Below are 72,089 nucleotides of genomic sequence, written 5' to 3'. Positions count from 1 at the left end.
TGTAAGAACAATGATAGACCCAAAGTTTTCCCTTTGATCATCTTCATGAGGCATTTGTAAATCAAATCCAATTAAAGAAAAACAAAAATGTAATGCAAAACCAAAGCTTTTAATACATCAATTAAAATGGCTTCAATATGATCATGCTATTTCATGAATAAATTGCTCCCAGAACAGTTAAAAACTCCGATATTACTACTTCATAATTCAATTTCAATAGCACTTCAACTAATTGGAAGCTCTAAACCTATAGGGTTTCAACTAAACATAATCAACAAATAAAAGAAACATATTTCTGTCATATATCAACATTCAAGATATTCAATACCCTAATGTTACTTGATTTCAATCGCAAATAGAAAAAGTCACTCGAACGGAAATTATTAACCTTCATGGTTTCGTTTAAAAAACTAATTTCATGAAGACAACAAATCAAAGAAGGCGATAATGAACTCTTACCTAGAAGATGATCTTCAAACCGGAAGCGGCAAGGTATAGATGGAAGATGAGTGAATGATTAGGGTTTAAATGTTATTAGCAATTGATGTGAACTGTACAAAACAATAGGGTAATTGATTTCAGTTTGTGCTCTTAAATTTCTTATTTCTGAATCGTAAACAAACACATAAACTAATGATGAGAATCATAGAGACCCGCCAGTGATATTTATGGAATGAATTTGATCGGAGAAGTGATTGCGATGAAAAGATTGCTCGATGGTTTAGGATGAGAGAATAGGGGAAGGATTAAGAGGAGTTGTTATGACCCATTTAGGTATCCGTAGTTTAAACGAATAAAAACCGGGCCAAATGAATGAGAGCTCTCCATTCAGTAATCAAGCAATCTGGTAGTTTTAAAGGGGGATGTGGAGCAATGTGAGAGCGACACGTAGAATTTTGTGGTAAGCAATTATATAGATAGTTAGATTAGATTATAAACAGACTTATATATATTTTTTTAAAATTGGCCCTAGTAAAGCATGTGTAAATGTTTTCAAACCCGAATTGAACATTGGCCCTGACGCCTTATCAGGTCACAGGTTGGATCGGCTCGAGAGAGCGGAACAAACATTGACTTGGATGGCATCATAAATAAATAAACTTGTTCGTGTTCGTTCATTAATGAAACAAACTTGTTCGTGAACGCTTACGAACACGATATGATTTAACTATCCGATACCAAGTTTGTGTTGACGTTATTTTTTTTAGCATAAGTCATGTTCATACATTTATTTTCATATAAGTTAATAATCACATAACAATCATATATAATGCAACCAAGATATGTTATACTTAATATTAAAAAATTAATGAAGATAACAAAAATTAAGAAAAAACCCATATTCAAACTCCATTCATGAAGATAACAAAAATTTAGAAACCCACATTCAAACTCATTCATGGAGTAACGAAACACAAAAACACAACTTATAAACTTCAAAATTTTCAAACTTTAACCATAAACAAATTCAGCTCATAAATCACAAAACAAGATAACATATAAAATACGGAGTAATGTAATAATAAAGAAAACCCATGAAAGAAACAAATACTATTGTTCTAGATGATTTTTTGAGGATAAGATAAAAAATCAAAAACCCAAGTTACTTGTTTATTTCCAAACATACCTACTAATTCCTTCATAGTCATTTTTACAAATGTGTTTTAGAGAGAGAGAGAGTCTAGATCTAGAGAGAGAAACTCATACTAGCACTCTCATTCATTCCACTTTTATCATCAAACCAAGGTTTAAACTCCATTCATGAAGATAACAAAAATTAAGAAAACCCATATTCAGACTCCATTCATGAAGATAACAAAAATTAAGAAAACCCCATTCATGGAGTAGCAAAACCCACACACTAGCACAACATAAACTTCGACTTTTTCAAACTTAAACCATTAACAAAATTCAGCTCATAAATCATAAAACAAGCTAGGATATGAAAGAATAGTAAAGATACATATGAAATTTTGAAAACATGATGTTGTTCAAAAACACTTGAAAGAATAATCAATAAGAAGAAATATTAACTTGAAATTTTGAAACAATGATATCGTTTGAATCATAATGTTGCTGAAAGAAATAAAGAAAGAAATGGTGGTTTCTCATGGTACTACCTTGATTTTGTTAATTGTATGAAAGTTGTAAGAAAAAGGAAGAATAATATGAAATGCATATATATAGAGAGAGTGTGAGTTGTCACGGCTGAGGAGGATATTTACAGAGGACATGTGGCTTTATATTATTGGTTGTGAATGGCATGGCATTTTAGTGATACAAAATGGGATGGTTTTATTAAATTTGTGTAGCCTTGTAGTAAACGAATCGAACCGGACGAAATCCCTTTTATTACTTCTGCGTTAAGTTTTTATTAGATAAACGAACGGTTCACCGAAACGACACTTCTTGTTCTTGTTCGTTCATTAAAGAAACAAACTCGTTCGTGAACGCTTCACGAACACGATTCGATTTAACTAACCGATACCAAGTTTGTGTTAATGTTATTTTTTTTAGCATAAGTCACGTTCATACATTTATTTGCATATAAGTTAATAATCACATAAGAATCATATATAATGCAACCAAAATATGTTATACTTAATATTAAAAATTAATGAAGATAACAAAAATTTAGAAAACCCATATTTAAACTCCATTCAAGAATATAACAAAAATTTAGAAAACCCACATTCAAACTCATTCATAGATTAACCAAACCCAAAAGCACAGCTTATAAACTTCAACTTTTTCAAACTTAAACCATTAATAAATTCATCTCAATAAATTATAAAACAAGATAACATATGAAATACGGAGTAATATAATAATAATGAAAACCCATAAAAGAAACAGATACTATTGTTCTAGATGATTTTTTGAGGATATGATGAAAAATTAAAAACCCAAGTTACTGGTTTACTTTCAAACACACCTACTAATTCCTTCATCATTATATTTACAAATGTGTTTTAGAGAGAGAGAGAGGGGGAGAGAGAGTCTAGATCTAGAGAGAGAAACCCATACTAACACTCTCATTCATTTCACCTTTATCATCAAATCGAGATTTAAACTCCATACATGAAGATAACAAAAATTAAGAAAACCCAAATTCAAACTCTATTCATGAAGATAACAAAAATTAAGAAAACCCCATTCATGGAGTAACAAAACCCACAATGTAACATCCTACTTTTGGTTATAATAATAAAATAAATTTCGTTTATTTTATATTGTGTCGTTTACCGGTTTAGATAATAAACTGTACACGGTTGGGCTTGGACTTTAGAAGATGGAAAATAAGATGGAATGGGCCTTAGGTCCATGGGCTTAAGGGAATATAAATACCCCTTAAACCCTAAACCTTTCCATTTTTATCCATTCTCTGCACCATAGCCTACACCATCAAAAACACACACAAGACCATCCTTTAACCCGAGCCTAGATCCGAAGTTGAAAACCCGAGATTGTTGGTGCTAGATCGTCGTGAAGAACCAAAACAACATCAAGGATTAACCGTGTTCGTAGTTCGACTCGTTTAAGGTACGTTTATGATTAGAAATCGCTCGTTTATGTTTGGATTGGTTGGGAAATCACAGATCTGTTTTTGTATGTTGAAAATGAATCCAACACAACAAATATTACTGAAATCCATTAACGTTTGATAGGTTAATTGATAACCTAAAAGAAACCGTAACCTATATGCCTAAATCGCACCCCTAAAACGCGAATATTTGGACGAACAAAGGGTTAGGGTTTGTAGGCGTTGTAATTACGAATCCGTTGATACCTAAATCGTGTTATTTGGTTAAGAAACGAAGGTTTAATTGCAGATCTAAATATGTTGACTATATGGTGTTCTTGGTGATTTTGACTTTGACCTCTGAGTCAAAGTCTGGATAAGATGATGCAATTCATTATGATTGGATAACAAATTAGTTCACTATTCGTTAAGTCAGATAACGAATCAAGTGATTCGTTATTCACTCATTCGCTATGTTCAACTAACGAACTAAGTTGTGTTCTGGTGACGAATTAGGTAACGAATCAGGTTCCAATTCGCCTAAGTTCTGATAACGAATTGGAATAACGAACCAGATGACGAATTAGAATAACGAATTAAGCTAACGAATCCGGACAACAAAGCAGATAACGAATTAGACAATGATTAGTTAACAAATCGACCCCAGCCAGGGGCTCTGCCCCTTGGACCCTGCTAGGGGCTGCCGCCCCTAGACCCTGCTGCCAGGGGCGCTGCCCCCGGACCCCCGTTCGTTGGTGTAATAATTAAACTAGAAACACGATATGTGTAGTGATAGTTAATTGATACGTGTAATTATTATACAGTTAGCCGTGCACAATTAAGGAAGAGGATTACCATTAACGGTGAACGTAATCGCATTCAGGTGAGTTTCTAGCCCCATTTCCTTGTTATGTTTTCGGGGCTGTGTGCATACTCGATGTGATAGTTAATACACTTATCTTAAATGGTAAGTGTATGCCATATATGATTTATATATTATTTATGCATGTATATCTGGAATGTGAATGAAAGCTTGTCGGCACGTGAACGATCTTCGGATATTGCACATATTGACAAGAGAGGAATGTATATAATAGATGAATGTGTATGATAGATATATATGTATAACATATGAGAATGTATGAATGATTAAAGAATGTATATGTATGTTACGGGTATGTAAAGACAGAATGTACGAAGATGAAGAAGTAAGGGATCAGACCCTAATAATATCTGAGATAGAGAAGAAGGGATCATACCCTAATAATATCTGAGATAGAGAAGTAAAGAGGGATCAGACCCTACTAATATCTGAGATAGACAAGAAAGGGATCAGACCCTAATAATATCTGAGATAGATAAAGGAAAGAAGGATCAGACCCTAATAACATCTGAGATAGAAAAGGAAGGGATCAGACCCTAATAATATCTGAGATAGAATGGACAGTAAAAATATAGTATGAAAGTAATAAGGAAATTACGTATGTATGAAGTTATGTAATGAAAGTAAAATAGTAAAGTAATTATTATGTATCTCCGGATGCATAATTGAAGGTAAGTGTACGTATTGTATGATATGTGATTAACTAGAACTCACTCAGCATAGCTGACTTTTAGTATGCACGCAGGTGAGTAGAATGAGGCAGCTGGCTTGAGCGGGGCACATGGCAGAAGAATAAGAGTCTGGCATCTGAAGACTCGAGATGTTTTATGTTTATTTATGTTTTAAATTTGAAAGACAAGAATGTTTTAAGACAAGATATGGTTTATTATTGTAATGCTATGAAAGTTTTATATTCCGCGTAATGTTTTAGTTAACTTTGATATTTAGAACTGCGTTTATGAATAAATCCAACGTCCAATGTAGGGCACCGGTAACGAGGCCTTACACACAAGCTACGAAAATTTTTCACAAATGGTGTGTTATGTAAACTTTGCTTCAAAAATGGAATTGTTTTGAGGGTTGTTACAAAAATGGTGTAACCGTGGTTTGAAACCACGGTTTGACTATTTTCTCTATGTAAGTGTCAGACGTGCATTTCAAAAAATAATACTTTTGATTAAAATAAGGCAAGTCATAGTTTGAAATCACGGATTACATCAAAAAGTTGAACCTATTACCACTTCCAATTGTGTGGTGGTTTTACTGGTCAAGTCGTGGTCTGAAACCACGGTTTGACCATTTTCTTTTAGTTTTAAATGCCGATAAGTATATATATATATATTTGCATGTGAATATTTTTTTGTGTCTAATCAATATGTGGTTTGAAACCATGGTTTGATCATTTTCTTTAATTTAGTATATGCCGATAAGTATATATGTTCACATGTGATTATTTTTTTTGTTTTTAATCAACCCTTGGTTACAAATTAAGGTTTTTTTTTTCCTTTTTTCTCCAATTTAATTTAGTATGTTCATATGTGATACTTTTTTTTTGTTCTTTGAGATTAAATTTCACTATTGCATATAGATACTTGTCGGCATTAAAAAAAATAAAAGAAAAAGCTCAAACCGTGGTTTGAAACCACGGCTTGACTAGCAAAACCACCATACAATTAGAAGTGGTATCAAGTTTAACTTTTTCACGCAATTCATGGTTTCAAACCACGGTTTGACTTACTTTAATCAAAAATATTATTTTCAAAAATACCAATTTGACACGTACATAGAGAAAATAGCCAAACCGTGATTTCAAACCACGGTTAAACCATTTTGGTAAAAACCCTCAAAACCATACCATTTTTGAAATAGCTTTTACATAAACACCATTTCAGAAAAAATTTCCACAAGCTAGCACAGCTTATAAACTTTGAATTTTTCAAACTTAAACCGTAAACAATATTCAACTCAAAAATCATAAAACAAGCTAGTATATGAAAGAATAGTAAAGATACATATGAAATTTTGAAAACATGATGTTGTTAAAAAACAGATGAACGAATAATCAATAAGAAGAAATATTAATTTGAAATTTTGAAACAATGATATCGTTTGAATCATAATGTTGCTGAAAGAAAGAAATGGTGGTTTCTCATGGTACTACCTTGATTTTGTTAATGGTATGAAAGTTGTAAGAAAAAGGAAGAATAATATCTAATGTATATATAGAGAGAGTGTGTGTTGTCACGGCTGAGGAGGATATTTACAGAGGACATGTGGCTTTATATTATTGGTTGTGGAATTTGAGTGACACAAAATGGGATGGTTTTATTAAATTTGTGTAGCCTTGTAGTAAACGAATCGAACCGGACGAAATCGCTTTTATTACTTCTGCGTTAAGTTTTTATTAGATAAACGAACGGTTCATCGAAACGACATTTCTTGTTCTTGTTCGTTCATTAAAGAAACAAACTTGTTCGTGAATGCTTCACGAACACGATTCGATTTAACTAACCGATACCAAGTTTGTGTTGATGTTATTTTTTTTAGCATAAGCCACGTTCATACATTTATTTGCATATAAGTTAATAATCACATAAGAATCATATATAATGCAACCAAAATATGTTATACTTAATATTAATAAATTAATGAAGATAACAAAAATTAAGAAAACCCATATTTAAACTTCATTCATGAATATAACAAAATTTTAGAAAACCCACGTTCAAACTCATTCATAGAGTAACCAAACCCAAAAGCACAACTTATAAACTTCAACTTTTTCATGCTTAAACCATAAACAAATTCAGCTCACAAATCATAATATAATATAACATATGAAATACGGAGTAATATAATAATAAAGAAAACCAATAAAAGAAACATATACTATTGTTTTAGATGATTTTTTGAGGATATGATGAAAAATTAAAAACCCAAGTTACTGGTTTACTTCCAAACACACCTACTAATTCCTTTATCGTCATTTTTACAAATGTGTTTTAGAGAGAGAGGGGGGAGGGGGGGGGGAGAGTCTAGATCTAGAGAGAGAAATCCATACTTACACTCTCATTCATTTCATCTTTATCATCAAATCAAGATTTTAACTACATTCATGAAGATAACAAAAATTAAGAAAACTCATATTCAAACTCTATTCATGAAGATAACAAAAATTAAGAAACCCCATTCATGGAGTAACAAAACCCACAAGCTAGGAAAAATTTTCACAAATGGTTTGTTATGCAAAAGTTGTTTCAAAATTGGTAGGATTTTGAGGGTTGTTACAAAAATGGTGTAACCGTGGTTTGAAACGGTTTAACTATTTTCTCTATGTAAGTGTCAGACGTGCATTTCATAAAATAATACTTTTGATTAAAATAAGACAAGTCGTGATTTGAAATCACGGATTACATCAAAAAGTTAAACCTATTACCACTTCCAATTGTGTGGTGGTTTTAATGGTCAAGCTGTGGTCTAAAACCACAATTTGACCATTTTATTTTACTTTTTAAATGCCGATAAGTATCTGTATTACCTTTAATGCATATTGGGATGTCTAAAATAGTAATTTAACCCCTGTCACATCCTCTCTCATTAAAACGCCGTTATATTTATTATAACTTCATCGCCTGCGACTTTATCCCTTCACTGTTAAGTATATCAGGCGACGATACATTGAGCCACCGGCAACGTTAAATTGCAATTAAATGCAATGAATATGCATTAATTGAATTAAGCGGTTATATATACACACGTAATCAGTTGAAACCTAATTAAAGCTTGACATTTGCTCAATTTATTCTTCATCTTCTTCTACGTTGTTTTCCTCTCCATCCCTGGCTCACTATCATCAAGGTTAGTTTCAATTCTGTAGTTGTTTATTGCGATTATGGTAATTCTAATGCAATTACCTCGTAATCATTAAGAAGATTTAGTGATTATTTGATGTTACTTCAAACATTCAACTGTCCTGATTAGTTATTTTAGGCCTTAATTACTTACTTTATGCAGATTGATTCCTTCGCTCACTCTTCTTGGCTAAGCAATGCTGAGGTATACACTCTAATCAATTTCATTTCCTTCTTTGGTATCTTTCAATTTGGTTTAGTGATTTTTAAGTTTCGTTCAGGTTTGGTTTGGTTTTAGTTTATACGTTTTTGGTCTCTGGTCTCTGGTACGGTTTTCATTTTTTTAGTCTCATTTCAGCTCGTTTCAGCGTTTTGATTTTCGGTATTGTTTGTTTCAGTTTTTTTGGTTTTTGGTTTCAATTGGGTTTGGTTTAGATATATTTGGTTTTTGGTTTCACAGGTTTTAGTTTGTTTCATTTCGGTTGATCTTCATATACTTGTGTTTGATTTATATCTGAACTTGAATTGACTGATTTGTAAATTTTATTGATATGATCTGTGCTGCAGTAGGGCTGCAATGACTGATTTCGGTTGATTATTTAACGAGCCAAGATCTGGTTCAGGTTAAAACGGGTTAGTTTAAAAAGGTATATTTGGCTCGGGTTAAAAGAGTCATTTTAGAAACATTACCGAAACCGATCAGTTCTGGTTTATTGACAGCCGAAGTGTTCGGTTATTGCCATTAACCGAATTAACCGAAACCTATCAGTTCTGCCTTTTTGACAGCCAAATTGTTCAGTTATTGCCATTACCGAATTAACCGAAACCGATCAGTTCTGGTTTTTTGCTAGCCAAAGTGTTCGGTTATTGCCATCGAAACCGATCAGTTCTGCCTTTTTGATAGCCGAAGTGTTCGGTTATTGCCATTAACCGAAACCGATAAATTCTGCCTTTTTGATTGCCGAAGTGTTTGATTATTGCCATTAACCGAAACCGAACAGTTCTGCCTTTTTGATAGCCGAAGTGTTCGGTTATTGCCATTAACCGAAACCGATTAGTTCTGGTTTTTTGATAGCCGAAGTGTTCGGTTATTGCCATTAACCGAATTAACTGAAACTGATCAGTTCTGCATTTTTGATACCCGAAGTGTTCGGTTATTGCCATTAACCGAAACCGATCAGTTCTGGTTTTTTGCTAGCCAAAGTGTTCGGTTATTGCCATTAACCGAAACCGATCATTTCTGCCTTTTTTATAGCAGTTAATCGTGCAGCTCGTGAGTCGCTTTTCCAAGCTTGAGCTTGGCTAAGGCTCGACTTGTTTGTTATTTGTTATTATTAATTTATTTATAATATACTTTTTTAATTATTTTTATATATTTTGAGAAAAATTTTTAATGAGCCTAAGCTCGGCTCAAGCTCGTATATTTTCTAGGTGGTCCGGTTCCTTTAAGGTTGAGAGCTGCTAAAAAAAGACTCTTAATAAGCCACTTATGCAAAGAACATGCTAGAAATAACCCCATGGCGAAAAGAGATCCAATGCCCAGTGAAATGTTAGAAATCAGACAACAATTGGAGTCTTTGCAGGCAGAACTGTGTGATGCTTTATAAATGCAGTTATAATCATTTTAATTTGCTATTTTGAACTATTGTTTTATGTATTATTAACATATATATGATATCTTGCCTTAAAGCTATTAATTCGAGCAAAATGGACCATCTTAAAAAAAATATTAACTTGACTCAGGGACAAAACATGTTCTAGCGAACACAGTCAGTTGAAATGAGTCTTACGTAAAAGTACCGAAATAGACGGTTATATTTTCTTGTAGTATAAGAATTAGTTAATATATATATTTTTGAAACCACCTGTCTGTCACTGCTCACCGTTGAATTTTTTTTTCAGCAGGTTGAACTTTTTCAGTATAGTGTTTTTGTTAAAATTGTTATTAATAATATTTTTAATATTTATAACTATGATAATTTTATTATTATTTTCATCATTATTATTTAATTGTGGGTAAGGATTATGACATAGACAACACTCGGAATTGTAACATTACTGATATCGAAAACTTCGATCTTGTAATTCTGAATTATCTGGTGTCATTCTGATTTTTTATTTTTTTATTTTATTTATTTATTTAATTTTTTTATGAATTTGTCTCTAAACCATATCATAACTATGCATTTCTATTTTTAGTGTTTATGAAGTTTTTTATGTGGTAATTCATTTGATTTGTCACTGCTGGAATAACACACGTTTTTTTATCTATATGCATATTTTTGTTTTTGCTAGAACTGATTTGGAAGAAGCAGCATTTTACAGGTTACATATCCGTGTGAAGCGTTGAAATATTGTTAGTATTGTCGCGTTTCCAGGTTTGCAGTTTAAACTTGCAGCTTTACTGTGTTTATTTTATTAATGGTGTTGATGTAAGAGCATTAGATGAAGCACTGTCATACATGTTGATGATATATGCTTTAGTGTTTCATTTCATTGCTATTTTGTAAGGGCGGCAAGTTCCGACACGACCCGAACCCGAAGCAAAAAAATAAACAAGTTCCAGCTTTAAAAAACGGGTCGGGTTCGGGTTGAAGTGTTTGTATAAAAACGGGTTTGCCCGTTAACCCGTTACATTTAAATCTTTAAAACCAACTTTTAACAGAGAATAAACAGGCTCTGGGTCAACTTACAAAACGGGTCTGGTTTGATTGTCTGCAACACGGTACTTGCCTCCATTGATAGTGTTTTCCCTTGTTAATATTGTCCGCAACAAGTAAATTAAAGCGAGATTATTAACATGTAGTAACAATAATAATGACAACCCGAGTAGGTGAAAAAACCATACATATTTACTATATTACATAAGCGTGTGAATCAGTAGACCGAGCATCACTTGCGTTATTTTAGTTCAACTCAAAAGATGACAACTTTCATAAAAATTTTTGAAGCCTTGCTACAAAGCACAAACAACCTCATCATGATCTTTTTAGTTTTTATTTTAAGGATATTAAACATTGTAGTAGTAATCTTAATTCTTATATGTGTTTGTCTCCTCTTTGAAGAAATGACCGATAACACCCACTGTCTAGGAGTACAATTTCTGATAAGAATATCCCAACACCTTCTAAGAGGATAATTACCTACAATCATGATAGGGACATGGAGTGGTGATGCTCCGTTGAGCTAATGTACCTAGCGGGCCATGATATGGAACCGGGACTAAATTCAAGCATGGGGACCATGGTTTAGGTCAAAGAGTTTTAACTTAGAGATTGGTCGTGTGCATGGCATGGTCTATTTAGCTGCACATTATGATAGCCTTGTTCATGTGTTTAGGGCTCTTAATGATTTAAATGTTTGCGAAAGCATGTTTTGTTAGTTCAAAGATTCGCGTATTATGTAAGATGATTTCTAGATGCCCACTTTTGATAGTTTTTATTGTTTTGGGTTGATGTGTCTACTTACATGAAAATTTATGAAAACAATATGATTATAGATAGTAGTAAATGATTTGATAACGTGGTGCCAACATGGCGTTTATGTTTTTGTTTATGGTTTTCAATGTCATCGAGTTTAATCTAATTTTTTTTAAAGAATGAAATGATATGAATTATGTTATGCTAAGTTGGATCTGATAACATATGCATCTAAATGATATTTTAAAGTTAATGTTACCTTTTGAAACATGTGTGGTAACACAACTTACTATTTTAGGCTTAAAAAGTTTCTTTTTTGGTGTTCATCTTTGTTGTTATGGTTAAGACTTTCAATTATTTATACATTTTTTAGTTCAACTATAGCCATCGACATGTTCTTCAACAAATGTTTAATTAAAAATACAACATTTGATACGTAAATGAAACACAATCAAACAAAAAAAAATAGAATACATGTATTTTGCTTTTTTATTATTTTATCTTTGGTTAATATTGATGTCTAAAATTCAGGGTATCATAAACTATACGAAAACCAAATTTTACTATCGTAAAATATACGAAAACCAAATTTTACTATCGAAAGTCGGTAACACGAGGAGACGCTACTAATCGAATCACAATTGTATCCCCGCCGTAACGCGCGGGCACTCTTATCAGTATATATATACATGTGAATATTTTTTTGTGTCTAATCAACATGTGGTTTGAAACCATGGTTTGATCATTTTCTTTAATTTTGTATATGCCGATAAGTATATATGTTCACATGTCATTATTTTTTTGTTTTTAATCAACCCTTGGTTTCAAATTAAGGTTTTTTTTTTTCCTTTTTTGTCCAATTTAATTTAGTATGTTCATATGTGACACTTTTTGTTTGTTTTTTTTGTTCTTTGAGATTTAATTTCACTATTGCATATAGATACTTGTCGGCATTAAAAAAATAAAAGAAAAAGTTCAAACCGAGGTTTGAAACCACGGCTTGACTAGCAAAACCACCATACAATTAGATGTGGTATTAAGTTTAACTTTTTCACGCAATCCATGGTTTTAAACCACGGTTTGACTTATTTTAATCAAAAATATTATTTTCAAAAATACCAATCTGACACGTACATAGAGAAAATAGCCAAACCATGATTTCAAACCACGGTTACACCATTTTGGTAAAAACCCTCAAAACTATACCATTTTTGAAATAGCTTTTACATAAACACCATTTCAGAAAAAATTTCCACAAGCTAGCACAGCTTATAAACTTTGAATTTTTCAAACTTAAACCGTAAACAATATTCAACTCAAAAATCATAAAACAAGCTAGTATATGAAAGAATAGTAAAGATACATATGAAATTTTGAAAACATGATGTTGTTAAAAAACAGATGAACGAATAATCAATAAGAAGAAATATTAATTTGAAATTTTGAAACAATGATATCGTTTGAATCATAATGTTGCTGAAAGAAAGAAATGGTGGTTTCTCATGGTACTACCTTGATTTTGTTAATGGTATGAAAGTTGTAAGAAAAAGGAAGAATAATATGAAATGTATATATAGAGAGAGTGTGTGTTGTCACGACTGAGGAGGATATTTACAGAGGACATATGGCTTTATATTATTGGTTGTGAATGACATGGCATTTGAGTGACACAAAATGGGATGGTTTTATTAAATTTGTGTAGCCTTGTAGTAAACGAATCGAACCGGACGAAATCGCTTTTATTACTACTGCGTTAAGTTTTTATTAGATAAACGAACGGTTCACCGAAACGACACTTCTTGTTCTTGTACGTTCATTAAAGAAACAAACTTGTTCGTGAACGCTTATCGAACACGATTCGATTTAGCTAACCGATACCAAGTTTGTGTTGATGTTATTTTTTTAGCATAAGTCACGTTCGTACATTTATTTGCATATAATTTAATAATCATATAAGAATCATATATAATGAAACCAGAATATGTTATACTTAATATTAAAAAATTAATTAATATAACAAAAATTATGAAAACCCATATTCAAATTCCATTCATTAAGGTAACAAAAATTTAGAAAACCCACATTTAAACTCATTCATGGAGTAACAAAACCCAAAAACACAGCTTATAAACTTCAACTTTTTCAAGCTTAAACCATAAACAAATTCAGCTCACAAATCATAAAACAAGATAACATATGAAATATGAAGAAATATAATAATAAAAAAAACCCATGAAAGAAACAGATACTATTGTTCTAGATGATTTTTTGAGGATATGATGAAAAATTAAAAACCCAAGTTACTGGTTTACTTCCAAACACACCTACTAATTCCTTCATCGTCATTTTTACAAATGTGTTTTAGAGAGAGAGAGAGGGAGAGAGTCTAGATCTAGAGAGAGAAACCGATACTAACACTCTCATTCATTTCACCTTTATCATCAAATCAAGATTTAAACTTCATTCATGAAGATAACAAAAATTAAGAAAACCCATATTCAAACTCTATTCATGAAGAAAACAAAAATTAAATTCATGGAGTAACAAAACCCACAAGCTAGCAAAAGTTTTCACAAATGGTTTGTTATGTAAAAGTTGTTTCAAAAATGGTATGGTTTTGAGAATTGTTACAAAAATGGTGTAACCGTGGTTTGAAACCACGGTTTGTCTTTTTCTCTATGTAAGTGTCAGACGTGCATTTCATAAAATAGTACTTTTGATTAAAATAAGGCAAGTCGTGGTTTGAAATCACGGATTACATCAAAAAGTTGAACCTATTACCACTTCCAATTGTGCGATGGTTTTACTGGTTAAGCTGTGGTCTGAAACCATGGTTTGACCATTTTATTTTATTTCTTAAATGCCGATAAGTATATATATATATTTACATTTGAATATTTTTTTGTATCTAATCAACATGTGGTTTGAAACCATAGTTTGATCATTTTCTTTAATTTCGTTTATGCCGATAAGTATATATGTTCACATGTGATTATTTTTTTGTTTTTAATCAACCCTTGGTTTCAAATATAAGTTTTTTTTTCCTTTTTTGTCCAATTTAATTTAGTATGTTCATATGTGATACTTTTTGTTTGTTTTTTTTGTTCTTTGAGATTAAATTTCACTATTGCATATAGATACTTGTCGGCATTAAAAAAGTAAAAGAAAAAGGTCAATTTCAAAAATACCAATCTGACACGTACATAGAGAAATAGCCAAACCGTGATTTCAAACCACGGTTACACCATTTTGGTAACAAACCTCAAAACCATACCATTTTTGAAATAGCTTTTACATAAACACCATTTCAGAAAAATTTTCCACAAGCTAGCACAACTTATAAACTTTGAATTTTTCAAACTTAAACCATAAACAATATTCAACTCAAAAATCATAAAACAAGCTAGTATATGAAAGAATAGTAAAGATACATGCGAAATTTTTAAAACATGATGTTAAAAAACACATGAAGGAATAATCAATAAGAAGAAATATTAACTTGAAATTTTGAAACAATGATATCGTTTGAATCATAATGTTGCCGAAAGAAAGAAAGAAATGGTGGTTTCTCATGGTACCACCTTGATTTTGTTAATGATATGAAAGTTGTAAGAAAAAGGAAGAATAATATGAAATGTATATATAGAGAGAGTGTGTGTAGTCACGGCTGAGGAGGATATTTACAGAGGACATGTGGCTTTATATTATTGGTTGTGAATGGCATGGCATTTGAGTGACACAAAATGGGATGGTTTTATTAAATTTGTGTAGCCTTGTAGAAAACGAATCGAACCGGACGAAATCCCTTTTATTACTTCTGTGTTAAATTTTTATTAGATAAATGAACGGTTCACCGAAACGAAACTTCTTGTCCTTGTTCGTTCATTAAAGAAACAAACTTGTTCGTGAACGCTTCACAAACACGATTCGATTTAACTAACCGATACCAAGTTTGTATTGATGTTATTTTTTTTAACATAAGCCACGTTCATACATTTATTTGCATATAAGTTAATAATCACGTAAGAATCATATATAATGCAACAAAAATAGGTTATACTTAATATTAATAAATTAATGAAGATAACAAAAATTAAGAAAACCCGTATTTAAACTCTATTCATGAATATAACAAAATTTTAGAAAAACCACATTCAAACTCATCTATAGAGTAACAAAACCTAAAAGCACAGCTTATAAACTTCAACTTTTTCAAACTTAAACCTTAAAGTTGAACCTACTACCACTTCTAATTGTGTGGTGGTTATACTTGTCAAGTCGTGATCTGAAACCACGTGGTTTGACCATTTTATTTTGTTTTTTAAATGCCGATAAGTATATATATATATTTACATGTGAATATTTTTTTGTGTCTAATCAACATGTGGTTTGAAACCATGGTTTGATCATTTTCTTTAATTTTGTATATACCGATAAGTATATATATGTTCACATGTGATTATTTTTTTCATTTTAATCAACCCTTGGTTTCAAATTAAGTTTTTTTTCCTTTTTTTCTCCAATTTAATTTAGTATGTTCATATGTGATACTTTTTGTTTGTTTTTTTTGTTCTTTGAGATTAAATTTCACTATTGCATATAGATACTTGTCGGCATTAAAAAAGTAAAAGAAAAAGGTCAATTTCAAAAATACCAATCTGACACATACATAGAGAAATAGCCAAACCGTGATTTCAAACCACGGTTACACCATTTTGGTAACAAACCTCAAAACCATACCATTTTTGAAATAGCTTTTACATAAACACCATTTCAGAAAAATTTTCCACAAGCTAGCACAACTTATAAACTTTGAATTTTTCAAACTTAAACCATAAACAATATTCAACTCAAAAATCATAAAACAAGCTAGTATATGAAAGAATAGTAAAGATACATGCGAAATTTTTAAAACATGATGTTAAAAAACACATGAAGGAATAATCAATAAGAAGAAATATTAACTTGAAATTTTGAAACAATGATATCGTTTGAATCATAATGTTGCCGAAAGAAAGAAAGAAATGGTGGTTTCTCATGGTACCACCTTGATTTTGTTAATGATATGAAAGTTGTAAGAAAAAGGAAGAATAATATGAAATGTATATATAGAGAGAGTGTGTGTAGTCACGGCTGAGGAGGATATTTACAGAGGACATGTGGCTTTATATTATTGGTTGTGAATGGCATGGCATTTGAGTGACACAAAATGGGATGGTTTTATTAAATTTGTGTAGCCTTGTAGAAAACGAATCGAACCGGACGAAATCCCTTTTATTACTTCTGTGTTAAATTTTTATTAGATAAATGAACGGTTCACCGAAACGAAACTTCTTGTCCTTGTTCGTTCATTAAAGAAACAAACTTGTTCGTGAACGCTTCACAAACACGATTCGATTTAACTAACCGATACCAAGTTTGTATTGATGTTATTTTTTTTAACATAAGCCACGTTCATACATTTATTTGCATATAAGTTAATAATCACGTAAGAATCATATATAATGCAACAAAAATAGGTTATACTTAATATTAATAAATTAATGAAGATAACAAAAATTAAGAAAACCCGTATTTAAACTCTATTCATGAATATAACAAAATTTTAGAAAAACCACATTCAAACTCATCTATAGAGTAACAAAACCTAAAAGCACAGCTTATAAACTTCAACTTTTTCAAACTTAAACCTTAAAGTTGAACCTACTACCACTTCTAATTGTGTGGTGGTTATACTTGTCAAGTCGTGATCTGAAACCACGTGGTTTGACCATTTTATTTTGTTTTTTAAATGCCGATAAGTATATATATATATTTACATGTGAATATTTTTTTGTGTCTAATCAACATGTGGTTTGAAACCATGGTTTGATCATTTTCTTTAATTTTGTATATACCGATAAGTATATATATGTTCACATGTGATTATTTTTTTCATTTTAATCAACCCTTGGTTTCAAATTAAGTTTTTTTTCCTTTTTTCTCCAATTTAATTTAGTATGTTCATATGTGATACTTTTTGTTTGTTTTTTTTGTTCTTTGAGATTAAATTTCACTATTGCATATAGATACTTGTCGGCATTAAAAAAGTAAAAGAAAAAGGTCAATTTCAAAAATACCAATCTGACACGTACATAGAGAAATAGCCAAACCGTGATTTCAAACCACGGTTACACCATTTTGGTAACAAACCTCAAAACCATACCATTTTTGAAATAGCTTTTACATAAACACCATTTCAGAAAAATTTTCCACAAGCTAGCACAACTTATAAACTTTGAATTTTTCAAACTTAAACCATAAACAATATTCAACTCAAAAATCATAAAACAAGCTAGTATATGAAAGAATAGTAAAGATACATGCGAAATTTTTAAAACATGATGTTAAAAAACACATGAAGGAATAATCAATAAGAAGAAATATTAACTTGAAATTTTGAAACAATGATATCGTTTGAATCATAATGTTGCCGAAAGAAAGAAAGAAATGGTGGTTTCTCATGGTACCACCTTGATTTTGTTAATGATATGAAAGTTGTAAGAAAAAGGAAGAATAATATGAAATGTATATATAGAGAGAGTGTGTGTAGTCACGGCTGAGGAGGATATTTACAGAGGACATGTGGCTTTATATTATTGGTTGTGAATGGCATGGCATTTGAGTGACACAAAATGGGATGGTTTTATTAAATTTGTGTAGCCTTGTAGAAAACGAATCGAACCGGACGAAATCCCTTTTATTACTTCTGTGTTAAATTTTTATTAGATAAATGAACGGTTCACCGAAACGAAACTTCTTGTCCTTGTTCGTTCATTAAAGAAACAAACTTGTTCGTGAACGCTTCACAAACACGATTCGATTTAACTAACCGATACCAAGTTTGTATTGATGTTATTTTTTTTAACATAAGCCACGTTCATACATTTATTTGCATATAAGTTAATAATCACGTAAGAATCATATATAATGCAACAAAAATAGGTTATACTTAATATTAATAAATTAATGAAGATAACAAAAATTAAGAAAACCCGTATTTAAACTCTATTCATGAATATAACAAAATTTTAGAAAAACCACATTCAAACTCATCTATAGAGTAACAAAACCTAAAAGCACAGCTTATAAACTTCAACTTTTTCAAACTTAAACCTTAAAGTTGAACCTACTACCACTTCTAATTGTGTGGTGGTTATACTTGTCAAGTCGTGATCTGAAACCACGTGGTTTGACCATTTTATTTTGTTTTTTAAATGCCGATAAGTATATATATATATTTACATGTGAATATTTTTTTGTGTCTAATCAACATGTGGTTTGAAACCATGGTTTGATCATTTTCTTTAATTTTGTATATACCGATAAGTATATATATGTTCACATGTGATTATTTTTTTCATTTTAATCAACCCTTGGTTTCAAATTAAGTTTTTTTTCCTTTTTTCTCCAATTTAATTTAGTATGTTCATATGTGATACTTTTTGTTTGTTTTTTTTGTTCTTTGAGATTAAATTTCACTATTGCATATAGATACTTGTCGGCATTAAAAAAGTAAAAGAAAAAGGTCAATTTCAAAAATACCAATCTGACACGTACATAGAGAAATAGCCAAACCGTGATTTCAAACCACGGTTACACCATTTTGGTAACAAACCTCAAAACCATACCATTTTTGAAATAGCTTTTACATAAACACCATTTCAGAAAAATTTTCCACAAGCTAGCACAACTTATAAACTTTGAATTTTTCAAACTTAAACCATAAACAATATTCAACTCAAAAATCATAAAACAAGCTAGTATATGAAAGAATAGTAAAGATACATGCGAAATTTTTAAAACATGATGTTAAAAAACACATGAAGGAATAATCAATAAGAAGAAATATTAACTTGAAATTTTGAAACAATGATATCGTTTGAATCATAATGTTGCCGAAAGAAAGAAAGAAATGGTGGTTTCTCATGGTACCACCTTGATTTTGTTAATGATATGAAAGTTGTAAGAAAAAGGAAGAATAATATGAAATGTATATATAGAGAGAGTGTGTGTAGTCACGGCTGAGGAGGATATTTACAGAGGACATGTGGCTTTATATTATTGGTTGTGAATGGCATGGCATTTGAGTGACACAAAATGGGATGGTTTTATTAAATTTGTGTAGCCTTGTAGAAAACGAATCGAACCGGACGAAATCCCTTTTATTACTTCTGTGTTAAATTTTTATTAGATAAATGAACGGTTCACCGAAACGAAACTTCTTGTCCTTGTTCGTTCATTAAAGAAACAAACTTGTTCGTGAACGCTTCACAAACACGATTCGATTTAACTAACCGATACCAAGTTTGTATTGATGTTATTTTTTTTAACATAAGCCACGTTCATACATTTATTTGCATATAAGTTAATAATCACGTAAGAATCATATATAATGCAACAAAAATAGGTTATACTTAATATTAATAAATTAATGAAGATAACAAAAATTAAGAAAACCCGTATTTAAACTCTATTCATGAATATAACAAAATTTTAGAAAAACCACATTCAAACTCATCTATAGAGTAACAAAACCTAAAAGCACAGCTTATAAACTTCAACTTTTTCAAACTTAAACCTTAAAGTTGAACCTACTACCACTTCTAATTGTGTGGTGGTTATACTTGTCAAGTCGTGATCTGAAACCACGTGGTTTGACCATTTTATTTTGTTTTTTAAATGCCGATAAGTATATATATATATTTACATGTGAATATTTTTTTGTGTCTAATCAACATGTGGTTTGAAACCATGGTTTGATCATTTTCTTTAATTTTGTATATACCGATAAGTATATATATGTTCACATGTGATTATTTTTTTCATTTTAATCAACCCTTGGTTTCAAATTAAGTTTTTTTTCCTTTTTTCTCCAATTTAATTTAGTATGTTCATATGTGATACTTTTTGTTTGTTTTTTTTGTTCTTTGAGATTAAATTTCACTATTGCATATAGATACTTGTCGGCATTAAAAAAGTAAAAGAAAAAGGTCAATTTCAAAAATACCAATCTGACACGTACATAGAGAAATAGCCAAACCGTGATTTCAAACCACGGTTACACCATTTTGGTAACAAACCTCAAAACCATACCATTTTTGAAATAGCTTTTACATAAACACCATTTCAGAAAAATTTTCCACAAGCTAGCACAACTTATAAACTTTGAATTTTTCAAACTTAAACCATAAACAATATTCAACTCAAAAATCATAAAACAAGCTAGTATATGAAAGAATAGTAAAGATACATGCGAAATTTTTAAAACATGATGTTAAAAAACACATGAAGGAATAATCAATAAGAAGAAATATTAACTTGAAATTTTGAAACAATGATATCGTTTGAATCATAATGTTGCCGAAAGAAAGAAAGAAATGGTGGTTTCTCATGGTACCACCTTGATTTTGTTAATGATATGAAAGTTGTAAGAAAAAGGAAGAATAATATGAAATGTATATATAGAGAGAGTGTGTGTAGTCACGGCTGAGGAGGATATTTACAGAGGACATGTGGCTTTATATTATTGGTTGTGAATGGCATGGCATTTGAGTGACACAAAATGGGATGGTTTTATTAAATTTGTGTAGCCTTGTAGAAAACGAATCGAACCGGACGAAATCCCTTTTATTACTTCTGTGTTAAATTTTTATTAGATAAATGAACGGTTCACCGAAACGAAACTTCTTGTCCTTGTTCGTTCATTAAAGAAACAAACTTGTTCGTGAACGCTTCACAAACACGATTCGATTTAACTAACCGATACCAAGTTTGTATTGATGTTATTTTTTTTAACATAAGCCACGTTCATACATTTATTTGCATATAAGTTAATAATCACGTAAGAATCATATATAATGCAACAAAAATAGGTTATACTTAATATTAATAAATTAATGAAGATAACAAAAATTAAGAAAACCCGTATTTAAACTCTATTCATGAATATAACAAAATTTTAGAAAAACCACATTCAAACTCATCTATAGAGTAACAAAACCTAAAAGCACAGCTTATAAACTTCAACTTTTTCAAACTTAAACCTTAAAGTTGAACCTACTACCACTTCTAATTGTGTGGTGGTTATACTTGTCAAGTCGTGATCTGAAACCACGTGGTTTGACCATTTTATTTTGTTTTTTAAATGCTGATAAGTATATATATATATTTACATGTGAATATTTTTTTGTGTCTAATCAACATGTGGTTTGAAACCATGGTTTGATCATTTTCTTTAATTTTGTATATACCGATAAGTATATATATGTTCACATGTGATTATTTTTTTCATTTTAATCAACCCTTGGTTTCAAATTAAGTTTTTTTTCCTTTTTTCTCCAATTTAATTTAGTATGTTCATATGTGATACTTTTTGTTTGTTTTTTTTTGTTCTTTGAGATTAAATTTCACTATTGGATATAGATACTTGTCAGCATTAAAAAAATAAAAGAAAAAGATCAAACCGTGGTTTGAAACCACGGCTTGACTAGCAAAACCACGATACAATTTGAAGTGGTGTTAAGTTTAACTTTTTCACGGAATCCATGGTTTCAAACCATTTTAATCAAAAATATTATTTTCAAAAATACCAATCTGACACGTACATAGAGAAAATAGCCAAACCGTGATTTCAAACCACGGTTACACCATTTTTGTAACAACCCTCAAAACCATACCATTTTTGAAATAGCTTTTACCTAAACGCCATTTCTGAAAAATTTTCCATAAGCTAGCACAGCTTATAAACTTCGAATTTTTCAAACTTAAACCATAAACAATATTCAACTCAAAAATCATAAAACAAGCTAGTATATGAAAGAATAGTAAAGATACATATGAAATTTTTAAAACATGATGTTGTTAAAAACACATGAAGGAATAATCAATAAGAAGAAATATTAAATTGAAATTTTGAAATAATGATATCGTTTGAATCATAATGTTGCTGAAAGAAAGAAAGAAATGGTGGTTTCTCATGGTACCACATTGATTTTGTTAATGATATGAAAGTTGTAAGAAACATGAAGAATAATATTAAATGTATATATAGAGAGAGTGTGTGTTGTCATGGCTGAGGAGGATATTTACAGAGGACATGTGGCTTTATATTATTGGTTGTGAATGGCGTGGCATTTGAGTGACACAAAATGGGATGGGTTTATTAAATTTGTGTAGCCTTGTAGTAAACGAATCGAACGGGACGAAATCCCTTTTATTACTTCTGCGTTAAGTTTTTATTAGATAAACGAACGGTTCACCGAGACGACACTTCTTGTTCTTGTTCGTTCATTAAAGAAACAAACTTGTTTGTGACGCTTCACGAACACGATTCGATTTAACTAACCGATGCCAAGTTTGTGTTGATGTTATTTTTTTTAGCATAAGCCACGTTCATACATTTATTTGCATATAAGTTAATAATCACATAAGAATCATATATAATGCAACAAAAATAGGTTATACTTAATATTAATAAATTAATGAAGATAACAAAAATTAAGAAAACCCGTATTTAAACTCTATTCATGAATAAAACAAAATTTTAGAAAACCCACATTCAAACTCATTCATAGAGTAACAAAACCCAAAAGCACAGCTTATAAACTTCAACCTTTTCAAACTTAAACCTTAAAGTTGAACCTATTACCACTTCTAATTGTGTGATGGTTATTGTAACAACGCGAAAATTTCGAGTTCAAAATATCAATTTTCTATAGTCTAGGGACTAAAATTGCCAAATTCCAAAAATGAGGGTTAAAATGAAAATTCTGATTTTTCTACCCATCACGCTACGCGATAGGTCATCAGAGAGACCCATCGCGTACCGCGATGGGGCGTCTGACAACGAGACACGTGGTATGCCACGTGTCCACACGTGGCACACCGGTCGCCACGTGTCCCGACACGTGGCCACACGTGGCGCAACGTACGCCACGTGTCAACACGTGGCACAACGTCTGCCACGTGGCAGACCTATTTTATGACTCACCTGGGCTACGTCGCAGTACGCGACGGGTGCCTAGAGGCCCATCGCGTACCGCGATGGACACCGGAATTCGTCTGTAAATTGCAGCCAATGGGTGGATCATTCTTCACACCAAAACCTACTCTCCTTTCTCTCTCTAACATCTCACTAGAATTCCCAAATCATATAAACGATTTCCTCGATAAGCGTGCCTCGAATCTCTGGTTGTGTACGACGTTTCCTTGGAGTTCGTGCCACCCTCCACCCTCACTCAATCAAGAAGGTGTTATAATGGCAAAGAGTCCAGAAAGACGTGCCGACGAGTGTTGAAGTTGGCATATCAAAGTTGATCGAGAAAAGTAAAGCGGCGTCGGAGTGCTGGTCATTTCTCTAGAGTTTCTATACGCCATTAAGGTTAGGCGTAATAATGAATTCAATATAATTCAATATTATATTAAAGGCTTATAAAGAATTCTAAAAATCAAAAGAAAGTCTAGGTTAGTAATCATTTAAGTTTAATAATTAGAGTTTACCCATAGTGTCCAAGGTTCGATATACGTTCTTACTTGCTAGCTACATTGCGTCCGGTACACTTGCCGATTGTGTGTGTTTTTTTAGGTAAATTCGGTAAAACTTGGTTTTTAATATTATATACGTTTTTCACACATCAGCGTAATAATGAATTCAATATAATTCAATATTATATTAAAGGCTTAAGTATTAAGTCGAGGTTATACTCGATGCCTCGATAAAAGAAAAGAAAAGAAAACATAACAAAGAAACAAATGAAAGTTTGAGTATTGAATGTTGTGAATTACATATATATGTGTGTAAGTATATATGTATATATATATTCTTTGTTATGAAAATATTATTTAATGAATAAAGAGTATTCTTAAATAATAAAAGAAAAGATTACGTTTCTTAGAGAAAAAGAAACGTCGGGTTTTGAATATAAACTAAAGGTTTATAATTTACTTTTAAACAAGAGGTTTTCAAGTAAATACGAATTGAACTAAAGGTTCAATCAAGGATTGAGATATAAGACTAAAGGTCTTAAGCCGGATCGTGTATCCGACTAACAAATATTTATACTCGTAACTATAGGTTCGAGATAAAGAAAGGGAAAGACCCTTGGACGGTGAGTGAAGCCGATCCTAAAGAGATAAGGTGAATACGCCTCCAAACTTTTAAACTTGTTTTTTTTTAAAATGAGTCTAACTTGTTATATGAAATTGTTTATAATGAACTATGTGTTCCTAAAACCTTTATAACTATGGGTATAAACCTAGCCCTCAGGCTGTGGTATACGTATGTCTGGATCCTTACATAGGTGGTACTATGCGATGTATGGGCATGATCACACCACCCTTGGTCGTAGGACGCTCTCCTGCAGGGAGTACGACCTTATGTGTATATTTACGGGTACTTAACTAAGTCGAACGCTGCGGTGTTTGCTGAGGTAACCTAGCGTAGAGGCTCTAGTTTATAATGTGTTATTTGACTTTGTTATTCCTAAGCCACGTTGGGCCGAGGAAGGCGTAGTCTCGAGGGGTAATAAAGTAAAAGAATTATTTTGCGTCAGCGTGTTCACCAGCATTCGTTGCTGATGTATTTTCTTACATTTTGCAGGTGAACAAGTTTAGCGCTTGGAGTGTCGAAGCGCTATTGATATATCCGATGGCTCGGATTCATTTTGTAAACTTAATATGGTGGTTTGTAAATATTAAACAAGTAAATGTTTTGTAACAACTTAAACGGGTGTTTATAATCCCGTCTTTTATATACGTTACATTTTCGATCCTTAAAGTTTATAAGTCTTCCGCAAACTTAACGCAACTCTGATTTATTTACAACTACGATACCAACTATTGAGTCACGCTCCTAGGCCATAGACGGGGGTGTGATAGGTTGGTATCAGAGCCATCGATCTTAGCGAATTGGGTATCATAAAACAATACCCAAGCTTCGATCCAAGTTTAGGAAATAATTGTTTATGTGTTTAGGGATAAGATAGGCTGGTAACCCTTCTTTCCCACTCTACATTCTAAACCACCCATAATATTAGATGTCATTCAAAGCTCATATCGAAGAATTTGTACGCAAGGCAAAGGAGGCCGGAATCGCCGAACCCTACCCCGAAGACAACATGAGTGATGGATACTATGAGGCGTACTTCAACCAAGATGTGGAACATGATTTTACCAAACCCGTGTACTACCCCGGAAGTCGACACTATCCAATAGATGTTCCCGATAGCCCACCAAAACAAGGAATTGAGCCACCAAGACATTCAAGCTACCATCCACCAACCCTACCGATATATCAACCTTCCGAAATACCGATGTACCATCCAACGGAGATTTCCACTTACCAACCCTTGGAAATACCACAATGCTATCCAGCCGGATACCTACCAAACTCTCAACCATCCTCCGAGTGGATGAAGTATCTCTCAGAACAACAAGAGTGGCATACCGGAAGCTCCACCTTCAAAGAAGTTAGTCCCCAACCAAACAACGGTGAAGGACCGTCCCGTAGACCCAAGATAAGAGTTATGATGCCTTCTGAGACTTTCCAGATGATCCCAATAAACATTGAGACCACACAACCCATGGAGGAAGATGAACCAGAAGAAGAAGAGGACCCCGATGAAGAGGAGGATCCCGAGGAAGAGACTGAAGAGGAACTGGAAGAAGAGCATCCTGAGAATCCAAATGAGATGCCAAGCCCAATGGATGGATCACTCACTTCCCAAAATCCAAGCTATGGTTCTGTGGATCCATATGTCCAACATCTTAAAAAATTGAGGAATCAAGCTTCATCAAATTTAAACCATAAACAATATTCAACTCAAAAATCATAAAACAAGCTAGTATATGAAAGAATAGTAAAGATACATATGAAATTTTGAAAACATGATGTTGTTAAAAAACACATGAAGGAATAATCAATAAGAAGAAATATTAACTTGAAATTTTGAAACAGTGATAACGTTTAAATCATAATGTTGCTGAAAGAAAGAAATGGTGGTTTCTCATGGTACCACCTTGATTTTGTTAATGGTATGAAAGTTGTAAGAAAAAGGAAGAATAATACGAAATGTATATATAGAGAGAGTGTGTGTTGTCACGGCTGAGGAGGATATTTACAGAGGACATGTGGCTTTATATTATTGGTTGTGAATGGCATGACATTTAAGTGACACAAAATGAGATGGTTTTATTAAATTTGTGTAGCCTTGTAGTAAACGAATCGAACCGGACGAAATCCCTTTTATTACTTCTGCGTTAAGTTTTTATTAGATAAACGAACGGTTCACCGAAATGACACTTCTTGTTCTTGTTCGTTCATTAAAGAAACAAACTTGTTCGTGAACGCTTCACGAACACGATTCGATTTAACTAACCGATACCAAGTTTGTGTTGATGTTATTTTTTTAGCATAAGCCACGTTCATACATTTATTTGCATATAAGTTAATAATCACATAAGAATCGTATATAATGCAACCAAAATATGTTATACGTAATATTAATAAATTAATGAAGATAACAAAATTAAGAAAACCCGTATTTAAACTCCATTCATGAATATAACAAAATTTTAGAAAACCCACATTCAAACTCATTCATAGAGTAACAAAACCTAAAAGCACAGCTTATAAACTTCAATTTTTTCAAACTTAAACCTTAAATAAATTAAGCTCATAAATCATAAAACAAGATAACATATGAAATACGGAGTAATATAATAATAAAGAAACCTCATAAAAGAAACAGATACTATTGTTCTAAATGATTTTTTGAGGATATGATGAAAAATTAAAAACCCAAGTTATTGGTTTACTTCCAAACACACCTACTAATTCCTTCATCGTCATTTTTACAAATGTGTTTTAGAGAGAGAGTCTATATCTAGAGAGAGAAACCCATACTAACACTCTCATTCATTTCACCTTTATCATCAAATCAATATTTAAACTCCATTCATGAAGATAACAAAAATTAAGAAAACCCATATTCAAACTCTATTCATGAAGATAACAAGAAAACCCCATTCATGGAGTAACAAAACCCACAAGCTAGGAAAATTTTTCACAAATGGTGTGTTATGTAAAAGTTGTTTCAAAAATGGTATGGTTTTGAAGGTTGTTACAAAAATGGTGTAACCATGGTTTGAAACCACGGTTTGACCATTTTCTCTATGTAAGTGTCACACGTGCATTCATAAAATAATACTTTTGATTAAAGTATGGCAAGTCGTGGTTTGAAATCACGGATTACATCAAAAAGATGAACCTATTACCATTTCCAATTGTGTGGTGGTTTTACTGGTCAAGCCGTGGTCTGAAACCACGGTTTGACCATTTTCTTTTATTTTTTAAATGCCAATAAGTATATATATATTTACATGTGAATATTTTTTTGTGTCTAATCAACATGTGGTTTGAAACCATGGTTTGATCATTTACTTTAATTTTTTATATGCCGATAAGTATATATGTTCACATGTGATTATATTTTTGTTTTTAATCAACCCTTGGTTTCAAATTAAGGTTTTTTTTTTCCCTTTTTTCTCCAATTTAATTTAGTATGTTCATATGTGATACTTTTTGTTTGTTTTTTTTTTGTTCTTTGAGATTAAATTTCACTACTGCAGATAGATACTTGTCGGCATTAAAAAAATTAAAGAAAAAGGTCAAATCGTGGTTTGATACCACGGCTTGACTAGCAAATCCACCGTACAATTAGAAGTGGTATTAAGTTTAACTTTTTCACGCAATCCATGGTTTCAAACCACGGTTTGACTTATTTTAATCAAAAATACCAATCTGACACGTACATAGAGAAAATAGCCAAACCGTGATTTCAAACCACGGTTACACCATTTTTGTAACAACCCTCAAAACCATACCATTTTTGAAATAGCTTTTACATAAACGCCATTTCTGAAAAATTTTCCATAAGCTAGCACAGCTTATAAACTTTGAATTTTTCAAACTTAAACCATAAACAATATTTAGCTCAAAAATCATAAAACAAGCTAGTATATGAAAGAATAGTAAAGATACATATGAAATTTTGAAAACATGATGTTGTTAAAAAACACATGAAGGAATAATCAATAAGAAGAAATATTAACTTGAAATTTTGAAACAGTGATATCGTTTGAATCATAATGTTGCTGAAAGAAAGAAAGAAATGGTGGTTTCTCATGGTACCACCTTGATTTTGTTAATGGTATGAAAGTTGTAAGAAAAAGGAAGAATAATACGAAATATATATATAGAGAGAGTGTGTGTTGTCACAGCTGAGGAGGATATTTACAAAGGACATGTGGCTTTATATTATTGGTTGTGAATGGCATGGCATTTAAGTGACACAAAATGAGATGGTTTTATTAAATTTGTGTAGCCTTGTAGTAAACGAATCGAACCGGACGAAATCCCTTTTATTACTTCTGTGATAAGTTTTTATTGGATAAACGAACGGTTCACCGAAATGGCACTTCTTGTTCTTGTTCGTTCATTAAAGAAACAAACTTGTTCGTGAACGCTTCACGAACACTATTCGATTTAACTAACCGATACCAAGTTTGTGTTGATGTTATTTTTTTTAGCATAAGCCACGTTCATACATTTATTTGCATATAAGTTAATAATCACATAAGAATCATATATAATGCAACCAAAATATGTTATACTTAATATTAATAAGTTAATGAAGATAACAAAAATTAAGAAAACCCGTATTTAAACTCCATTCATGAATATAACAAAATTCAAACTCATTTATAGAGTAACAAAACCCAAAAGCATAGCTTATAAACTTCAATTTTTTCAAAGTTAAACCTTAAAGTTGAACCTATTACCACTTCCAATTGTGTGGTGGTTATACTTGTCAAGCCGTGGTCTGAAACCACGGTTTGACCATTTTATTTTATTTTTTAAATGTCGATAAGTATATTTATATTTACAAGTGAATATTTTTTTGTCTAATCAACATGTGGTTTGAAATCTTGGTTTGATCATTTTCTTTAATTTTGTATATGCCGATAAGTATATATGTTCACATGTGATTATTTTTTTGTTTTTAATCAACCCTTGGTTTCAAATTAAGGTTTTTTTTTCCTTTTTTCTCCAATTTAATTTAGTATGTTCATATGTGATACTTTTTGTTTGTTTTTTTTTTGTTCTTTGAGATTAAATTTCACTATTGGATATAGATACTTGTCGGCATTAAAAAAATAAAAGAAAAAGGTCAAACCGTGGTTTGAAACCACGGCTTGACTAGCAAAACCACGATACAATTTGAAGTGGTGTTAAGTTTAACTTTTTCACGCAATCCATGGTTTCAAACCACGGTTTGACTCATTTTAATCAAAAATATTATTTTCAAAAATACCAATATGACACGTACATAGAGAAAATATGAAATGTATATATAAAGAGAGTATGTATTGTCACGGCTGAGGAGGATATTTAGAGGACATGTAGCTTTATATTATTGGTTGTGAATGGCTTGGCAGTTGAGTGACACAAAATGGGATGGTTTTATTAAATTTGTGTAGCCTTGTAGTAAACGAATCGAACCGGACAAAATCGCTTTTATTATTTGTGCCTTAAGTTTTTATATATGAGCCAACTATACGTAACATTAAATAAAAACTAACTCTAAACTAATTCAAAGTTTTGAAAATATTAATATAAAAAGTATGTCTAATTTAACTCACATAAAAGACACGTGAGTGATTTTTGCAATAGAGGTAGTCTTGTAAAAAAAATTAATATTAATGTTTTTGCACACATATATTAACTTGTCATGGTTCATGTTGATATTACTAGAGTGTTCCACAGACTACCGGGTAAATTATAATTTTTTTTAATTGTAATTTTTTTTACCTATTTGTTAGACAAGTTATATATAAAATTTATATATTTCTTCTATATCTTTAAATATGTAATGTTTTTATAAGAAAACTGAACTTGCCTTTACAAGGTGTTTCTTTTTTATTAAATACCAAGGTGTGGATTATAATGAACAATAAGTCGTTTATCAATATCAATGGACAAGCTATATTTGCAATTTTAAAGCTTAACTTACAGATAGATAGGATATAGTTGGAACTCAAAAACATATGAAAGAGTAGTTCCGGTAATTTCACAGTAAATGCCATGCTGTCGTCATCAATGGTGTACAAAATTTGCAGTCAATTTTGATGTGAAATCGTCTTTAAGCTTTTTACACTAGCAAAAATGGTAGGAATATTGATGTTGATGCAAAAATAAGGAAGTTTTATCTTGTTAACATAGAGACCTTGATTTGTAGCCTTTTACTTAAATGCAATTGTACGTGTTATGTAGATTATTTAGAAGAAGGCCGTTTTAATTTGTTACACGTGCTTGATTTACGCGTTTTCTAAGTTATTTAATGGAGTATTTGGAGATTCAAAGAAACTAGGAATAATATTGCACCATGTGGAATTTTCACAATGTGTAGGAATAATATTGCAACATGTGGAATAATATTGTTACCATAGCTACAGTATTAATACTCAAAGATGATGTAGCCTCAAGAGCCTTTTATTTCATATTAATACTAGTCTGGATTTGTATTGTATGCTATTCCTTATTATAGCTTTACAGAGAGATGCCTTTTATTTTGGGTTCCGTGCATATGCATGATTGTCTCATTGGTTATTTTATCTTATCAAATGTGGGAAAGTAAATACCTTAGGCCATCAGACTAAGTATGAGCAACTGAGCAAGTATGTATTGGATTCCTTAGCTATGGTAGCACGACACACGCATGCGCCTCTCTTGAAGCACTTCTTCGGTGCGTAGAGAGAAACATACGTGAATTCTATTTGTTAGTGTGCATGTGTGTCTTTGGCAAGTGTTTTTCCATTTATAGATGTGTGGTATGTTAAGATTTAATAGCAGACTACTTTTCTTTAGTGAGAATTTGGATTCATATCGCTCTTGTTTCTCTCACGTGAAAGAGTGAGTCATAAATAAGTTTGTTTAATTTTCTACCCCTTTATGAGTAGTTTGAAGAGATTTTATTTTTCTATGGTTTGACTGTTTTGGTAAAACGGTTGTTTTTAAGTCACCTGATTTTCTAAAGATAACTCAAATACATTAATAATAATATGCTTCATTAGCTCATTTGTTTGACATGTTATATCTTCTCTCTTAGCAGTGAATCCTCAAAAGGTGCAAATGATGCATCGACATTCCAAAGAAAGGTTTGTATGCCTTGACTGTCATGGTTATTTTCTTTCTTCAAGAACACAATATTAAAAAGCAATAGCATTTTTTTGTTATCTTTACCATTTCGTGAACTGGAAAATACTAGTTGGGCTTAATTGAGTCTGACTAAATATGAGAAAAACATCAACACAAGAATGCTCCTTTTGACAGTCGAATACATCATTGTTTATATTATCATGAATGGTTGCATTTTAATCTTCCAGTTTTCTGTGGAGTGCATTTTTTGCTTATCATGTATTCGCTTTGTAGAGTGTTGTACGCAAGAAGGACTTGCAGGTTCAACATCTCTATAACTAACTTAACTTTATCTCTGTAAGTTAAGTTATGGTATCTTGAGATAAAATATTTTCTACTATCACTGCATAAAAACTCTGGATTGGACTTGAAACTTTGTGTTTGACTGGCTGATAATATGCTAGATTAACTCTATAACCGTCATCCTTTTATTTTACAATATCTAATTGCATTGTGACCGGTAAATAACTAAAAGTTTCTCATTCCAGGGTTGTTAGTTAGGTTGAATATCCTTCACCAGTTGATCTACGTGGTCTCCAACTAGATCTAGTTACACAACTTCTTGGTGCTCTATCACCTATCAGGTAAAGATGTACACAATTTCAAATAAACATAATCCCTAACTTACACATTTACATTATCTATCCCTTAGCAGGTTTAGTTCTGTAACCGAGCGTTTTTTCGAGGAACTCAGTACTCGCCGTATTGATACCAGTGGCGCGCGAAGTGAAACACTCAGTATCATTAATGGAATGCGCTATTTAAAACTAGCGGTACATGCTAAATACGATGTGTTTAAATAAAAGTTATATTAGAGAGAAGTATGTAGTATATAGTAATATACTTTGAATACTTTTTGGCAGGTGAAAACATAGGGCGGTCTAAACGCGTCGGCTTCTTTTTTGGCAAAAGCCAATCCTCTTAATCGTGCTGCACACAAACGAAAGAGTGAACTTTACCATGCACTTTGCAATATGCTTTCAAACATTTAAAGACTGACTGCAGATGATAGTAAAGGTAACTGGCCACCTCCTGGTGTGGACCCTGCACTTACTCTCTGGTTTGAAGCTGTTGCACGGATACGAGTGCAACTTGTGAATTGGACTGATAAATAGATGGAACACACATATTGGGGTAAGTTGCTCACTTCATGTTTTGTAACAAAACTCTAATTTAATACAGGGATTTCCAAACTCTCTTAACATCTTATTATCTGATTATTACAACTCCCAGGCACCCCCTAATTTAATCTTATTTTTCAGGGCAAGAACAGCCTGTTTATGGCTTTCGACTGTCTTTACCGAGTTTTAAGATTTTATTTGAGTGTTCATGGAAACTCACAACGACCAAATTGTGTATGGGATTAATCACCTAGACAGCGTGACTGCTCAGCTTCTCACAATTCTCAGAAAAGGGACGCTTACACTGGATGCACAACCATGATAAAGTTGATGAGTAATGTGTTACCACTGCCAAATATAATCTTGATTTTTCTATGAATCATGTGAATCTAGAATTTCTGAAACAAGATAGCCCCAGTGAAGGAAAAGTTATCGGTCTTCGTGCTTTACTCGCCATTGCAATGTTTCCCAGATACCAACATGTCGGTTTAGAAATCCTTCATGGTACTTATTCACTTATTCAATCCGGATCATTAGATACCTTCCCCACCGTAGATTTGCAGTTATACGACGTATGGCTAATTTTATCATACGGTTACCAAACGAATTCCAGCTTCTTATCCAAACCTCACTGGCCACCTTTTGGAACTCCTTCGTTTTTGGAGAGCTTGTCTCTCTGATGACAACATTAAAAACTATGTTTCGGATGTAAAAAACATGCAGAAAAAACTAGGATCTAAAAGATATTCATTTCATCAAGGTGAACTAGAAGAGTATCGTGCTCCAGAGATTGATTCTGTTGGTTTTATCTTTCTAAGCTCTGCTGATAGTCAAATCAGACACACGGCACTGGAGTTACAAATCAGACACACTGCACTGGAGTTACTTCGCTGCGTGCGGGCCCTACGGGACGATATACGCAACTTATCTTTGTATGAAAGTCAGATCTCATAGTAAGAATCATTAATGGTCCCGGAATCAAAGAGGTAAATTTCTTTTGGCCTCCAACACTCTAATCCCGTAGTTGTGGGTCATTAATAGTAGGGTTGTAAGTGAACCGAATTTGACAAGACCTTTCCCATGTTCGTTTGTTAAACTTTTGTTAGATACACGGACGGTTCACGAACAGCATACAGAACGAAAATTTGGACATTTGTCCATTCATGTCCGTGTCCATTCTGAAAGGATTTGAGTTTGTCCGTGTTCATTTGTGTCCGTTCGTTAGTATTGTAAACGGAAGCTAACGGGCACTAAAGGACAAATAAACACCAATTGACACTAATGAACGTTAATGGACAAACAAACATAAACTTATCAAAATATTTAACATAAACACTAATGAACATTATACCACATGATATCCAAAAATTCTTAACCCATAACATAGTAACCAAACCCATAATCATTTCAAAATAATGTGTGTTTAAAATCCACAAACTTCTAGTGTTTCATCATTCATCAGAAACAAACTTCAAATTCTTCGATCTTCAATGAATTTTAACGTGCACAACACTATTAAACAAACGTTACCAAACGGATGTTACAGGACGTTCACGAACATTATTCTTCATTCTTCAAGTGACGACGGTGGTGGGAATGGATGGTGGAAAGTGGTCAGCCGAGAATGAAACCACAACTATGATGATGTCAATTAAAGCTCCGGTTGCAGGGTCAGCAATGTTTAGTAGCAATGGTTGCACTTTGCAGTATACTGTGGTGACGAGATCATGAAGATGGAAAGTGAAAATGATTGGCTAGTCGACCTATGATAACAATTTTTCTTTTTCTTTTTTTCCTTAATAACCTTTGCCATTTGGGGATTTTAGGCTGCAAAAGCCACATTACATAAAAGTCATGTTGATGTTAAATACTTAAAGGCATATGTATGATTAATGGTACACTTTAGGCCTTTAATGGGTCTTGACAGGTTTTGTGTGAACTTAGTTCTTAGGCCCAATGTCGAAATAATGTCCAAATGTTAACCCTTAATCCATGACTTTAAACCAGGTTAAACAAAGCAAAAGAAAGATTAAAACAAGTGGCAAGCACAATGTTGCAGAAAACCGATTGCCATCGTCAGACGCGATAAGCCTAAATACGGTTAGAATTTAGATTGATGACCGCTGGTTAAGAAGTTTGGTACGTATAGCATTCTGCCACAGAATCACTGAGTTACCGTTTAATTAATTATTTTAATGTACTTGATTAGCGACTTGGGTTTGAAAAACTACATGTGGGATAGAATATATATTGAATGCTTTTGAGTTATGGGTAAGTCCAATATGATTATGTAAAATTCGTGTTAAATTATATGAATATGTGATATATTTATTAATTTGAATGAGAATTATGGTAAATTGATAAGATATTAATAATTTACTTTGATTTAAAAAAAATTATGAGTCATACAAAAATGATTCCTCAAAAGCAATAGACTAGATTTTTGTAAATGAAAACTCGTATATAACAAATTTAAATATAGTAGATTTTCATTATACATTTGTTATGATGTTTGAAGTATCTTTGTTGATTATATGAAATTTAGTTTAATTATCTATTATTTTACACTTACACGACCCGACCTGACCTGACCTGACCCGACCGGCCGGCCCAAACCATACTGAAAATGCATGATAAAGCGATAGACAAACGATCTCTATAATTTTCGACCCCATGAAAAATTTCCCTGTTCTCCCGTACTTTGAAAAATACTGTTTGTATAATGAAATAAATGGGAAATTAGAAAATAGATAGAAGTTGAAGGAAAACAATTGTTGCTTATTATGTCGGCATGCACGTGAAGGTGATTAAGTATACGGTAGTTGCGGGTTAAATTCTTTAAAACTTGAAGAAACACTAACCGGACCCCGGGCAGATTACGGGTAACCTGGGGGTTAGATAGATGTTTCCCACGAGGGGTTAGACCCGGTAAAGATGGTTCTTCTGATAACCTGCAAAACAGACACCGTGAGCTTGTCACTGAGAAGGGGGGGTTCCTCCTTGTGACCACCCTCCGGCGTGAGAATCAGACTAGATTGCTCTTTAAATATAAATGTATATTAAGAGATTGCTAGAGCAGATATCAGGTATAATATGATAAGATATGTTGAGATGAGATGGTCATACCATTTGTGGTATTTATAGCCGAAGGTAGGTTTCCAAGGAGGTGTGGCCGGCTGCAATAGTATTCCTGTTCCACCAACAGTGGCCTACGCACGTGCCCTGCTGGTAGTTGGTGGGTAGGCAGCGGCTGATAGTGACCAGGCCTACTGTGTACTATTCCTTTTCCACCAACTGCCGGCTATGCACGTGGTATGACAGGAGTTGGTGAGTAGGCAGCGGCTAATAGTGACATACAGTACAGGAGCATGCTGCTCGCCATACTGTTGTCAATAAGCTGTCGTATCTTTAGTCAGATCTTTTGCCCATACCTCGTCAGGTACAGTACAGAAGATCTTCCCGTATCGTACGGACTGACTTATTTGGGCGGGAGTATTCCCCCTCCCGCCCTTGTGCGGGATTGTTCCCGGCTTTGCTCATTCCTTCAGGTGACACTGAGTGATTGAGAGCTAAGTGCCTTGTGCGTGTAGCCTTGCTGCGCGGGTGGCCTTCCCTGATGGCTTGTATCCGAAGCTGCGGGAACAGGCGGAGTCCTTCACCATTGGGAGGCATTTCCTGCGGGAACAGCTTGCGTACTGCGCGTAAGGACGTCACGTCTCTGAGCATGGTTGGTCCTGCGGATCCAGTTGGTTTCTGCGCAGACGTCCCTTTTCAAGGTGAGTCTTGCGGGTCCAACTGGGCTCTGCTGGGACCTACCTCTTCAAAACTCCAAAGTGAAATCTCTCATTTTGATCTGTTCTTGGAATTCACCTTCCAAAATTGAATTATATTATGACTACTTACTTCTTTCACCGACATTTTGTTTTCCCTCGCTTTTTTTTTATTCTTTTAAAACTTCTAATGGGTCTATTAACCTTCAAAATAACGAATAAACACATGAAATTCTAGTGACACCGACTCATCAAACATCTTAAAAGAATGACATCCGTAAAAAAATCATGAATTCGTTGTAGCAACTTCTCAGAGGGGTGGGCAGAAAACTGAATTATCCGACAAAACCGCACCAAAAAAACCGAATCGACGCATTAACCGACGGTTAATTTTTTGTTTTCTTGAAAAACCGAACTTTCAGTTTCGATTTGGTTATCCATCTTAAAAAAACGAAAAAAATCGAACCAAACCAATTGATAGTGATAAAGATTATCATTTATCATGATGATGAGGAATGGACTAACTGAAGATAAATAAAATAATAAATGAAGATTTTGATTATACTTATAATGCTTTTTAAGTAAAAAGTTTATTGAATTTTAAACTCTATTTAACAACTTTGTAATCGTATAGTTCCACGTAACATGTTCCTATTTTTGTTTTTTGATTTCAATATATATGTAGTCTTCTAATACGTTCTTATACAAGCTTAAAATATGCATTTTCATTTTATATTTTTATTTTTTTGCAATGTCTACACATAATTGAAAAAAACCCGAAAATAATCTAACCGAAACCGAAAATAATTGGTAAACCGAAAACCAAACGATTTGTATATTCAAATAACCGATTACTTCAGTTTCGTTTTGGGTTTCACCCAAAACCCGAACCAAACCGAACCAAATCATGCTCAGTCCTAACTTCTCATTCCCTTGTATTTCATTATTTAATCTTTTAAGGCCGGTTAGTGATTCTTTTATGAAGGTGATTATTTTTGCACAATTAAAAGTATACGCATGCAACAAGCAATGACGTATAGTGGAGCATTATATTGGTGGATAAGGTCTCTACATCATCTCACGGGGCGTTATAACTTATAAGCACATGAACGTTTTTATAAAAACTTACATGTATCTTAAAATGATAAAGTTTGATAGATTATTTTTCACTACACATGTTTTTAATTAAAAAGAATGTAATAACAATATGAAGGAGAATATATGATATATATCCCTTAAAAGAGTTTTAAGTATTAACCATTACCTATGGGCCTAAAATACGGCATCAAAAGTATATAACAAATTTAATGATGTAGAATTTATTGTAGTGGTGTGAACGGTAGTTTTAAGAAAACCATAAAAAGGAGCACCTGGTTGCAAATGTACGTAGGTAAATAAAAAAGAAACTGATCTTGGTTCGACCCCTATGCCTAGGTTGGATAACTTACATCTAATGCTAAACATCAGTTGGTACTTGGTAGTTGGTATTTAGTAGCGTATATTTTCCGATCAAATTAAATACACACTTTAGAATAATAATAAAAATAATATAATTTGTTTTACATTAATTTTTACACATGCATGCATGTTGTATTAATATAGATCTCAAGCAAACTCAATAATATTTTAATTCATCATCTTCTGCTACTACTTAATACCCATTAGTTAGTTATTATTATGATCATTAATATCCACCATGAAGTGCGCCGTACTCAGCTTCTTTCTTTGTGTTTCCTGCTGTATAAATTCTCCAATGCACTTTCACCATCTCCTCATCATCATTTTGTGGCAACATGATGTTTCCCACGGCAGATTACTGAAGAAACACTAAGTGACCCCGGCAGATTACGGATAATCTTAGGGTCAAGTAGATGTTTCCCACGAGGGTTAGGTCCGGCAAAGATGGTTGTTCTTCTGATGACCTGCAAAACAGACACAGTGAGCTCGTCACTGAGAAGGGGGGGTACCTCCTTGTGACCACCCTCCGGCGTGAGAATCAGACTAGATTACTCTGAATATAAATGTATATTAAGAGAAATAGCTAGAGCAGATAAGATAGTATATGATAAGATAATGATACCGTTTCAAGATGTTGGAGTATTTATAGCCGAAGGTAGGTTTCCAAGCAGGTACAGCCAGCTGTATAATATTCCTTTTCTACCAACTGTGGGCTACGCACGTGCCATGCTGGTGGTTGGTGGGTAGGCAGCGGCTGATAGTGACATGGCCGGCTGTGTACTATTCATTTTCCACCAACTGCAGGCTATGTACGTGCCACGACAAGGGTTGGTGAGTAGGCAGCGGCTGATAGTGACATTAAGTACTAGAGCGTGCTGCTCGTCGTACTGTTGTCAGTGAGCTGTCACCCTGTGATTGGTTCATGGGCTGCTTTGGTCAGATCTTGTCTATTTTGTCCATACCTTGGCAGGTATAGTATAAAAGATCCTCCAGAAGCGTACGGACTGGCTCATTTGGGCGGGAGTATTCCCGCCTTGCTCATTCCTTCTTCAGGTGACATTACTGAATTATTGAGAGTTAGTGCCTTGTGCGTGTAGCCTTGCTATTAGTGCGGGTAGCCTTCCCTGATGGCTTGTATCCGCAGCTGCGAGAACAGGCGGGGTACTTCACCATTGAGAGGCTTTTCCTGCGGGAACAGCTTGCGTACTGCGCGTAAGGTCTTCATCTCTCTGAGCATGGTGGGTCCTGCGGAACCAGTTGGTCTTTGCGCAGACGTCCCTCTTCAAGGTGAGTCTTGCGGGTCCAACTGGGCTCTACTGGGACCTACCTCTTCAAGTCCCCCAGTCCAATGTTCTTCTCATGAATTGTTAATAAGTGAGGTGAACTTTTTGACTTAAGCAAAGGGTTTTGAAAAGGGTTTTTAGTTTTAAGGTTTTTCGTGGGGATTCTTCCCGCGGTTTTCCTAATGTCACGTGCAGAAATTCCCGACTTTTCTGCTTGATCTTTGGGTATGATGCGGGTAGGTGTGTAACCTCCTCGCAAGTCAGGAGCGTTGAGTTTCACTTGTGTAGATTCTCCACGAGGTTTTGGTAGTTTTAGACATAGTGATCAATTATGTTAAACAACCAATTCCATCTTGGAGCTTCAAACAATCTAGTTCTCAACGTTCCCGCTATGCGGGGATGTTATTTCCCTTTCCACAAGCAAGGCCCAGAAGATCTTTCTTGGTTTTAATTCCCTGCAAGTGCTAAGTATGTGAAGGGTTTCGCCTTGACACTGTACCCGCACTCGTCTTATAGTTACTTGACTTCCAAGGTATTCTTGGCTTCAATTCCCTGCAGGTGCTAAGTATGTGAAGGGTTTCGCCTTGACACTGTACCCGCACTTGTCTTACGGTTTCTTGGTTACCAAGTTATTCTTGGCTTCAATTCCCTGCAGGTGCTAAGTATGTGAAGGGTTTCGCCTTGACACTGTACCCGCACTTGTCTTACGGTTTCTTGGTTATCAAGGTATTCTTGGTTTCAATTCCCTGCAGGTGCTAAGTATGTGAAGGGTTTTGCCTTGACACTGTACCCGCACTTGTCTTACGGTTTCTTGGTTACCAAGGTAAGGGGGTATATTCCCTCTTATTTTTGAATCTTTGAATCTTTTTGAATCTTTTTGATTTGCTTTATAAACGTTATATGACTTGCTCATGCATATTATAGTTTAATTTGGCACTTGTTTTGCCTCATAAACAATATATGATTCGCTCATGCATACTTTAGTTTAACTTAGCAATTTTCCAAGTGTTTTGAATCAGTTAACCTTTCGACGCGCGGTTGTCAATAGGTTAATGTTCAGTTTCCTCTATCATGATTGTGCGGGTAGGACCGTCACTTTCATTTAGTGGGATGACCAAACTTCACATATAACTGACCTGCGTGAAGGTTTTCCTCATGTTTTAGAAATTTTTGCCGTTTCTTGTGTTTATGCGGGTTTTGCCGCCGTCCACACGCAACGACTTACTTCCCCACTTATTTATGCGATGAATACCGGCATATCAGTGTTTTGAATAAGTTAACCTTTCGACGCGCGGTTGTCAATAGGTTAATATTCAGTTTCCTCTATCATGATTGTGTGGGTAGGACCGTCACTTTCATTTAGTGGGATGACCAAACTTCACCTATAACTGACCTGCGTGAAGGTTTTCCTCATCTTTTCCTTAGAAATTTTTGCCGTTTTGTGTTTATGCGGGTTTTGCCGCCTTCCACACGCAACGACTTACTTCCCCACTTATTTATGCGGTGAATACCGGCATATCAGTGTTTTGAATAAGTATAAAGGTAAGGCTATCAACACAATGTGATAAAGGAGAATCATTTCCATTAGAAGTGGCTCTAGGCCTTTTCTTTATAAGTTTGGAATTGATCTACATGTAACATTTGCGTAATTGAGCTCCATTCCATGTTCTTGGGATGGGGGTGCCATCGAGCCTTTCGAGCCGGTATGCGCCCTTTCCCAAAACTTCTTTGATAATGTATGGCCCTTCCCAGACCGGGGCCAGCTTTCCTGGGCGTTCTTGGTTCGAAGCCTCGTTGTTACGCAGTATGTAGTCTCCGACATTGAAGTTGCAGAGTTTTACCCGCGTGTTGTAGTACTTTTGCATTTGTCGCTTGCAGTTCTCTTCACGCGCTGCGGCTAAGTCTTTGCGTTCTTCGGTTAGCATAAGGTCTAACCGTCTTTCCGCATCATTGTCTTCTGGCTGAATCAAGACCCTTGGTGAGGGTACACCAATTTCGACCGGGACCATGGCTTCAGTGCCATAAGTGAGGCTGAACGGGGTTTCTCCCGTACTGGCCTTTTTCAACGTTCTGTTTGCCCAAAGGACGTGTGGAACTTCGTCCACCCAGCCGGATCTGTGTTCCAATAGTCTTTTCTTTATGCCGTCGACGATGCTCTTATTTGCTCTTTCCACCTCACCATTACCCTGCGGGTGCGCCACTGAGGTAAAGGTGTAGGTGATTTGAAGTTCTTCCAGCCACTTTTATAGCTTCTTGTCAGCAAAGTTGGTGCCGTTATCGCTCACCAAATTCTGGGGAAGTCCAAAACGACAAATAATAAATTCCCAAATAAATTTTTTGATATGTTTTGCGGTTGTTTAGACTAAGGGTTTTGCTTCTATCCACTTGGTGAAGTAGTCGATGGCTACCACCAGAAACTGAACGTTCCCTGCTGCTGTGGGAAATGGGCCTGTCACATCGATGGCCCACTTCTGAAATGGCCATGAAGAGGTGACTGGAACAAGTTCATTCTTCGGGCGATGCGTGTTGGGTGCGTAGAGTTGGCAAGACCTACACTTTCTGATGTATGCCAGCGCATCTGTATGCATCCCCGGCCAAAAGTATCCCGCGTTATTTAGCTTAGCTACAACAGCACGTGGACCTGCGTGTACTCCACAGATGCCCTCGTGCACTTCCCTTAGGAGGTAGCCAGCATCTTGGTTGTCCACGCATCTTAGGAGTGGGCCAAGAAAATTACGCCTGTAAAGGATGTCATCGATGAGTTGATAGTTCAGTGCTTTACAGCGTATTTTTCTTGCCTGTGTTTTTTACTTTGGTAGTATACCCGCCGCAAGGTAATTTATTATTGGTGTCATCCGCGTTTCTGTGCTGGTTTGGATGACACAGATTTCCTTGTGCGGGACTGATGGTGCTCCAAGGAGTTCAATGCGGATGTCCTTTCCCAAGTGGGTAAAGGCTAATGATGCAAGCTTGCTTAACGCATCCGCAGATTTGTTTTCGCTACGCTTGACGTGTATGACCTTACAATCGTTAAAGTCGCGCATAAGGGTTTTTGCTTGTGCGAGGTAAAGGGCCATTGTGTCGTTCACGGCCGTGTACGTCCCGTTTATTTGGTTGGCTACTAACATGGAATCCACGTGGGCTTCCAAGTTTTTCACTCCCATCTTACGCGCAATTCTCAGCCCGGCCAAGAATGCTTCATACCCGCTTCGTTATTTGTACTTGGAAAATCCAGTCGAATAGCGTAAGTGTATTCTTGGCCTGCTGGGTTGGTTAGTTTCAACCCTGCGCCTGAGCCCTCGTTGCTGGCTGCTCCATCAGTGTAGAGTCGCCAGACATCATCGATATCCTGTGCTGGAGAGGGTTGAGCCTCCTCCTGGCACTCTTTTTCCCGCGAAGCGGGGACTTCTGCAATAAAGTCGGCCAGGACCTGGCCTTTTATGGCTGGCCTCGGCTTGTACTTTATCGCGTATTCTCCCAATTCTATTGCCCATTTGGCTAGGCGTCCTGACAATTCGGGTTTGCCTAGAACGTTTGCGAGTTTGAAGTTGGTGAGAATGGTGATTGGGTGACCTTGGAAATATCGTCTTAGCCTGCGTGAAGCCTGTATAAGTGCTAAGACTAATTTTTCCAGGGTAGAGTACCGGGTTTCTACGTCTGTTAGGACACGGCTAACATAGTAGATTGGCATCTGGATGCCTTTTCGCTCTACTAGCAGGACGGCCCCGGTTGCTCTATCTGTGGCGGAAAGGTATAGGATTAATTCCTCCCCCGCTTCTGGTGCTGTGAGCGTTGGGAGTTCGATCAAGCGTGACCGAATTTCCTGAAAAGCTGTTTCCGCTTCTGGTGTCCAGCGGAAGTGCGTTTTCTTTAAACAGTTTCTCAATGTTGACACGAATGGGAACGACCTATCCGCATGGTTTGCCAAAAAGCGGTTAAGTGCGACTAGGCGTCCATTCAGTGTCTGAGCTTGCTTGATGGTAGTAGGTGATTCCATTTTGATAATGGCTTCGACCTTTTCAGGGTTCGCTCTGAAGCCATCTTTAGTAACAATGACTCCTAAGAACTTCCCTTCTTCTATCCCAAAGGAACACTTGCTCGGGTTGAGCTTCATGTTTATCTTTCTGAGCGTGTTGAAAGTTTTTTCGATGTCTTTCAACATCGTTTCTGGGTCAGGGCTTTTGATGACCAAGTAATCCATGTAGACTTCCAAGTTCCTACCAATTTGGGCATGAAACTCTTTGTCCATCAGGCGTTGGTATGTGGACCCTGCATTCTTAAGTCCGAATGGCATCATTTGATAACAAAATGTGCCATCGGGCGTCCGAAATGCGGTTTTGTCCTGATCGTCAACGGCCATGTGGATTTGATAGTACCCCTTGTACGCATCAAGGAAGCATTTAAGGCGAAACGGTGCTAACGAATCAACCTTAAGATCAATTTCGGGTAACGGGTAACAATCTTTGGGGCATGCTTTGTTTAAGTCTTTGAAATCTATGCACATGCGCCATTGTTTGTTAGACTTCGGTACCATGACGGGATTTGCAACCCATGTTTGATATCTGCTAATGCGTACGATGCCCGCGTCAAGGAGTTCCTTGACTTGGGTTCTACATGCGTTAGCTTGTTCCGCCCCCATTACTCTGCGCTTTTGTATGACTGGCGTAAAAGCCGGGTCACACTTGAGCTTATGCTCTGCCTTACTTCGAGGTACACCAGTCATGTCAGCTGGTGTCCACGCGAAGATGTCAGCGTTTTTCTGTAGTAAGCGTTTGAGTAAGGTGCGCGTAGGATCAGTGACTGTTGGGCCAATGGTAACAGCCTGGTCAGGGTATTTGCCATTGAAGGCCCATTCTTCTGGTTCGGTGATTGTTGGTTTAGCCATCTTTGGTTTGGGTTTTGATGAGACAGATGCGATGCATACCTGGGGAATACCGGTGATCATCGCTACACCCTCAGCTGTTGGCCATCCCATCATGCCGTGGACTGAAGATACCACGGCATTGAATCTTGCCATCCCGTCTCTCCCGAAGAGAATGTCGTATGTGTGGTGTGGCTTCCTCATTACGACAAAGTCAACGTCTTCTGTGCGGGAGTGTTTCCCGTCTGTGAGAATGACGGGGAAAGATAGGATGCCCAGGGGGGTGTTTGTGCTGCCGTCGAACCCTTCCATCGAGGCGTAGACCGTTTCCAGGCGTTCCTTGTCTTCGTCATCTAGCTTGTCGAAGAACTGCCTATACATAACCGTTGACGAGGCGCCGTTGTCAGCAAGAGTGCGGGAAGTGATGTAGTGCCCCAGCTGGCTTTTGATGACGATAGGGCCTTCTTTGCTAGGTCCTCCTGGCACTCGCGGGAAGCGCACCTCAGCTTCCTTCCACGCGCATGGTTCTGTCGTTCGTCTTTTTCTTCCTCTGACGTTACTATGAACCATGTGGATGCTGATGTCAACGGGCTTTCGTCCGTTGCTTTTGTATCGGTTATCATTCTTCCCTCCATTCTTGATTGATGCCACAAGGTGTGTAAGTTTTCCATCCTTGACGAATGTTTCAACAATATCCCTCAAGGATATACACTCCTCAGTGGTATGACCCTTTGTCCCGTGGAAGTCACAGGATTTGCTCTGATCCGCGTTATGTCGTTGCCGGACCATTGGAGCTTTTGGCCATGGGAGTTTTTCGGTGGCAAATATCTCCGTGACGCTTTTGGTGAGTGGCGTCCACCGGGGGTTTTGGCTTGATGGGTGCGTGTTATCCCTTCCGCCTACTAGAGGGCGAGAGCTGGATGAGGTGTCAAAGTTTACCCTTGACTGCCAAATACCTAGCTTCCTCTTTTTGTTTTGCCGGGCGGTCCGGACGTTGTTTTCTCTAGTCCTCTGCGTGTAGAGGTTTGTACTTCGGGGAAGATCCCTACCCAGTTGCTTCTCCATTTCGGCACAGCGCTTGGCCGCCGTCATGATGGCATCCCATGTGGATGGCATGCCGTCTTTACCCGTCAACGTGCGGATAAGCTCTGGGTAATGAAAGCGGCGCGAACAAGATCTTCGCTTATGGTGCCCAGACTCAGCTTTTTCGAGTTGAAGCGAGTGATGAAGTCTAGTAAAGATTCATCTTCTTCTCTAACGCAGTTGAGGATCGTCCACTGCTCTTCAGTATATTTCCTTTGTTGGCTAAAGTGCTGGCTGAACTTGTGTTGGAAGTCCGCCCAATCATAGATGTGGTGGACCGGTAAACGATCAAACCACGCCCTGGCCGCCCCAACCAGCGTCATCTGGAACATATAACACCACGTGGGTTCCGTCCAGTTGCTGACGGTTGCCCCCGCTATGAATCTGTTCAAGTGATCATCTGGGTCGATATACCATCATAAGTGCCGATGCTGGACATCTGTTTGGCACTCTTCGGGGCGATTGCTTCCGCAATGTCCCTTGCAAACTTGGACGTTCCCGCATTTGCAACAGTTGGTCTAAAGGTTTTAGAGAAGTCACGTGGGTTTCTCCCCGCGTTCCTTGGTTTGAAAGTTTCTCCAAAATTCCTTTTCGGTTGGAAGTCCGTTTCCTTGCGCTTCCTTTTCGCCCTATGACGAGGGTTTGCGTCACTGTTGGACTCCCAATCATCGTCGTCCAAGTACTCGCACTCGTTGCTCATGTTGAGCTGTTGAGTGTTCCCGAACTCGTCATTAGCCTGTTGGAGTGAACGTAAACGTTCATCCAACTCAGCTTGGAATTCTTTCTGGCGTGCTTCTGCCCACGCTTTAACTTGATCAAGTGCGGGGGAGCCTCGTTTGTTGTTTCTCCAACTGGGTATCAATGAATCCCAGGGGAGGATTGTTTACTGCACTTGCCCCGGCTTGGGTAACCGGGGTAGTGTTCGTAAAATTTGTGTACTCGCCGGTGTTCCCAGTAGCTGTGGTTTTGGTTACCGGGGTTTCTTGGTCACTCGCTGGCCTTGGCACCGGAGTAACCTTAACCATCTTTTCCAGAGGTTTTGAAAAAACTGAGAATTAGTTCTAGCTTTTATGCACGGATGGCGCCAATGAAGAAACACTAAGTGACCCCGGCAGATTACGGATAATCTTAGGGTCAAGTAGATGTTTCCCACGAGGGTTAGGTCCGGCAAAGATGGTTGTTCTTCTGATGACCTGCAAAACAGACACCGTGAGCTCGTCACTGAGAAGGGGGGGGGGTACCTCCTTGTGCAAAGCAGCAAGCCAGTTTCCTACCATTTTTTCTTGGATTCTTGGTTGTCTTCTTCTATAGTGTTAAGGCTGAAGACCCATACAGAAATTTTAACTGGGTCATTACATATGGAGAGATTAGACCTCTTGGTGTTCCACAGAGGGTAATTCTTACTAACATACGTATCGCATTATCGTAATGGTTAAAACATGATCAACACCCTAACCAAATGTTGTAACTGTTGCAGGGTATACTTATTAATGGAATGTTTCCCGGCCCGACTATCGACTGTGAAACCAATGACAATGTAGTTGTTAATGTTGTCAATAAGCTGGATGAGCCTTTCCTCATCACATGGTGTGTGCTTATTTTAACCTCATTTTGTTATTTTTTTATTATATTTTTGGATTTAAGTACATAATATATGAACAATGTGACAACAGGAACGGAGTAAAGCAAAGGAAAACTTCATGGCAAGATGGAGTTCTCGGAACAAACTGTCCAATCCCACGTGATTCGCAGTGGACTTATCATATGCAAGTCAAAGATCAGATTGGAACCTTTACATACTTTGCTTCAGTCGGTATGCATAGAGCGGTTGGTGATTTTGGAGGGTTTAATATCCAAGCAAGACCTGTCATCTTTGTCCCATATCTTCCACCAGCAGCCGAGTTCACTGTACTTGTTAGTGATTGGTGGAAAGCTGATCACAAGGTTTGTACTTTGTAACATATTAATATATTATCATAGATTTTTAACCTTTTTTTTACCAAGTTATAAACAGTTAAAGTTTCCTTTTCTCAGACATTAAGAGCAAGACTTGATTCAGGGAAAGCTCTACCTAAACCCGATGCTCTACTTATCAACGGGAGTCCTCGTGCTACATCGTTCACCGGTCAAGCAGGTCAAAGGTACTTGTTTAGGGTGTCAAATGTGGCTTTGACAACTTCAATCAACTTTAGGATCCAAGGTCATACTATGATATTGGTTGAAGTAGAAGGAGCTCATACTTTACATGAATCCTATGAATCATTTGACCTTCATGTTGGTCAATCCGTGTCTTTCTTGGTCACCCTACACTCGCCACCAAAAGATTATTACATTGTTGCTTCAACCCGATTCACAAAACCGGTTCTTACTGCTACTGGAATCCTTCATTATGCTGGTTCTAAAGCCAAAGCTTCATTGCCATTGCCCATTGCACCAACTTATCAAGTTCACTGGTCAATGAAGCAAGCCCGAACAATCAGGTAACTTGTTAATTACCGCTTAACTTAAATATTTTACTTTCCGAATCTGCCCTTATCGTGCTCTTTGTAGATGGAACTTGACAGCAAATGCAACAAGGCCCAACCCTCAAGTATTATTTCACTATGGGACGATTCCAATAACGAGAACAGTTGTGCTTGCTAACTCAAAAGCTAATATTGGCGGGAAGCTTCGGTATGCTGTGAACAAAGTCTCTTATGTTAACCCAACTACCCATTGAAGCTTGCTGACTACTTCAACATTCCTGGAGTATTCAAATTGAACTCCATCAAACCCAGGCCCCCCGCGGGCCCTGCAGTTCCAGGCACATCAGTAATGGGTTTCTCTCTTCATGATTTTGTCGAAATTGTCTTCCAGGATAATGAGAACTCGGTTCAGTCATGGCATCTTGACGGTTATGATTTCTGGAGCGTCGGGTAACCAAACTATCACTTTCTATTAAAAAAAAGTAAAAAAAAAATTCAAGAATTAAAATTTGAAATACTTATTATTATGATCATGTAACATGTAGTTTTGGTGGTGGCCAATGGAATTCAACAATGAGGAAAACGTTCTACAATCTTAACGACGCTACATCACGATACACAGTACAGGTAACCGAGACTGGACCCATATAAAATACTGAAACTGAATGGTTTTCTAAGACTAAAACGTCCCATATATACACTCTTACAACATTAAACAAACTGATGTTTTTGTAATCAATCTTCTATTGATCTTGTTTGATGATTTGCAGGTTTACCCAAAGTCTTGGAGCGCGATATTAGCATCATTGGACAACAAGGGTATGTGGAATCTGAGATCCGCAAACTGGCCACGACAGTATTTGGGACAGCAGTTATATGCTAGAGTTTGGAACAACGAGAAGAGCCTGTTTACCGAATATGACATACCTCAAAATGCATTGCGGTGTGGCAAGGTTAAGTAGTCACATGTTAGAGTTCAGCTTTCCTTATCCCTTTGCGCAGTTACGAGGGTGTAACCATGGCGTGTAGGAGAATAATAATACTTATTAATCTGATTTGGTTTTAATTATTTGATATGTTTACATGGCTATTGTTTTACTTTTGAGATGATAGTCTCAAGTTTAATCTATTTAGAATGTCTTCATGGAAAGTGTCTTTATGTCATAAAACGTGTTTCTCAATTCAGAAATTCATTCATACTTCAAAAACACTAATTTTTTTCTAATGGTTCTCTCATTACAAAAATCTTTATTTTTTCACATCAATATTACCTTTTACGTTTATTTTTCATAACCAAATTATTTATTACAATGAACAACGTGAAACTCATTGAGTATTATCTCTAATAACCACATAGGCCCTTGCAATGCCCACAAACGTCCCGTTGTGAATCCTCTTTATTTGAAGGAAAGCTTAAGAAGAGAAGAAGAGAAGAGAAGAGGAAGAGGAAAAAAATGCCTAAAAACGCGTCTGTCACTTCATAATCCATTCGTCCTCTAAGAACAATGACTTATTCTCTAAGGGATCCATCATTCAATTTCATACAATAATTTTAATAATCTATTTGAAACCCAATTAACTTCAAGGGAAAATTCCCAATATGATCATTTTATAGAGAGAGAAAATGTATTTTAAGCAAAAATTTAAAATTCTCTAAGATTCCTAAATAAACCATTAAATATGGACTAAGGTGCACGTTGAGATAAAATCCGACGAGATTTCTAGACCAATTATAATTTGACACGTATAAAAATTCCTGACAAGCCTGTCAAATTTTTAAAAATATTGAGGGAGTCGTCAATTTTTCTCACTATATAGTTATCTTAGAAGCAGTCTTCCCAGACTATTTTTTAATGTTTTCTAACTTATCCGTCCAAATTTTAAAATCCCTAAAAATTGTTCCTTTTAAATTTCGTCTTCCAAGACGCATTTGAGATGAATTTACCAATAAGACGAGATTATGGTTTTGTTCTTATAAGTTGAAATCCCGTCAACACAGATAAGATTTATTATTTACCCGTCTATACCGACAAGATTTAAGTTTAATCCGTTCACACCGACAAGATTTAAGTTTAATCCGTCCACACCATGTAATATAAATATTTTTAATCCGTCTTCATCTTCTTCATGGATTGAGCTTGTTTCATCTCCTTGGTCCTGATTCAATGAGGAAACTATGGATGTTGGAGAGTTGACTTGCAGATCCTCATTTGACTCCTTGATACTTGCATATGAATTAGGTCCAAAAGTTGTAATTTCAGGAGATGAAACCAAATGTGTAAATCCAGACTAACACAACCTTTAAACTTGTGTATATAATTACTCTCAAATGACTCGAAAATGCAAGGTGAATCCATGTCACTCATCTTCTTTGTGTTCCATTTAGATGACACGTTCATCAAAAATATTTATATTACATATCGGTGTGGATGAGATTTTAACTTATATGAACAAAACCATAATATCGTCTCTTTGGTACAAATTCGTCTCAAATGCGTCTTGGAAGATAAATTTAAAAGGAACAATTTTCAAGGTTTTTAAAATTTAGACGGATATGTTAGGAAACATTAAAAGACCGTCTGAGAAGACTGATATTGAGATAAAATATGGACGACTCCCTCAATATTTTTAAAAATTTGGTCCGCTTGTCAGATATTCTTACACGTGTCAAACCATAACTTGTCTATAAATCTTATTGGATCTTATCCCAATATGTCGCCTAAGTCAATATTTTATGGTTTATTTTAAGAATCTTGGAGTATTTTGGATTAAAATACATGTTCTCTCTATAAAAGGGTCATATGGAATTTTTCGTAACTTTAATCATGATGTCATGACATGGATGAAACACGAAACTCATTAATTTTAGGGAAAATACCCAAAAATAGCCAATTTTGACAAACCTTTTTCAATTATAGCCGAAGATCAAAACAAATTTCCAAACGAGCCATTTTTTCCGGTCGGATCTGACCAAAGCACAAACTGATCCGAATGAATTTTTGGACCTTTAAATTTGTGCCACGTGTCAACGTTTTAATGGATCCGATCGAATTTCTTAAAGTTTTGCTGGATCCAACTGAATTTTAGAGTCCGACTGAATTTTTCATCTTATCCTCTCAAACCCTAAACCTCTATAACCAATCTCCATCTCCATCTTTCTTATTTCTTCATAAAAACAAGCAAATAAATAGTGTAAGTCGCTTATTTTTTTGAGGAGAACACAACCATAATGTTCAATATAACCCTAGAACACAAAATCAAAAAACCCCGAATTGAAAAATCTAAGATTCATCGGAAAATTAAACAGTCAGACCCGATTGTTCAGAGTTTGTTTCCGTCGGACCGACTGTCTTCTACTCCGACGGTTCATCACGCTAATCAGTCGGTTGGAAGGTTAAAGCGTCGGATCCGACCGAACATGAGACTACATGGCGCGTCGTGACTGGTTAAAAATTCCTTCGGATCTTATTGTGCCTTGGTCGGATCCGACCGGAAAATATGGCTAGTTTAGGAATTTGTTTTGATCTTCGACTATAATTGAAAAAAGTTGGTCAAATTTGACTACTTTAAGAATTTTCCCTTAATATTATCTATAACCGGTGGTTGTGGAAAGATTATTTTTTAAACAAAAAGGTTGTTTCAAACTGATTATTTTGACTTGGTTTGACATGATTTGGTTGGGTTCGGGCCCAACACAGGTTTTGTGCAGCTCTTGTTAGAGCTTAGAATGGGCTGATTTACATGATTAATGTGCTAGAAAGTTTTGGGCTGATACCAATGCAAAAGCCCAAGATACAATACTGTTGACTTATATATGATGTTCAAAGGGGATAAATAAATATATATACACTAGTTTGAGGCCTATGTAATACACGAGTAATTTTTGAAAATACAATATTTAATAAATAATCAGTATACAAGAAACAATAAACCCGTTAAACACTATTAATACAATCATTGTATAATAATCTTCAAAACAATTTTAAAGTAAAAGATAATTATAAATATCAAATGTTAAAAAAAATGAAGTAAATATTAAATTAACAAATTTTGAAGCATATATTTTAAAAATGGTAACTATTATTTTACTATTATAAATTGTTAAAAATATGAGGTTTAATATAGGAGTGACAAGTGGCAAGACTTGTAGTCTTTTATTAGAGAGTATAGATATAGATATAGATATAGATATAGATGTTAACATATTATCTAACCTATTATTTAACTGACGCAATTGTGGGTGTTGCCCATTCTTTTGCTGAACTAATTTTTTTTTATCACCTTTCATTATTTTGGCATTTCCAACATATACTAATTATCTAGTCAGTATAATTGGAAATTTGATGCCACAATGTTTTCATTTGTGTTTTTTATATATCATCATCGTACTCAGTATATCCTACCAATAGCAATGCTATGGTAGGGTCTGAGGAGGGTAAGATGTAGACAGCCTTACCTCTATCCCATAGGGATAGAGAGGCAGCTTCCGGTGAGACCCCCGGCTCGATAGTAGTTTTGCATCAAGCCTTGGACATAAGGCACATAGCACTCAATCATCGGGACACCGGCTGATCGGAGCATGTGCCCTTGTCTTTCGGCTATCAACGCCACCACATGATGCCTGATTAACCTTCCGCCACTTTTAACGTTATTTTCACGAGATTAGTAAAATAACGTCAAAATTAGTGCAATTTTACTTTTGCCCACCCGAGGGTTCACACATATATACATTATATGCGCGCACCGCAAGCAGGGCGTTTGTGTTTTTTTATATATAAAAATGATATTGTATCTCAGCATAAAACTTGATGTTGGCACTTGGCAGGATGATTGTCTTGGAATCCACGTTTAGCTGGACCTGAGTTCGAATTTCAGCCTTCTTTGATTGTGCAAACATTGTTTACTTTTTTTGTTTTTTTTTTGTTACATGGTTTTCCTTTTTTTGTTTTTTTTTTTGTGTTATTACTATTTTGTATATTCTAGAATGGTTTACTTTTAACATTAATTTTGGTGTAAGCCATAGTAATGTTCTTTAGTTAAATCGACCGAATTCGATCACCCGATTTTGTTTTAGTTTTAGTAGTGTAACGAAGGTAAGAAAAACCGATTGAATGCCAATTTTGCTTTTGTTTTTATCTTTTTGTTTTAGTTTCGATAATATAACAAACGTGTGATGGAGACCGACTAAATTCGTGTAGACTCACCGCCTCAACGTCGGGTTTTGCTGACCGACACCCCATTGGTCCACCTTAGTTTTTATATTATTTTTGTCTTATTTTTTATTTTAGTTCTGATACCATAACGCACGTAACCAAAACTGACCAAATTCGAGTAGATTGCCATCTCAAAACAGGGACCGATAACGTTTGAGTTTTATTACCGCCAGGTAAAGACCTGCCCAAAATCTACCTATCTAAGTTACACAATTCTACTCATAGTAAAGCTATATTTTAAGGTAAATATAGCATCCGGTTTCTTCTTAATTAACCTTCTCTTTAAATTAAGGTTTTGAAGAGAAATAAGAGCCTGGAATACGAAATTTAGTACAAAATGTTTTTTGATTATATGTAGTTTATAAATAGTTGTATTTTAAATCACTAACACCTAACAAGGCCTAGGAGTGTCCAAGTAAACATATACATGCAGTGGCGGACCCAGGATTTTTTGTCAATGGGGTCCCAATTTTTTCGGTTTACAAAATTTTTCGGGTCGGTCGTTATTCGGGTCGGGTCGAGGCGAGGAACATAATAAAACACGGAACTATGGTGTCATTGGAAACGAGTAAGTAGAAAGAATCTAAATTAGAAACTAGATGAAACATACACTTTTAATTCATACCCGAAAAACATGAACGTAATCTATATATATGGTCTTACATAATTGACCAAAACATGAAAAATAACTCTAACACAAATAAATGATTAATTATAATATACATACACAAGGTAAATGATAAAAGAATATGCAAAATCCATGTTAACATTATATATGTTACATGGTGATAATGACTATATGAGAGAAACTAACAAAAAGCACAAATACCCTAACTGAATAACTAAGACTAGGATATTAAAAAAACAACAAAAAAGGAGTATGGTGAGGCTTGAACCTACAACCTCTCACAAGTAAAACAAGGGACTTTCCACTATACCAGTTCAATCCTAATAGTATGGGTTCCAAGTATTAATTTTTATGGGGTCCTTACAAAATTTAATATACCGTCTCTAAGTAATTTTTAAAAAACATCGGTGTCCCGAGACCCCGATCGGACCTATGTGGGTCCGCCCCTGTATACATGCATTAACACATAAAAATGACTTCTTATAACCTAATATGAGTTTGCGTAACTACCACGCCCACACAAAGGGATGGGCGTAATACTAAAATAGTACATTAAGAGTTACAAAGTATTGAACGTACACCTTTACAATCGCTTTACTATGTCAAAGTTGACTTGAGGTTAGACGGCTAAGGGCCTTGCATGGCGCTCGATCTAAATGGCAATCTTGATCAAAACAAGGTTTTTGCTTCAGCTATTAATCAATACTCGACTTATTCAAACCACGTCACTATCAAATAATAATTGAAAAACATTTAAGAAAATGGTCAAGTAAAGTTAGTGGGTTTTATAGGTTAGATATATGATATGCACAACATTTAGTTTAAGCACAAGTGATGTAACTAATATGAGGTCAGAACAAAACCTTGACTACATTTGTTATCACTAGATGCCTCGTAACGTACTATATATGCCTAACACAACATACATTCAAGGTTTGGGTTTGATAGGATATATGCAATTGCATGCTTTGTGGTGCTAACACATCAATTGGGCTAGTCAGGCCAAATGAATAGTACTAGCTATCCATAATATCCGTCGACATGTTTAAGGTAATCAAACTAGTTGTGTGGGTACTTTTGTAATAGTTCTCATTAATTCACACCAAAAGTTCTGTTTTTATGTGCAAGTGTATAAATGATGTCCATACCGAATTTATCAGTGTGATACTAGTTTAGTATGGTCCCGGTACAATATGAATACTGGCACTGGTACTCGTTTCCAAATGTTTATCCCTATCAAGAATAAAATTAAACAAACTAACGTTAAATAGATGTAACAATAATGTACGAGGAATATTTCTAATCAGTAGCTTTTATAGAAAGTAAAACAGAATTTGATAATATTCTTATTATATACGACGACTAAATGTTCGTCTATTTTTTGTGGAGACAAAGGCATGCACTAGTACCATCAAACCATGATAAGACTCAACAATTAAAATCTGATGTTTTAACATATATCTTATTGCACCTGAAATAGCAAAACTACATCGTCAAAAGCACGTACTCAGAAAGTATAGCAAAAGAATTGAGTAGGGTCAAAATTTCTGCATCTCACTAAAATATTTTATTTAATTAGATAAAATAGCATCGATCATTAATAAACTATCATTATAGGGATATTTGTGGATTAAAGTAATATACTAATAGTATATCATGCAAATCATAGTAACAATAGTGAATACAAGAATCTTCTCTTTTCGTCCATCATCCATCCACTAAGCAGAAAAGGCAAATCAACCCTAAAAATATGTTTTGAGTTAACCAAGAAGATATGCTCTCTTATCTATGTGTTTTGCCCACTCCTTTGATTCCTGCAACTATTTTATTATAATCTCCCTCACCAAAGCAGAATATATTTAATTTTTGTTAAATGCATGAAGAAACCAGGTCGATCATGTATATTCTTCAATGCAAGATTTTGTTTTTCTCAAAAAATGTCTGATCTACATACTTTTGACCAATTCTTTGGGTAACCCAATGACAAAAGACAACGTCATACGTCCATGATCATAGATAACGCTGATAGTCCAAGCACATTATCTAATGTTTCGGGGAAAGCTCGTCGCTCGAAAGCCACAATGAGAAAACTAAGTTGAGATAGGATTCGAACTTGATCAGACCTTATGACGTCCAACCCAAATCTTCACTTTAATTTCCTGCAATATCGGTTTAGCTAAAACTCATTCTTAAGATTATATTAATATTATGTAAAACTTATTTTGGAATTGCATCACCTTTTATTAGAACCAAAATAACAAAAACAAATTATTAATTGATGGTACTTTAAAGTTAAAACTACGGTTCGGTTTCACTTATGCCTAGCTTCCAAACTGGCCGTTAACCAAACCGAAACCCAATGGTCTTTCAAAACCGAAATACTAAATAGCTATGAGCTCAAAATCAACCCATACACGCCCCTACCTCTAATCGTGAAAAAACACTTCCGAGGTTATCCTTAGGAAAATAAAGTCAGTCTATGAAGCGGTAAGAGTGTTCATATCACACTAGTAAGAAGCCCAGAAAAACATTGACGCACAGATGGAGTTAAGAGTACAAAGTGAGCCCATAAGTGTGTGATATAACTCAAAACACTCCTTAATTAAGCACACATACATGACATTAAATAAAAATTAACAAACCATATTCATATACCACACCCCAAATCACCACAAATTGAAGTTTACCACAAACCCTAGCTAATTAATTAACCCCTTAACTATGAATAACCAAAAAAAAAATATACGAAACATTCTTAAGGGTATGCACCATTCGCTGCAGCTAGATCCGACCACAGAATGGTTTGGTTCCAGAACCCTATCTCACCACCTGCAAGAACTGGAGCAGAATCCAAGATGGTTGAAGTCGACGTCGAAGACGAAGTGTTGGCCACATTGCTACCCAAGATCAACGGTGTAGTTTGATCATGGTGGTAGTAGTTTGCCGGATATGATGATCTAAGCCGTTGAGTGTTTTGAACTTCATGACCAGTGGTCATGATCATCCCTTGCTGATCATTTTGATTGTTTCTCCACAACGAACCGCATAGTCCTAATGATGATGTTTGAGTTTGACCTAATGGTTCAAACCCTAGGCTCCCCATGTTTGATCCAACATTCATAAAGCCTTGATCTTTCACATGGGATACTGGATTTGATGTGAAATTAGGGTTAGGGTTTTGGGTAGCTCTGAGTAATGAGAGAAGATGAGATGTTTGTGGTGGACCAGACCATAATATTGGGTTGGGACTGAACTCATGTTCAAAACCATTAATGAAACCAGCCCTTCCAAGCTCAGATGAGACCACTGCTTTCAGTTTACCCGTGGCGGAGATCGGTTTTCCTACCGCGGCCGCAATAGTGGTTCCTTTGTTCTTTCTGCATCCGCCTCCAATCGGGACGTTACGTAGAGCTCCTCCTTTGGTCCAGTAACGTCTACAAGTCTTGCAAAAATGGCGCGGCTGAGTGAGGTTGTAGTTGTTGTAGTAGCAAAACTTTGTGTTGGAGGAATCACACCGCGGACATCTTAATTTATGGATGTCGGGTGCGGTCGGGTTGGGGACGGTAGCGGAGTCCGTGGCGGCTGTGGTGGTGGTGGTGATGGTGGTGGAAGAAGAGGGTGATCCGGGAATGGGAGGGTTTTGGTCACGATTTAGAAGTCCAGCAGCACCTCCACCAAAAAGCTCTTGGATCATGTTTAAGGTTGTTGATAATTAATATGAAGATGAATTTAGTTAAAGAAAGAAACAAGAGGTAAGGAAAAAAACAAGAAGAAAGTTGGATTTGTTGTGAGACAGAAAAGAAAAGAAAAGAGGAAACAAGAGTTGCCTTTGTTGTTTGAATGGCTTTTGGCGAAAGAATAGGGAGATCAAGAATGCGAGTGTTGAAGCTTTAATAGAGTGACATCAAAAGAGTGGAGGGATATATGGTATACTGATTGTACTTTCCTAAAGGAAAAAAAAATTATAATAATTTTTCTTTTGGCATTTTTTACTTTTATACATATGTTTTGAAATATAACGTATATATGGTACGTGCTATCACCTGTATGAATCCTGTAAATGTAAATAAACAGCATCATCAACGTACATTTGGTGTTAAGTTATCTATTAAATTGATTATGTATTATTTTCGAATCGAGGATTTTTTAAGTTTCGTGTCCGACTATTTAGTTGTGCGTAATTAGGCTTCTGAGTTATATAAAAGAACACAAATAGGACCTCATGCAAGTAGCAAAAAGCTTAAAGTACACTGATCGAACAAAGAAAAATAATTAACAAACCTATATTTATAAAGGAAAATCTTCAAAATTAAATTAACACCATGATTTCCAATCAACGCTTGCCCTCGTGCTACTATTTTTCAGCCATAGAAATGAGTAGGCCTTCACATCACACACCATCTTACATGTATACTTTTGTTCCTCGATAATCTTCGCGCGGATTCTATCTTCTTTTAATCTCTTCCTTGGATTTACTTTTATAAATCATAGACGGTTCTTGAAAGCCTCCGTTTCGCCGTCATCATCAAAATCAAGTCTTTTTATAATTAAATTTGAGGAAAAACTATAGAATACAATAATTGCTTAACGTACATTAAGTACAAGAATACTGATATTCATGAAATTGATCCATGAAATCACATAACAAGATCTCGAAATCTTCAATACATGTCCAATTAATCACTAGTTCATCGAAATAAACAGTTTTGGATCGTTAATTGATCAATGTTTTACTTTTTTCATGAAAACCGTTTTTATGCGTTCTAGTTTTTTGGCTAAGCGTTTTAGTTCTTGGCTGAGTGTTTTAGTATTTTTGCCTTGAGCGTTTTTGTTTTTGCCGTTAAGCGTGTCGCGTACATATCGTACGTTAAGCAGTTATTGTACAGTAACTTCACCCTAAATTTGAGATCAGTATAATAATAAACAATTGGTATATATAAGTAGGGGTGAGTTAGCGTACGATAATCACTTAACGTACATTAGGTATAGCTAATAATGCCTTGAAATCTTAAAAGAAATAAGTGTCGATCATATTAAAATCCAAAGAATTTTCTACAGATACGATGTTATAGAAATTGTAACATCCCGAAATTTATAAAATAATATTAATTATATTTTTTATTATTAGTGGGAAAGTTTACTCGGGTTAGTGGAGGAATAATAAAATAAGTAGGAGTTATTATGAGCTTGGTTTGCGTTGGGTTAAGTAATATGGGTAATGGACCTGGACTAGAAAAGGAGGAAGATAGACCATGGGCTCAAGCCCATAACCCATAATATATAAACCACAATCACCCATTAATCCCTTCAATTTACACATATACCATAAACCACCCAAAACACACACTTAGCTCTCTCTCATCCTACTTTCTCTCTCTAGCCGAAATAGAAGAAGAAACCGAGCATCAACCCGAGGTAACGATAGTATGATATCGTCGAGATCCAAACCCGTTAGATTTAGTCACGAAACGACGAGCCGACGCCGGTAAACCATTGAAGTCACGAGATTCGGGTGGAATCGGGTATAAACCGAACCTAAGATGAGCTTAGGGATCACCCTAGCTCTGATCTGGATCGAACGGGACGAAAAAAGGTAAAAACGGTGGTGAAACAAACGAGACCTCGCTTTTCCGGCGAGATCCCGTTATTCCGGCAACGACGGCGCCGGAGAATATATGTACGAGTTAAGGGAATGTCAGAGAATGTTTCTGACATTCTCTGACCTAACCCTAATTTGTTAACGGGGAGTTAACGAATTAGAGGTAATTCGTCAGGTGATTCGTTAAAGAAAGCCTAACAAACTAGACTTAGTTCGTTAAGGATAAGATAACGAACTAGCTCCCAATTCGCGTTAATCATTTGTTAAAAGAGATAACGAATCAGAAGATCCAATTCGCTACATGGATTGGTTCGCTATATGGACGAATTCGTCAAGGGTCCAGTTCGTTATAAAGTCCAAATCGTTATAAGGACCAGTTCGTTATGATAAGCCAATTCGTTAAAAAGCCAAGTAACGAACTAGAAGTTTAAAGGAATGACAGAACAGTCCCTGGACTTAGAAAAGAACGAGTTAATTACATAATAGTCCTTGGACTTTGATAATTTATGAAAGATACCTTTAAAGGTTAACGGGTAACGATTAACTAACCGTGTAATGATGTAATAAAGTAAAACCGGCCTAGACGCATAAGATTAATTAAGTAAACGACAAGAAGAGCTAGAGCCGTATTTAATATATGTAACGATTACACAGTTAGTCGCGCACAGCTCAAGAAGGATTAACCATTAGCGGAAGAAGTAACCGAGTTCAGGTAAGTTTCTAGCCCCATTTCCTTGTTATGTTTTCGGGGTTGTGTGCATACTCGATGTGAAGTGTGAATACACCTACCTTAAGTGGTAAGTATATGCTATAGAGGATATACGAGTTATTTATGAATTCTTGCGGTGCGTGAACGATCTTCGGATATTGCACGTATCGTCAAGGAGCATGATTGTTAAGTGGTTATTAGTGTGTATGAATGCTATGATGTGACTTGTTTATTATGTAAATGATGAGCTGATAGGAAGTGTGTTGTAGACAAGTAGAATAAAGTGTGGTAGAAGTGGTAAGGGGTCCACTAAGGGTGTTAGTGGTATAATGATGATTGTACGTGGTAGGGTAAGCCTATGCGTGCCTTTGTATTAAAGTGGCACGATGAGAGTACGTGGGAGGACAACCCTCGACATGCCTTCGTTAACAAGTGGCATAACGTGAGTGTGAGGGAAAGCCTCTATGTGCTTCCGTAAAACAAGTGGCTAAGGCGTAGGTGATAGATAAGTGGTCAAGCGGTAAGGTGAGCAGAATAGACAACGGATTATGTGTCTTCGGACACGTATATAATTGCATATAATGGTTGTATGGTAAGTTGCTTGATTAACTAGAACTCACTCAACGTAGCTGACTTTTAGTATGCACGCATGTGAGTAGACTGAGGAGCAAGCATGAGGATGGCACATGGCATGGATTGAATGGTTGGCATCTGAAGCTGGAAGAGAATGATGATTTAAATATGATGTTGTATATGTATGTTTTAAAGAGAAGACCAAATATTTTGTATCGAATGATTTAAGTTAACGTTTCCGCGAAAGTTTTAATAAACTCTAATTTGTAGAACTGTGTTTAGTAAATCCAACGCTAAAGTGAGGCACCGGGAACGGGGCTTTACAGAAATGCATGATCGAAGTGTGTAATATTATTTTGTGAGTAGATGGTAACAAAGGATAAATGTTTTTTCCTTTTTCATGTAATTCTGATTATTTCCTTAAGACCACTATCTTAATATAATACCTTTTAAGGGTAATAGAGACATCATGCAGGTGCATCATGCAGGTACCACAATCAGCCAAGGTTATTAAACCATTTGTTAGATTTGTTATGGTCTCACGCAAAGGGCATTATAGGTGCCTAGCTCAGCCTTTAACACACTAGCACATCGCACCGTGCTAGTTAAAAGTGGCGCCAAATACAGAGAGCGCCATCCCCTTAACAGCGTGAAACACACATAAAAAGTGGGTCCAACCCACTAATAACTAATCACATCATTTTGGCATTTTTTTATATCTAGTTAAACTTAGTTAACTCATAACACGCTAGTAAAAGATCGGGCTAGTTAAAGTTGCACTGTCTACGTGGCAGTGACGTTGCGCTTTAACTAACTATTTCTGGTTAAACCATAACTGATAGTCTTAGGGTAGTGGGATGAGGGTTGTAGTTACCGATTAGGAAAGAGGAGAAAGAATTTGCAAGTGGAGCCTTAATCTTTACGTACCTAATCATCCATCATTTTTATAATTATGTTTAAAAAGGAAACAAAGAAAATTGGTTTTGTGGTACTTAAGAGAAGTGTTGATAGTGACTCAACCTTTTTAGGGTAATTGATGATATAAATGAAATGACAATGCAAGATTGATAGAATTTAGGGTAGTATAGTTGTCACACTCCGACTTAGGGAGTGAAAGTGTAACCAACATATGGTACCAGATTTGTATATATATCATTGTTACGTTATACAGGAAGTATTTAAACTAAAATATTCATTATATAAACGCCGGAATTTATACACCCGATAGTTTTACAAAATATTTGTTTAATTTAGTACAAAATTATTAGGATTTAATTATAACAAAAATTGAGCCATCAGAGTAAAGCAACTAACTATCATTCGCTTACATGACTTCTATACTTGCTTTACCTTCTAAGCTTGATCACCTGAAAATACTTGTTTAAAATACGATAGATATATGCTGGTGAAACGTTGACTGGCTCAAAATTAATTCAGAAATTTTTTAAAACACAAATATAGTTTTCTGATAACTCAGTAAGATCCTCTTGTTACGACCCTCGATGTGTATTCTACTAATATACACACACTCGTAACTATTCCTTGAGCCCTCATACCGACAAGGATCATACTGAGAATGTCTTATGACATGCCATCTGCCATTTAGTCAAATATACTTGGATTTAAACACATGTTTAATTAGCCTGAGTTTATATTCTCTACCTTGTGATATAACATTTTATAGATTTAACATTCCCATGTAAACGTTTATCAACACTTTAACAAATATATGTCTTAAAATAGTAAAACTTGTTTGATAAAATGTTTAAATGTTTAGCGTATTCACCTTTTTTGTTTTGGTTGATAAGCTTGGTCTAGTAACCTTCGCTTTTCTTATGCTTGACTTATAATAATAGGTTTACATAAATATCTTGATCTCTGTATGATCTACCCGCAGACTTTGCTAACTCATGTTTTATAGTTTCAAACCTTTGATAAAACATTTATCTATTATTATAGTCTCAAAGCTTCGTTTTTAGCAGGATTGGCTTTGCTGTTCAAAAGGGGGTTGCGGCGCAGCTTGTTGCCCGTTTGCCACTTTATTGTAATCGTTTTATAGTAAATTATATAAAACTTCGATTATTTAAAAAAAAAAAAAAATTATTAAAGTTCAAATTATAAAAGGTTTCTTCGTGATGAATAAACATGACTTTTTGTCAAACCTTTGTACAAGAACTGATTGGTGATTAAGGTTTGAATATACCCTAAACTAGGTTCTAGCTAGTTTAACAAAATTCCTATAACATCGTTATACCTTACAAAACTAGTGTAATGAGTTAAACTGGTCGTGCAGAATCTCTACTTCGCTTATAGCTCGAGGGTTCGTCTAACGAAGTCTTGACAACATTTCAGTGCGCGAAACATGGATCAAGATGCATTGAAGGGTTTTGAGAACACCAATTGAGACAGGTACCGGGATTTCGGAATGAGCAGAATGGTCTGCCTATGCCCACTAATTATATATGGTTTCAACCATCTCAGCAGACCGTCAGAATTCTCTATCGATCCGCTGGGCCACCTCAATGATGTGTCATCGAACACACGTCATTCCGTGTCAGACTTCGAAAACATCTAGATGGAAGACCATTGGCAGCACCTTCGTCGGTCCGCTGCAATGTCACATCATCAACACGTGTCATTCCCCGATGATTGGTCATCAACCATGTGTCAACTCAACGTTCAGTGTCTTTATAGCTGCGCGACGGACCGTCGGGCTTTGCCCCAACGATATGTTTCCTTTGCATTTTCCCAGCATACCATCGGCAATTGGATCATGGTCGAACTATCATCAACTTATACGAAAATGCATATTGGACCCTGAGTTTTAACTTTGGTTTAATGACCAAATGACCCTTCTGCTTTCAAAGTTATTAAAATTGACATGAAATTTTCAGGGGTGTTTGGGTTTGCTTATTTAACTCTAAAAGTGCTTATTAATTTATAACTTTTTTCAAAATGAATTTTTAAAAAAGTGTTTGTATAATCTTTTATAGTGTGAAAAGTCAATAAGTTTTTTTATAATGTGTTTGGCTAATTGGCTTAGCTTATTTATGTAAAATGATCAAAAAATACATTCTTTAAAACTTGTTTTAGTTTTAAGTGAGTGACGGTGGGTGGTGATGATCGGAGGGTGGTTGTGGCGATGAAGGGTAAATGATGTGAAGGGTGAGTGCAACGCAACTTGTTATCAAAAGCTAAAAACAGTTTTGAAAAGCAAGGTTTTTGTGGCATTTGAAAAACAACTTTTGAACTCTTTCAAAAAGTCAAAACAAAAGGGACTTATTAACTTTCCAAACATTTTTTTTAGACTTATTAGTTTTTTAAAAGAACCCAATAAATCAATCTGAAACTCAATCCCAAACACCTTCTTCAAAGAATTACAATAAGGAAGTATCCCTTCCACCCTAAACCCATAATAGGAATTTTCTCCGTAACACATAACATAACCTAGAGCATTCAAATAATTGTTCTCAAATTAAAATTAATAAATAAAGAATGCATGAATGGATCCTGTTGTCAATTGCAATCATTCAAAGTTTCCAGTAAAAGACCAAATTATGATTCTCATAATTCATTCTGTTTTTGAGAGGCAATCGTGCTCATGATTATGCTATAAAAGTGACAAGATATAGCAACAAAATTATCATTGACTGAATAAGCAACAAAAGATAGAACGAAAACCATCATTATTTTTTGTTTCTAGCATATTTAAATTTATTTTCAAAACTATTCAAGCATAGCTAATTCAAATAAAATGCATGGTGAATTGGTAAAAAAAAGTACAGCAAATGAACACTAAAAGCATCTGCAATAACATTGGATATGAGAAACTCATATCCACCTCCTTATATATACTACGTCAAATCATTTCTGACATCAATCTAATACTTTCGTATTTCTCATAACACTAAATCCTTACAAACCTCAACCTCGCCATCTACATCATTACTAACTTATATATAAAGAGAGAGTTTGGTTTAAAAGACAACTCCAAAAAGGTGGGGAACTAGCTAGAGAACTCCATTCCCAACCCTTGATCAATTCATCGCATCCTTATAGTGCACCCTCAATCAACCCACATCACATTATTTATGTAAAAGAATAAAAAAACAATTAAAAATATTATAGAACAAAAAAAACGAAATAATAAAAAAGTAAAAAAACTAAAATTTTTATCTAGCATCCCCGATCCAAAAAAAATCAAAAAATTAATTTAAAAAATATAAAAAGACGAAAAAAAATAAACAAAGTAAAAAAAAACAAAAAAAATTCAAGCATCCCCATTCCAAAAAAAACACTCAACTTAGTATAGCCTTCGGTTTTAGTTTACCTTTTAGCGGGTTAAGGTTTTTTTAGCTTGCCTGGAGAGGGGGGGGGGAACACTTTTCATTAACATTTTACACGTAAAACAACAAATCTCATTAACGTTTTAGATGTAAAACAACAGTTCTTTAATATTTTGCATGTAAATATTAATATTTTACAGGTAACATTTTTTATTAACATTTACATATAAAACAACAAATTTTATTAACATTTTACATGTAAAACAACAGTTTTTTTTTTTAAATTTTACATGTAAAAATTAATATCTAACATAAATAATAAAACTTTTCATTAACAGTTTACACGTAATACAACAAATCTCATTAACATTTTTAAAGTAAACTAACAGTTATTTAAGATTTTACGTGTAAAAATTTAATATTTTACATGTAAAATAACATTTTTCATTAACATTTTACACGTAAAACAAAAAATTTCATTAAAATTTTAGATGTAAAAAATAGTTCTTAAAGATTTTATATGTAAGACAAAACGTTTCGTTATAATTTTAATGTATATTCAACAATTATATATTAAAAACCAACCTACAGTTATCTCATGAAATTTAGTGTTCATGAACATTTTCAAGTTATGTTTTACGCGTGTACAAGAAAATGCGAGTTTCAATGTTGTTGTTATAATATATATGTGCATTTTTCTTTTTCTACTATCTTTTAATCGTCATGTGTAAAAGAAAGCCCCCCCTCCCCCCAACCTAAACAACCTAATTTAACCCGGAAAACCTAAACCTCATAAAAACCTATCCCTAAACGCTAAACTAAACCCGAAGAATAAACCAAGATATTTTTTTGAACGGGGAATACTAGATATTTTTTATTGTTTTTTTATTTTTTTATTTTTTTATATTGTTTTAATTAATTTCTCAATTTTTTAAAGAAGTTTTTTTTTTATCGGGGATGCTAGATAAACATTTTGATTTTTTTTTATTTTTTTTATTTTTTCATTTTTTTTGTTTTATAGTTTTTTTAGTTATTTTTTAGGGGTTTTTTTTACAAAATGATGTGATCAATGGCTGAGAAGGGAGTTCCACAGTTTCCCACTTTTTTCACGTTTCCCAATAAACCATCCCATATATATATATATATATATATATATATATATGTGTAAATCGAATTACTTTTAATTTTTTTATTTTTCATAATTATTAAATTAATGAATATAATTAAAACGAAGTTAAGAAAATTCAAAATAAACATTAAGTTAACAACATACATATAATTAAACTAAAATATAACACATTGGATGGATATTATTAATAATAATAATAATAATTATAAAAATCTGGATTAAAAAACATACACTAAGATAATAATTAAAAAAACCTTACATAAAATTATAAATCAGAAACAGACAACATATAATATAACACATATTTAAATATTGTTATCGAATCAAGCAAACGGTCTAAATTCGTTGAACAACTATGTTCCCATAGGTTACGGTTCTCAAATTTAAGGCCCCGTTACCAGTTCTTTACATTGAACGTTAGATTTACTTATAAACATTGTTCTAAATATCAGAGTTAATTAAAACTTTACGCGGAATATAAAACTTTCATAGCATTACAATAATAATAATAATTCATAACATGTCTTAAAACATTCTTATCTTTCAAAATTAAAACATTATATATAAAACATCATGCGTCTTCAGATGCCAGACTCTTATTCTCCTGCCATGTGTCCCCGCTGAAGCTAGCTGCCTCATCCTACTCACCTGCGTGCATACTAAAAGTCAGCTACGATGAGTGAGTTCTAGTTAATCACACATCATATAATACATATGCTTACCTTCAATTATGCATCCGAAGATACATAATAATTACTTACTAATTTACTTTCATTACATAACTTCATACATACGATCATACTTTATTACTTTTATACTATATAGTTACTGTCATTTTCTATCTCAGATATTATTAGGGTATGATCCCTCTTTCCTTTTCTATCTCATATATTATTAGGGTCTGATCCATTTCTTATCTATCTCAGATATTATTAGGGTCTGATCCTTTTTTTCTTATCTATCTCAGATACTATTAGGGTCTGATCCCTTTCTTCTCTATCTCATATATTATTAGGGTCTGATCTCTTACTTCTTCATCTTCGTACATTCTATCTTTACATACCCGTAACATACATATACTTTCTTTAATCATTTATGCATACTCATATGTTGTGTGTGTGTGTGTGTGTGTGTGTATATATTATACACATTCATCTTTCATACCTCCCTTGTCAATACGTGCAATATCCGAAGATCATTCACGTACCGACAAGCTTTCATTCACATTCATAACATAATATCTATCACATAAATCATGCATGGCATACACTTACCATTTAAGGTAAGTGTATTAACTATCACATCGAGTATACACACAGCCCCGAAAACTTAGCAAAGAAATGGGGCTAGAAACTCGCCTGAGCTCGGTTACGTTCACCGTTAATGGTTATCACTTTCCTTAGCTGTGCGCGACTAACTGTATAACAATTACGCGTATTAATTGCTATTACTATCCATATCGTATTTCTGGTTTAATTATAACCCTTAACGAAAGGGGGTCCGGGGACAGCGCCCCTTGCAGCATGGTTCTAGGGGCGGCAGCCCCTAGCGGGGTCCAAGGGCAAGAGCCCCTGGCTGGGGTTAACTGTCTTAACACATTTTCCATTAGGATTTTTAAATTATTATCTACATCGCCCACTCATTCGCTATAACGAATTAAGCATAATTCGTTATTTGAGCATAGCCTGATTCATGGCCTAATTCGTTATTAGAACATGGCCTAATTCGTTATCTTAACTTAGCGAATTTTTGAGTAACGAATCACCTAATTCGTTATCTTAACATGGTCCGGTTCGTCATCCTAGTTCGTTAGCCTAATTCGTTATCTTGACGTACCTGATTCGTTATCTTAATATAACGAATGGATAGATAACGAATTATATGTTCATTCGTTATCAAGTCACACGAATGAGTCCCATTCGTTATGACCGCGTAACGAATGATCAGTCATAACGAATCATCATAGTTCATATACAGACTTTAACTCAGAGGTCAAAGTCAAAATCGTCAATAATACAAAACAGGTCAACACGAACCAGATTTGTCTTTTCCTGTGTTCAAAAGCATGGGGGCATGCCTAGGGGCACGGGGGGGGGGGGGGGGGGTCTAAGGGTTTTCTTGAGTTTTCTTTCGTTTTTCTTTGTCTTTTTGTTTGTATCGTCGTTTAAGGCTTTGGTTTACCTGAAATTACATTTTATTGTGATAAATAGTCTTTTGAGCTGTATTATTTGATAGAAGTTGCAGTTTTTAGAGATTAGTTGATACTAAAAAGATGTATAATTTTATGTACATTAGACACGAAACGATAGCAAAGAATAAAACTCCCTGTGAATAAAAAGTCATTGTGTGACGCGACAGCACGGTTAAAGATCCTTCGCGACACGCAGGGGATTAATCTTTATAAGTTATCATTTTTATATTTCAATTTTTTATGATGCGTTTATGCCTTTAAGCTACTAAATGGTTTATGGTAGTAAAAATCAGGAAACTAAAATCTTATGGTACTGGAAGAAGTTCACGTTCTTATGCGGACCGAACACAAGACTCGTCTTCGTTGCTTCCATATTTTGTTAAGCTGAATCCTATGTTTATGGATGTTAAACGTTGTTAACTTGCTGTCACTTATGTTGGTCAAGTTTTATATGTGTGTGTGTGTGTGTGTGTGTGTGTGTCTATTTAAAGGTAATACATACATTTCTGTTTATTCAATGGTGTTACAAAACGCTGACGCTTAAATAATTTACGTAACCCTTTAGTTCATACTTAACAATAATCGTCCCTCTAGACCGGCGTACCATTTATATCACATATTCTAGCCCTCACAACCCTATAGACTGGCTCAATGATATAGGTACATGCACTAAGTGTAGTGGGATATGCCTACTATTTGCCCACATATGTAAGGATCCATACACATAAATAACTAGCTTGAATTTCATCGGATACTAAAGTTTTAGGGATGTGTAATCTCATGCAAACTTTTGTGTAAATGACTTGTTTAAAGATGTTTCTTGTAAAGAGATCATACGTATTCATCTTTGTTATGATCAACACTTCCACTGATTTGTGTCTGTAAGTTACCTCGGACCAATAGTACGAGAATGAATTTTGTAAATAACTAGATCAATGATCTAGCTTCAGACCTTTAGTCTGTTTTGTATAGCTTTAGACTTGATAAATCATTTGTTTGTGTAAAACATTCAGACATTTAGTCCTTGTTTTTATTTACCAAGTATATGCTATATTTATTCTTCTATGTGTGACAATCGTCAATTTCAGGTTAACCCCGTTAACTCAACTCCGTCAATTCAAACTTTAAGATCGTTGAATCTATAACGCATACTTCATTACATTTAAACTAGGGTTTAAATGACGCTTAACATTTACTACATGTGTAGTCTTTCGGGATTTGCACCGAAACGCAAACGAGTTGACGCGAGCGATTGATAAATAAACGACAAACGTCAAAACACTAATTATGTGATTATTATGTGTTAGGTATATGTGTGTTACTTGATTGTTATGTGGAATGTTAAACAAGAAACAAGAACCAACTAGTTTAGGCTAGAGATGTAGTACTTGAAAGTTTAGGGACTAGAATGTAACTTGGTTATCTATAAATATAACCTAAACACTAAACCCTAATCTATTTTATAAACTCAAGACCGATCGGCCCTCCCCTCCTTGGTTCTCCACGGCTGCCGTCCACCAACTCACACATATACACATCAAATCAAGAGATTAATCCAAGAACTAGGTGCTAGGAAGGTATACTTGATCACCTCTTACCTCTTTGTTGTTTAATTTTGATGTTTAATGGGTTGTGTATAAACCCTAATCGGCCGATCATGTGCATGTATGTGATTAATATGATTGTTGTTAGTTGGATAATGGATTGATAACTAGATTGATGTTGTTGCATGATTCATTGTTGTCTTTGATTTGAGTTAAAACACAAACCCTAATCTTGTATGTATGGTGTAATTGATATGCATGGATAGTAGTTATAGTGTCTAGAGGGTTATATGGATGCATGATAGTTCATAGATTGTTATTATGTTGAGTTTTGATGTGAACGATTCTGGACAGAATGTATATACGATGTTTAAGTGACTGTAACGAAGTGTAAACGTGAAAATTGATTGAGATTGTGGGTACCGCAGTAAACTAGGTTGAGTCTAGTTTCTATAAAGTATAAATTCGTAATTTTTGGATAAGTGGAAGTATACTTTTATGATTTTACAAAAACGTGATGCAAAGCTGAGCTGTTAGACCTGCTGTTAGGTTATGTTGTAAATGTTATATCTCATGAACTACGAGACCAATTGGGTTGGTTCCACTTCTGGAAGTTGACTCATTGAGTTAGGAACCAAACCCAAGTGGTCTTGCATTTATTGGATTTTTCGTTTAATGGGAATTGCAAATAACATTCTGTTGCACATGAATCTGACTGATATGAGTTTGCTGTAATGTTTTGGTCATTATAAGAAAAATATGTGGAATAAAAATAAGATAAAATATGTTCTGGAAACCTAAGATATGTATGCTTCTGTGGTGATTTTTGGTGAATTAATTGAGACGTTATGATCGGTGAACTAGTGCAATCTTTCAAGTAGAAATTCTGTCATAACGAAACTAGCTGCTGAGTTGTGTAGGAATGCATGAAATATGATAGTTTTTGTATAATTGTTGTATTTTGACCAAAATACCCTTGCGGGGAATAGTTGTTAGTTGATTGCCATGAATTGACCAAATTGCCCTTATGGGGAATAATGGTTAGTTAATCTTTGTTTGTTGACCAAAATGCCCTTACGGGAATAATTGCTAGTAAAGTATGTTATTAGTACGTGACACGAAAGTAATTGCTCACTCATGTATCGTATCACAATTGTACTTGTTTAAGTCACACACAATTCACAAACGAAACACGAAATCTGTTACGTGCATAGGTATTATGTGCCGAGTCTAGAGACTCGTTAAACGTACCGATACTTAGAAAATCTCTTTGTTATTTAGAACGCTAGAGAGTTTCTACGACGCACATCACTTGGTGATCTAGATCGGGATATTCTTCGCAAACAGTGAGTTTCACTTACCCCGCTCTTTGAACTGTTTTCAAACGTTTTTCACTTGGGGGAGATAACATACTCCGATAAACATATTTTCTGAGATAAACGCATATTTAAGATTTTGTTATAAATTATATATCACTTGTAAAGGCTAAGCGGCAAACGTAACATTTGAAGTCCCACACATCGGACCGGTTAATATTTGGAATAGCGAGTCACTGTTGAGTAGTACTACTGGGTTTGACAAACCCCACCCGACGTTAAGCTCAACTGGAGGTTGAGTGGGTGTAATTTTGGCTAACACTTACCATGGTCTGGATTGACCTGGTGACGGGCACTTGATAAACAGTCAGCTTCGGTCGCGAACCACTTAGCGATACTTGTTGTATAGATTAGCTACCTATCGATATATAATTTGACATAACACTATCTGGTAATGCAAAACACTTAAACGTTGTAACGTGGTTACACAACACTTAAACGTCGTAACGTGGTTACACAACACTTAAACGTCGTAACGTGGTTACGCAACACTTAAACGTCGTAACGTGGTTACGCAACACTTAAACGTCGTAACGTGGTTACGCAAAACACTGAATCGTCGTAACGAGGTTACGCAAAACGCTAAACGATTTATCTTATTTAACTTGTGAACTCACCAACCTTGTGTTGACACTTTTAGTATGTTATTCTCAGGTAGCCGAGGCGGGCGCGCGGTTTAGGAGCATGCATTAATTGAAACCATCTTTATTCTGCAAACTTAATTTTTAATAGTTACATTTGGTTTTAAGTCGTCCTGCGTGACGCAACTTTTGAATTAAGGTTTTACGCTTCCGCACTTATTTACATTTAAACGTTTTTCTTTGGTTT

At 34.9% G+C, this 72,089-nt stretch overlaps 1 protein-coding gene and 1 pseudogene across 2 annotated transcripts; one reads left to right on the top strand and one right to left on the bottom strand.

The window, feature by feature from the left end:
- The first annotated feature begins 25,751 nt into the window (after positions 1-25,751).
- Positions 25,752-49,049, top strand: LOC143536952 (L-ascorbate oxidase homolog; annotated as a pseudogene). Its single transcript, XR_013135967.1, has 10 exons — positions 25,752-26,220; positions 33,487-33,597; positions 33,707-33,891; positions 46,807-46,941; positions 47,026-47,135; positions 47,222-47,492; positions 47,583-48,028; positions 48,099-48,463; positions 48,559-48,640; positions 48,784-49,049. The product of XR_013135967.1 is annotated as an L-ascorbate oxidase homolog (transcript).
- A 7,361-nt stretch (positions 49,050-56,410) lies between these two features.
- On the bottom strand, positions 56,411-57,816 carry LOC143536946 (uncharacterized). The gene has a single exon (XM_077030822.1). It carries the CDS (start codon positions 57,546-57,548, stop codon positions 56,610-56,612), a length of 939 nt encoding a protein of 312 aa, XP_076886937.1. The 5' UTR covers positions 57,549-57,816; the 3' UTR covers positions 56,411-56,609.
- Between the last annotated feature and the right edge of the window lie 14,273 nt (positions 57,817-72,089).

This window comes from Bidens hawaiensis, unplaced genomic scaffold (assembly GCF_021521415.1).
Source record: "Bidens hawaiensis isolate Kalapana, Puna unplaced genomic scaffold, B.hawaiensis_p1.1 tig00011073_1, whole genome shotgun sequence".
Classification (NCBI taxonomy): Eukaryota; Viridiplantae; Streptophyta; class Magnoliopsida; order Asterales; family Asteraceae; genus Bidens; species Bidens hawaiensis.
The sequence above is the reverse complement of the archived record's forward strand: the minus strand, read 5'-3'. Positions and strand labels throughout refer to the sequence as shown.

What these genes read in the sequence shown, in the direction of transcription:
- LOC143536946 (XM_077030822.1), bottom strand. Translation starts at nt 57,548, where the DNA reads ATGATCCAAGAGCTTTTTGGTGGAGGTGCTGCTGGACTTCTAAATCGT.